The sequence below is a fragment of the Schistocerca piceifrons genome, chromosome 3 (assembly GCF_021461385.2).
Source record: "Schistocerca piceifrons isolate TAMUIC-IGC-003096 chromosome 3, iqSchPice1.1, whole genome shotgun sequence".
Lineage (NCBI taxonomy): Eukaryota > Metazoa > Arthropoda > Insecta > Orthoptera > Acrididae > Schistocerca > Schistocerca piceifrons.
In genome coordinates this window covers 63782451-63854539 of record NC_060140.1, presented here as the reverse complement: position 1 = coordinate 63854539, position 72089 = coordinate 63782451, and positions in this window count along the sequence as shown.

Genomic DNA, 72089 nt, shown 5'->3' with positions numbered 1-72089 from the left:
GCATCAGAATCACTTTCGACCAAATCTCGGTACGGGAGCCGAATTAGTAGGAAAAACCCGCCTCCACATTGTACAAACCAATCGAACTCTCACCCTTCTTTTCTCTTCTGCTGGTCTGGTAGCCAGTCCAGACATAGTGCAGGGGAACCTATGGTGGGGGAGCAAGCCCCTGCTTTACATATCCTGAGGCTAGCCAGTCACCGACTAATAATCTCTCTTGTCTGAGAAAAGAGGGAGGTGTCGTTCTCACGGTAAGCGTGACTATGTTTCGGCGAAAAGCGTCTGTCTGGGTGGGACCACAGTCGTTCATTTACTGAGATATCTAATCTTTATAGGACGATCATTTCCCATTTCCAAAGAAGGCTGTTAAGTTTCCCAGACAATCGTGCCCATGACATATATGTTTTTGCCACTCGCTAAAAAGAACCTGGCACCTTCATGGCGTCAGGGCAGCTACAATCTTGCCTCCACTAAGCATGTGGACCAGTTGCTCTGTTTATATCGTCCCATGTTCTCATAAGAGAATGCTTGTAGTCTTATTACCGTCCCACCGTTTGCACAAAAGCTAAGGTTACAGCATTCTACCTTAAATGGCATCCTCCACAGACTTCCGGCTAACTGGCCGCCTTCGCGATGGACTCTCGCCTGGGCCAGGTACCGGCACGCTCTTGCTCCGACCCCAAGTAGGAAGAGTGGAGTGCCACACCCCGGGGTGCCTCTGCAGGTACAACCCACAGAGCGCTGCTTCCCCAAATCACTCCCACAGCCAGATCGTTGGACACGACATGTATGGTCCCCAATCCATATTTCTCCCTGTTCTCCATCGCCTCCACTACCGCCCCTCCAATACAGGTTCTCTATAGGCTACACATGCAGTTATATCAATATTCTGTCCACAATTTCCTCATGCAAAAAAGTCATAAATTACACATAACAAATGTAGTACTGGGAACACAGAGATCATGACCTAAAATATGAATATAATGTGACCGACAGTGTAGTTAAAGTGAGAGAGTGGCTTGTCACCTTCCATGCTTTCCACCCATGGCTTTGCTCACATACACACGTGACAAATACACTGAAGAGCCACAGAAACTGGTACACCTGCCTAATATCGTGTAGGGCCACCGCGAGCACGCAGAAGTGCCGCAACACGGCGTGGTATGGGCTAACCTGAGGTCTGAAGTAGTGCTGAAGGGAATTGACACCATGATCCCTGCAGGGCTGCCCATTAATCTGTAACAGTACGAGGAGGTGTGGAGATCTCTTCAATACCACTTTGCAAGGCATCCCAGATATGCTCAATAGTGTTCATGTCTGGAGAGTTTGGTGGCCAGCGGAAGTGTTTAAACTGAAAAGAGTGTGCCTGGAGCCACTCTGCAGCAGTTCCTACTGGAATTGCCCAAGTTCGTCGGAATGTACAAGGGATGCAGGTGATCAGACAGGATGCTTACATACGCGTCACCTATAAGAGTCGTATCTAGAAGTATCAGGGGTTCCATACCACTCCAACTGCACACACCCGACACCATTACAGAACCTCTTACAGCTTGAAAAGTCCCATGCTGACATGCAGTGTTCCGGGATTCATGAGGCTGTCTCCGTACCCATACACGCCCATCGGCTCGACACATTTTGAAACGAGACTCGCCCGACCAGGCAACATCTTTCCAGTCATCAACAGTCGAACGTCGGTGTTGATGGGACCAGGCGAGTCGTAAAGCGAAGGCACGCGAGTGGGCCTTCGACTCCGAAAGCCCATTCGATGATGTTTCATTGAATGGTTCGCAGGCTGACACTTGTTGATGACCCAGCACTGAAATCTGCAGCAATTTGCGGAAGGGTTGCACTTCTGTCAGGTTGAACGATTCTGTTCAGTCGTCGTTGGTCCCGTTCTTCCAGGATCTTTTTCCGGCCGCAGCGATGTAGGAGATTTGATGTTTTACCGGATTCCTGGTGTTCACGGTACACTCGTGAAATGGTCGTATGAGAAAATCCCCACTTCATTGCTACCTCGGAGATGCTGTGTCCCATTGCCTCGTGCACCGACTATAACACCACGTTCAAACTCACTTAAATCTTGATAACCTGCCATTGTAGCAGCAGTAACCGATCTAGTAAATGTGCCAGAGACTTGTTGTCTTATATAGGCATCCCAACAGCAGCGCCGTATTCTGACTGTTTACACATCTCTGTATTTGAATGCGCCAGTCTATATCAGTTTCTTTGGCGCATCAGTGTATATTTTGTAAGAAGTTCATGATTAAGGAATTTGTTGCTAGCGCACTCGAGCAGATGTAATTTCGATGGATTGCTCACGCGCTGCCTGCGATATGTAAGCTATAACAGAATCTGAGACCAAAGAGCAGTGTTGTATGCAGTAGGAACTGTGTAGCAGTAGGAGTAAGTAGTAGATAGCAGTCTGGTGTATCATGTTGGCTGGGCCGGTCGTGGTGTACCGATGGCGGAGCCTGAGCGTTATAGTATAAGGTAAAAGCAGCCTCGCGCATATCTAGTAATGTTATGTGAACTCCCATGTAAATCTTATAAAAATGTCCTAATAATAATCTTTGTCATATTAAGTAATTTCTAACAAGCATTCATCTCAATTTAAAGAATTTACTAATTTCTCCAATCCATAGTCATCCCGATTGTTGCAAAAGAAAAATCAGTTGCTTCGTTTCATAAACGACAAATGCATAGGCCAGCATTCCACAGAGCTGTGCCGGAAAAAGCTATTGTAAGAACAGATAGTTGTCGACTTTATCGAGGTAAGAATTTTTGCTTTTTATTCAGAATGATCTCACAGGGCCATGACGCAGCACTGCTGTCGTCCAAAATTTACCAGGTTACTGAATTTTTTTTTATTTTTTTATTACGAGGTTTAGGAATTTTTCTGTTTCGAGCTTACATTAAATGAGAAAAGAATTTTGTGGGTACATTAAATGGGAAACAAATTTTGTGTGGAGGTTAAATGTGAATGAATTTCTGTAGGGAGGTTATAAATGGAAACCAATTTTGTTCTGAGGTTACACAAAAATTAGAATCATTAACCAAAAAAAAATATTTATTTATTTTAATTTTTCTGTGGGTAGGTTACACTAAATTAGAATCACATTCTTTATTCATATTAATATTTATTAAATATTATTCTGTGGGGAGGTTACACTTGGCGACAGCCGGCCAGGATCGTATTTCTTTGTGAATCTCTGAGAAGTAGTCATATATCTGCTCTTATTTACTTAAATGTAGTTTGCATCAGGCGCAACGCATTTACTAATTTGTCACTCTTTCTTTCACAGATCATCGGCAATTTATTGCTCTTTGTTGTAATTGTTTGTTTCATTTCGCTTTGTCTTTGTTTCATTTGTGCTTAATTTTGATTTGTGAAAAAAATGCCGCGAAAAACTCTTAACAGTACATCGCGATGTGCAATGAGTGAAATTGCCGACTCGATTAATTTGACAGATAATACTTGCAACACTCAGTGTAATGGCGATAATCCTCCATTTACAGACAATCAGTGCATACCGATCACTAGTAATGATTATAATGCTAATGATGAGCGAACAAATGCAATTATGTCCAGAGTAAATGTAACAATTGATGACGCGGCACGTTCCGATACAACGAACGCTGCTCGGTTTGACCCACCCGGTTTGCAAAATTTTCGTAGTGAACAGATAAATTTTTCTCACGAAGATGAACAATGTAGTCAAAATACGTCAGATTTATTTAATTCCGAGGTAGTGACCAACAGTGCACATCCAATTGGCGAACCTATTCGAGAATCACAGAATGAAAAAATGGTTACACAAAACGTGAAAATTGCAGGTACGCCATTAAACAGCACAGAGAATAGCGTAGGTAATATTGGGATGGATCAAGTTGTGGCATTATTGCTACAAATTAATGAAAATAATGAAAATCTCAAACAACAACTTAATGAAAAACTAGACAGCAATTCCAAACAGTCGAATGATAAGCAAGATAACAATTTCAAACAACTTAATGAACAGAACAAACAACTTAGTGAACAGATTAGAGCCGTTGCTACGCAATGTCATGATACTAAAGAACAATTACGTGAGGAAATTAAGGTTTGTGCTAGGAGCAGTAGTGAAGAAATTAGATCTGTGGCTCAAGAATTAAGTAATACACATGCAGCCACAACTAAATTACTTAGAGACGAAATTAGTGCAGTCGCTAAACAATGCTCTGAAAACGCAACACAGTTACGCGACGAGTTTAAATTAATGTCAGCAGAACTTTCGCGCACACTGGATGCAAAAGTAGACGCGAAATTTGACCAACAGAACACCCAAATTGACGAACGTTTTAATCACCACCTACAAAACAGTGAAACTCGTTGCCGTAAATTTATACAGGAACAGAATAAAGTAAAGAAACAAGTCATGGAAATAATTACTGCACAGAGACAGGAAGATAAGCGTAAATTGTTTACGAAAGCAAAAACATACGTAGACAACAATATTACTACAGTATCGGACGAAATCAAACAGTTGAACAGCGAACTGCATGATGAAACCTCCGATCTTAAAACAAAAACAGACACACACACATTAGACTTTCAGAAAATGGCCAACAGACTTGAAAAGTTGGAATTAATACAGGATTCCGATGGCCTTAAAGCAGACGTTAAGAAATTGAACAAAACCACACATAAAATCGAAAAACAAATTAATGCTTTTGATCCTAAAAACGATGATCAGGTGAAGGCACTGACTGAAAAATATGATGAATTGGCCAGTCATGTTGACGTTATCGAAAATAAAAATGACACCGAATCAGACGATATGTCACCAGTTTCGCTTAATCAAACACCCGAATTCCAAAATTTACAGCAGACGATCAGTGAGATAGGTTCGTCCAATAATACATTACGTAGAAAAGTGTCGTCTTTACAGCAGGAAGTGACAGAGATGAAAAATGTTTCAGCCTCTAACACGGCACAGCATACGCCACAATCCGAACATTTCTCACACTCACACAGCCTGTATAATTTAGATAATTTACAGAGAGTACGTGACTTAGATTCCGAACAGTCACAGACAAACAGATTAGCATACAACCCTGAACCTATTCAGACATACAGAGACGATAATTTTGATTACAAGCAATTTTTATCCGTAAAAAAATCTAAGGTACTTAATAATGACAGAACACAGATTTACTCTTTCCACTGTATACGACAATTTGCTTTTGAATTTTCACCGGCATTTCGTGTAATGCAGAAACTAGAATTGGCCTGGATACAACAATTTGTTTTTGAATTTTCACCGGCACTGCCCGTAACACAGAAACTAAAATTTATTTGCAGTGCGTAATAGACCTCAGGGGATTCATTACACTTCGAAGAAAATGTGCCGTAGTGTGCACAGGGCCCCGAGCCGTAGTAGTGCTGTTTCATCTTTAGTTTTCTGCACTGCTGCCTTCTCTTTTACTATCCTTTATATCTATCAAAACAACTCTTCAACTATCGATCTATCTAGAATTAGGAACGAGTAAAAAAAAACCTGACATGACAAATTTTACCGAAAGAGACAGTTTTCTTTAGACACTCCCGAAATGACAACTACCGCCGTAATTTTAATGACAAACAAAATTTTACTCATCAGTATGTACAAAATTTTCAGCAGTCGCAAACATATTTTGGTAACAATACAGATTTTTCTCCGCAACAGCATCAAAGCCAGCCGGTTAGCATACCTAACCAACAATGCAATGTGCAAGGTCAACCAAGCTTTAATGTTTCGCCGCCTACACGTATAGCATCAGCTCCACCAAATAGTAACGCACAGCAACAAGGAAATCAGTACGTACAGAAAACACATCATTTCAATTCCTATCGCAACGCGCCATATAGCAATGACTATCATGACAGACGTAAAAATAATGAGCGCAATTTTCAGCGTACGTTTAATAACAGTCGGTCTTACCAGCAACAAAATCATCCGCAACAACGGGTTATCATGAATGAACCAGACAGTAGATATCATCCCGAACGTAATACGTCAGCAAGAAATAACAGAACAGTACAAATAGTCGAAATGCCACAACATCCCCCCGCAAATAATAGCACGTCAGATAGAATTTGACTAGATACAGTACAGGTTGCATCTTCCAGCAACGCAAGCAATGCTTTTGACACGCAGAATCTTGTTCACGAAAATGTTATTACTTTTGAACGACATCCGAGACACTCTTTTGCAGGAAAGACCAGTTATTCAAAAAACCATTTTACACCCTGTCATTGAAGTAAAGATTGGATCATCCAAATTTTCAGAAGTAGTCGATTCTGGATCACCTATGTCAGTTATAAATGAGGAAACTTTCAATGAATGTAACAAAGAAAATACCTATCCTACGTTACCATTAGGCAAAACTAAAGTAAAAGGAGCAGTATCTGGTAAAGGAGTAGATGTAAAATTACAGACACATTTATCATTTTGTATTGCAGGTCATACATTTCACTCAAATTTTTGGATTTTTCCGTTATTGACAACAGACGTTATTTTAGGTACGAATTTTCTGGTACAACACGACGCAATTGTTGACTTTCAAAACTCCTATTTAATGTTAAAGGATGAAAATGTACCACTGGCTTTAGAATTTCAGCACCCTTTATCTGTAGAAGAACAAAGAATTAATCGTACGGAGGTCATTTCCGCATCACGTAACATAGACTGTCATTCCACATTGTTCACAGATACGTACGTACACAACTATAATACTCCAGACGAAGCCGACTATGACGTTATGCAAATGATTTCTGATAAAGTTAAACAGAGCAGTGCAAATACAGACGACGAACGCACGCAACTACGCAAAATTCTTTTACAGCAAGCTCCAGTTTTTGACAACGTGCCTGATACTATGTCCGGTTTTATGTATGAATTTCAAGTTAAACAGCACGATACATTTAAAGCCAAACATTATCCTATTCCATACATTCACACAGAACAAGTTAAGAAAGAATTGCAAGCTATGATTGACCAAGGTATTATTGAACCGGCGGTTAGTCCGTACATAAACCCACTCCATATTGTTAAGAAAAAGGATGGTTCACTTTGTCTCGCACTTGATTCGCGTCATGTCAACGACATTATTATTAATGAAACAGATCGCCCACAGACACTAGAAGAACTTCTACAGACATTTCATGGTACTGCTATTTATTCCACATTAGATTTGAAATCGGGATTTTGGCAAATTTAGATCCATCCGAACTGCAGAAAGTACACAGCATTTCTCTGTTTTGGTGACTGTTATCAATTTTGTAAATTACCGTTCGGTTTAACTATTTCTTCAGCAGCATTTATTCGCGGTTTGAATACTATCCTCCCGACAGAACTTAGACAGAATCACAACGTATGTAGACGACATTCTTATTGCAGAAGCTAACTGGTCTGAACACAATCTGATTCTTGAACAACTGTTACGAACTTTTCGTGCACAAGGACTCACAGGTAATCTCAGTAAATCGCACTTTGGCAAGACTTCTATAAAATTTCTTGGACATGTAATTTCAGCAGAAGGCATTGCGCCTGACCCGGAAAAACTTCAAGCTTTACGTGACATTACTGTACCTACGGCGAAGAAACAACTACGCAGCTTTTTGGGTTTAATTAACTTTTATCGTAAATTTATTCATTACTCTGCTTTAGACACCCCTAGATTATGTCAATTGACGGGTAAAAACACTATTTGGTCCTGGGATAACCAAGCATATTCTGAATTTGTGAACCTGAAAGAAGCTTTGTTGAATGCACCACTTTTATCACATCCAGATCTTACTAGAAATTTTTCCATTGCCACCGAGAGTTCTAGCACCGCTTTAGGCGTACACATTTTTCAGGAAATTGAAGAAGATGGTACTACAGTAATTAAAAACATCGCCTTTGCGAGTCGCATTCTGTCACCTGCTGAACGCAATTATTCTGTCACAGTACTTGAAACATTATGTGTTGTATGGGCATTTACGAGATTTCGGCATTTTCTTTATGGAAGACATACGACCGTTTACACAGATCATAGAGCTGTACAGTTTTTACTTTCCGCTAAATTTACACACGACAGATTAAGCAGATGGAAACTTTATTTACAGGAATTTAATTTTACAATTGTTCACATTCCCGGTACACAAAATATTGTAGCAGACGCACTATCCCGTTCTCTCAACAACAATCAGCAAGACATCGCAACCAACTTCTGCAAAGCAAATTTCAGCGTCATGTATATTCAACAAATTGCATTTGAAAATTTCATTTCGTCGTCATTACGAGACATAGCGCAAGAGCAAAGTAAAGACAACGTGTGGAAAGAAATTAAACACTTTTGGCAAGATAGGAATAATGTTACCATTAGAAACCATTACACTGTACGCAATAATATTCTGTTTCGCCGCTCTCACCCTGACAGCAACAATTGGTTATTATGTATTCCTGACGAGCTTGTTAAGAAATTAATTTGGTATACTCATTTAAGTTACGCACATTACGGAGCCAGAAAATGTTTTCTTATACTGAGACAGAACTGTTATTTTGCCAATATGGAGAAACGTATTCGACGAGTTTTAGCGTCATGTAAAATCTGCCAGAAAGCTAAGTCAGATACAACTTCACATATTTCTCCATTACATCCCATTGTACCTGTTAAATTGAGACACCTGGCCGCTGTAGACATTTTTGGTCTGATTCCCAGATCTAATAGAGGTTTTTGCTACATCTTTGTCACCGTTGAACTCACTTCGAAATTTGTTACCTTCACTCCGTTACGCAAAGCTACTGCTAAATCTGTTTCGAAAGCATTTATAAAACATTTTCTATTTCATGTAGGACATGTATTGAAATTAATTTCCGACAATGGACCACAGTTTCGATCTGCTATATGGATACGTATGTTACGATCTAGAAACATATCTCCGATCTATATATCCAGGTATCATGTTTCTTCGAACCCTTGTGAACGTCTGATGAAAGAAATTGGTAAACTATGTAGAATATACTGCCATAAAAAACATATTGATTGGGACACACACATACTCTCATTCCAGGATGTAATTAATTCCTTACCAAATGAATCTACTATGCTATATCCGACTGTTATACTGAAAAATGTTGAACCACCTAACAAAATTAAAGAATTAGTATCCTTTCCTATATCTCGTCGACTACGACACCATGAAATAATTGACAATGCGCTGAACAACATCAAACGTGCCGCAGAGCGCCGGAGAAGGCAGCAAAAACAGGTTTGTACACGCTGTGATTTTCACATTGGACAGAAGATATTAGTACGTACACACTATCTATCCAACAGAGGAAAGAGTAGATGTAGTAAATTTGAGCTTCTATACGCAGGTCCATATCGAATTCGCAGCATTCCTCACCCCAAAGTAGTACACGTCGAAACTTTAAGAACCAGAAAAAACAAAGGCAATCACCATGTCTCCATTATTAAACCCTTTATTGAATGAACATACTTTATGATTTATCACACTGTAATGCCATTTCCTGATTTTTGTATGACCAATGATGCAATTATATTTATGTAACTACTTACTGATGATTATCATATTTTCTCTTGGCAAGTGCCCGGCAAGGTAAGGTTAGCAGGTCGCTTTTCTTGTTGTTACACATAAGACTGTGCACATTTTTCCAGATAAACTTACATATTTTATGCAATTCTACCTAGTGACATATGAATTTTATCAAATGCTTTCTCCATTAAAGTCTTCAACTCTCACCTCTATCAACTACACAACATACAAGCTGAACACAAAGAAAGTCATTTCTTGTCGTTATATATCAGACCGTGTACATTTTTCATGTATGTATGATTGTTTTCCTGTTTTGTTTGTATGCAGTACGAAATCTTTAAGATATAACAAACGCCAGTTGACTTTGACATTTTGCCTTATGATATCTCAACAGTGTGACTATTTTACATTTTTTTTTTTTTTTTTTTTTTTTTTGCTACTACATTATTATACTCTGTGTACATTTTTGCATCTGAACACTGTCTATGTTTTTGACATAATACGTTTTCTGTCATGCTATGATGTATGCTTAATTATATCACTAGAAACCAGTTTAACGGGTATATGATTTCAATGCAAGATTTTAATCCTTATTCAACATTTCCAGAAAGCAATAACGTGTAAAAGAAATAAATTAAACAAACCACAGTGGATTATTATGAAATGGGAATTTCACCTTCGGAATGAACGAAAGAAGATGCAATACCTCGTCACGAAGAGTAAATGGATCAGAATTAACAAGCATTAACAAGAATATACTATACACATCGTATGATAGCAATTTTAACTAATTATTTTTCTTTCAGAATACGAGGCGATTGATGCAGGCTGTCAGACAGAATTACACATCTTAGTTTTAGTGATGAAATATGCTAGAAATAAGAAACTCTATACTATGAATAGTAGTATGAAGTAAATGGTAATATGAATAATGAATAATGAAGTGTTTTTTTGCAGATGATAATGTATGATGATGAATAGTGATGAAGAATATGGTACTATGAATAATGAAGTTTTTCTTTGCAGGTGATGATAGTGATAAATTTTATATGGCCACTTAACGCACCACTTTTAAGTTTTTCTTTGCAGATGAGAATAATGATGAAGTTTATATATTTACTGTTAGTTAAGAAATGCTACATAGTTATTTAAGTATTTGTTGCATTTCGTTTTGACAGTATGTCTTATGTCGCATGGTATAATGACTGAATGTTTTGGAAAGGACAGCTAGAGTACATACATATTGAGTACACGTTTCATTACCTGTTAATTCGAAGTTCACTACTTTTCAGCATGATATGCGTTTCTTCTTTCAGCTTAATAATCCATTTTGTATTTTTTCTAGGAGAAGCTATTCATTAAATTAATGTGCTATAAGCAGTTAGTCATTAAACCTATTCTAGAACTTGTACTTCTTTTTACCCATTTATGTGTGTCATTCATGAATGTGATCACATATACTCTACTTGTTTCCTAACCTTGCTACAGCTGACTCATGACGAATGACGTTACCTATCCTCATTTGCAGCAATAAGTTAAAAGCAAATATTGTTATGCCCCAGCAATTAATTATCGATCCCAACGCAATGCATTGCTAGCACACAAAAATGTATTACCAGTCCCAAATAATGCTACCAGTTTAAGAGAGTTCTGAGTAATACTGAATGATGTTTTCTAATCCCAGACCTTCAGTAATAGTTACAGTGTGTTACATTTTAAATATCTCATATGTCACTTGAATGATGAGTTCTGAGTAATAGTGAATGATATTTTGAAATAATGCATACATGCTATGCCAATAATATCTGTAAATAATATTTTTGTTATACTCTATAAATGCTATGCTAATAATTAACTCTCATTTTGAATGATGACTTCTGATGGTTTGTAACTGGCCAGTGAGTGCCAATAATTATTTTAAATATGTTGTATGTCACTTGAATGTTGAAAAATGTTTTGTAATATTCAATACTTGCTATATGTTTAGTAACTGGCAAATGAATGCCACTATTTCTTATATTTTAAATTTGTATTATGTCACTTACATGCTATTTATATATGAATACCAGTAGCTTGATGCTACACTCTTTAGCTCCTGTTTTGAATGATGACTTCTGATGGTTTGTAACTGGCCAGTGAGTGCCAATGATTACTATAACTAGATGAATTATGTAAATGGTATGCAATTAATTAACTCTTGTTTTGAATGATCACTTTTGAATAATGCATAAAAATGGTTTGTAACTGACCAATGAGTGCCAATGTTCACTGTAATCAGATGACTTATGAACATTATTCTGTAATACTTCATACATAGTACAGAAATGTTTAGTAACTAGAAGAAGAGTTTCACCAGTTACTCAGATCGGTTGATAGACTAGTGTAATTCTCAATTATGACTAGCATAAGACTTAATGTCCTTCACCTTCTGACCTAATTACCAGAAATTACTGCAATATCCGTTTATCCTGTCCATCCTTATGATCAAGGAGCACCATATTTGCTTTTTTCACTAATTCTACGTTGATGAAAGAGTATGGTGTTGACACATCATGCTGTCCACCACCTTGAACAATGGAGATGTTATTTTGGTTCTACTATTTGGTGTACCTAACGTACTACCAAAATGATAACATACAACATTAATACAACATTTCAGTGTCTTGGCTACACTGATAAATACTTCAGGAAGAGAACTTCAGATTGCCTCACTTGGTGTTGTGCTTCTGTAGAAAGATATGGACTTCCAGTGCAGCTACGTGCAACCTACTGTGCTACAACCATGATGCAATCCTTCCCATTCCTTTCCTAGTTCTTGTAAAATGGTAAAGACTTATACAGCGCGTTTAAATTCTTGTAAAAATGATAAAGACTTCTACAGTGCGTGTGCACTTTATTTCACTCCATGATATGTTATGTAAAAATGCTAAAGACTTTTACAGCGCGTGTGCACTTTGTTAATATATTTTGTATTCATTGCCCATACATTTTGTCTTCCTTAATATGTTCTGCACTTATCAATAGTGTATATACTCTGTGACTGTAGACTTAGTTAATTAAGTAGATTATGGAAAAATTTGTTGCTCATGGCAAGTCCAACTGACTCACCATCGCTGCCAAATTTTTGACCCCCCCCCCCCCCCCAGTGGAGGGTTATGTAAGAAGTCCATGATTAATGAATTTGTTGCTAGCGCACTCGAGCAGATGTAATTTCGATGGATTGCTCGCGCTGCCTGCGATATGTAAGCTATAAGAGAATCTGAGACCAAAGAGCAGTGTTGTATGCAGTAGGAACTGTGTAGCAGTAGGAGTAAGTAGTAGATAGTAGTCTGGTGTATCGTGTTGGCTGGGCCGGTCGTGGTGCACCGATGGCGGAGCCTGAGCGTTATAGTATAAGGTAAAAGCAGCCTCGCGCATATCTAGTAATGTTATGTGAACTCCCATGTAAATCTTTCAAAAATGTCCTAATAATAATCTTTGTCATATAATTTCTAACAAGCATTCATTTCAATTTAAAGAATTTACTAATTTCTCCAATCCACAGTCATCCCAATTGTTGCAAAAGAAAAATCAGTTGCTTCGTTTCATAAACGACAAATGTATAGGCCAGCATTACACAGAGCTGTGGCGGAAAAAGCTATTGTAAGAGCAGATAGTTGCCGACTTTATCGAGGTCAGAATTTTTGCTTTTTATTCAGAATGATCTCACAGGGCCATGACGCAGCACTGCTGTCGTCCAAAATTTACCAGGTTACTGAATTTTTTTTTATTTTTTTATTACGAGGTTTAGGAATTTTTCTGTTTCGAGCTTACATTAAATGAGAAAAGAATTTTGTGGGTACATTAAATGGGAAACAAATTTTGTGTGGAGGTTAAATGTGAATGAATTTCTGTAGGGAGGTTATAAATGGGAACCAATTTTGTTCTGAGGTTACACAAAAATTAGAATCATTAACCAAAAAAAATATTTATTTTAATTTTTCTGTGGGGAGGTTACACTAAATTAGAGTCACATTCTTCATTCATATTAATGTTTATTAAACTTATTCTGTGGGGAGGTTACAATTTCACTTATATTTAACATATATCGTCTGTATCTCTACCGGCTGTCACCCTGTAGTTTCGCTTTCGCCCGCCACAATGGTTGGGATGTATCTCTTGAACTATGTGTTGTAGTGATATATTTTTGTTGGTACATTCAGCGACATGCTTGGACACTGTCTATGAAATGGATTTCGAATACAGTTAATAGCAAAGAAGTAACAAATTTAAACATCATGCATGATGTGACAGTTTTTCACGTAGCTCAGTGTTTATAACTTCCCCTCTTCTAAACTATGTGCTTATAAGAATATAATTTGCTGGTACATTCAGTGGTATATCAGAATACCGACTCCAAAATGTGTTGCAAATACTGTTAGTAGTAAGGAGGTAATGAAGTAAAACGTTATGCTTCACGTGGCAGGTTCACTGCGTGAACAACGAAAATTTAGTAAGCGATAAACGTCTTTCTTTTCGTCATTTCGTGGTGGTTGTGAGCGAGAGAATGTTTCATAGAGGTTTAAAATTATGTGCAAAGTTTGTCACACGTCACTAAGCGCTCTCCTTCTCAAATATTCAATGAATAAAGTGCGGATTTTCAAACGACGTGAGCTACATTGCTTTTCCACCTCTAACCTCACACCTGTGATAAGTCGGTGATACTTAACGTCGTAGCGATTATCTCGGGACTGTAAAGGGTATGTGAACCAAGTTTGACTGAAATGGGCCCAGTGGTTTAGGGGGAGATGTGGAACATACATACATACGTGGTGATTCAGCTGTTCCCAACCTATAAGCTTTATTCAACCAGCAACACCCTCAAAAACATTGCACAAAATTTTCATATTCTGTAGCTCGCTATGTCCAAAGTACTCGTCATGTAGAGAAAGTAATAGGACATTTTTGTGGGAAATCTAATGTAGTTAAATATTCTACCGGGGCAAGTTTTCGCTAAAGGCCGTATTTTTATAATTATTCAAGAAAAGCAAAGTGGCCTACAAAACGTGTTCTTCTACATCTACATCTACATCCACACTCCGAAAACCACCTGACGGTGTGTGGCGGAGGGTACTTTGAGTACCTCTATTCCAGTCTCGAATTGTTCGTGGAAAGAAAGATTGTCTGTATGCCTCTGTGTGGGCTCTAATCTCTCTGATTTTATCCTCATAGTCTCTTCACGAGATATACGTAGGAGGGAGCAATATACTTCTTGACTCCTCGGTAAAGGTATGTTCTCGAAACTTCAACAAGAGCCCGTACCGAACTACTGAGCGTCTCTCTTGCAGTCTTCCACCGGAGTTTATCATCTCCGTAACGCTTTCGCGGTTACTAAATGATCCTGTAACGAAGCGCGCTGCTCTCCGTTGGATCTTCTCTATCTCTTCTATCAAGCCTATCTGGTACGGATCACACACTGGTGAGAAATATTCAAGCAGTGGGCAAAAAAGTGTATGTAACCTACTTCCTTTGTTTTCGGATTGCACTTCCTTAGGATTCTTCCAATGAATTTCAGTCTGGCATCTGCTTTACCGACGATTAATTTTATATGGTCATTCCATTTTAAATCACTCCTAACGCCTACTCTCAGATAGTTTATGGAATTAACTGCTTCCAGTTGCTGACCTGCTATATTGCAGCTAAATGATAACGAATCTTTCTTTCTATGTATTCGCAGCACATAGAGATTCAGTTGTCATTCCCTGCACCATGCGTCAATCCTTCTGCATTTCAGTACAAAAAAAATGACTCTGAGCACTATGGGACTTAAAATCTCAGGTCATCAGTCCCCTAGAACTTAGAACTACTTAAACCTAACTAACCTAAGGACATCACACACATCCATCCCTGAGGCAGGATTCGAACCTCCGCGGTCGCGCGGTTCCAGACTGAAGCGCCTAGATCCGCTCGGTCTCCAGCGGCCGGCGCATTTCAGTACAGTTTTCCATTGTTATAACCTCTCGATATACTTTAGCATCATCCACAAAAAGCCTCAGTGAACTTCCGATGTTATCCAGAAGGGAAAACGTAGCCCAGTACAAAATTTAACTACCTTACATTTACTACAAAACGGTATCACTAATTTTTCGTGCAGGTGTAATGGTTTGCGCTTAGCGAGTGAAGAGGATATAAAAATTTTGCTCGCGGTTTTGAAGGTGTTGCTGTTGCATTAAATCAAGAGGTAGTGGCAGCTGGACCATCCTGTGTATATGTACGTCCATTTTTGTAACACGTAGAGATTCCGCTGTGTTACTTCACAAACGACATTCGACTACTGCGAGGCACGGAGAGCATTGTAACTCTGAGCTTCATTCGAAAGCAACAAATACGTGGAACGGCCGGTGGCCGCACACATTACGCGAGCTCACCGGCGCGTCCGTCAAGGCGCCCGCTGATCCACTTGTAGGCGGCCCAGGTGTTAATGGGCCACAGGCCGTTAGCAGCGAGCGGTCGTCGCCGGTCCTCTTGATGCCCGCTAATGGCGCCTGTAGCGCCTGTAATTACTACGGCCACGCTGAAGCTAATTAATGGTTTGGAACAGGGTGTCCCCACTGCTGCGGAAGTGCAGCGGGCAGCATACCCAGCGGCGTCGCTGCGGCAAAGAGCAACGAGTTTTCCGGCGACGTCCACACACATTCCTGCGACTAATAAAGGTGCAGTTTCCATAACTGCACGTTACACGCGTGTATTTGTGAAGAGTTCTGATCTCAAGTATGCCATACAATCTGGATTATGTAATTTTCTCAAGTGTCGTACACACATCCCACAGCCACATAAACTGGAAAACGTAACATGCGTTTAAAGACCTGATCTCGACATTGCATTGCCGTGTACACTTTCCACGTTAATCTCCTCAGATACGGAAACAAACACGTTGCTCCCAGAAATTTCGTAATTGCTCTACCCACATGGAAGGATGTTAACACTTTTTACAAATACTGTTTTTTTTTCAAAAAATGTTCAAATTTGTGTGAAATCTTATGGGACTTAACTGTTAAGGTCATCAGTCCCAAAGCTTACACACTACTTAACCTAAATTATCCTAAGGACAAACACACACACCCATGCCCGAGGGAGGACTCGAACCTCCGCCAGGACCAGCCGCGCAGCCTATGACTGCACTGCCCCAGACCTCTCGGCTAATCCCGCGCGGCTACTGTTTTTCATTAGCTTGTATAATACGAGGGTGAGTCACATGAAAACCTTAAATTTGTAATAACAAATCGAAATTTCGCGCCGTTATCAAGTTGGTAAGCGTGCTACAAATAGCGTGCAGAATGGCCTGTAGGTGGCAGCATAGTGCAGATGCACACATACCGCTCCAGTATCAGTATAAAGATGGCCTCCCCACTTGCGACTTGCACCAGGGAAGAACAGCGTTCTGTTATTCGGTTTTTGCGTAGTGAAGGTGTAAAACCTATTGAAATTCATCGACGAATGAAGGTTCAGTACGGTGATGCATGTTTGTCACAACAGCAAGTCTACGAATGGAGTAGGAAGTTCGCAAATGGTGTGACTTCAGTGGAAGATGCTCCTCGTCCAGGTCAGGCACAATGAGTTGTGACTCCACAGAACATTGCAGCAGTTGAAGCCATAGTGAAGGAAAACCGCCGAGTGACACATGATATTGCAGCATGTTTACAAATTAGTCATGGGGCAGAACACCACATTGTGGATGATGTGCTCCAGTATCACAAAGTGTCTGCAAGATGGGTGCCACGGCAGCTGACTCCTCAAACGAGAGAGCGACGTGTTGATGCTTGTGAAGAACTTCTTCGGCGCTTTGAACGAGAAGGTCATGGCTTCCTTGCAAGAATCGTTACTGGGGACGAAACCTGGGTTCACTTCCACCAACCGGAAACGAAGAGAGTCAGCAAGGAATGGCGCCATTCCTCATCACCAAAACCAAAGAAGTTTCGAACAGAACCATCAGCAGGGAAGGTTATGCTGACTCTCTTTTGGAAAGAAAAAGGCGTCATTTTGGAGGATTACATGCCTAGAGGGACCACTGTCACCAGTGCATCATACACAGATCTCCTAAAAAATCATCTGTGGTATGCAATCAAATCAAAGTGACGTGGATTCCTGTCAGCAGGTGTCCATTTGCAACATTGCAATGTAAGGCCCCACACTGCCCATACAACAGTTGCAACAATCATAGACCTGCATTTTGAGTGTCTTCTTCATCCACCATACTCACCAGACCTTGGCCCACCTGATTTCCATATGTTTCGACCACTCAAAAACGTTATGGGAGGAAAGAAGTTCCGTTCTAGTGAAGAGGTTGTAACCTCCCCACAACAAATAATATGAATAGTATTCACATTTAGTGTAACCTCCCAACAGAAAAGTTCCGAAACCTCCCAACAGTAAAAAATATAACTATAACATTGACATTTATAGTAACCTCCCAATAAATCACTTGCGTAATCTATCAATAATATAATGTGACTAATTTGTCAATAGAAAAAATTGTGGCTCACTTACAACCTTTCAATAATTGATTGTGAATTTAAACTGATGAATTTTGGACGTCAGCAGAGCTGTTTCATGGCCCTGAAAGATCATTCTGAATAAATTGAAAATTCTTACCTCAATAAGGTCGCCGGATAACGCGTATATATCTGCACCTATTAGAAATTTTTCTGGCACAGCCCTGTGCAATGCTCGCCGATAGATTTGTCATGTATAAAAAGAAACAACTGATTTTTCTTTACAATAATCGGGATGACCATGGATTGGAGAAATTAGTAAGTTCTTTAAATTGAGATGAATGATTATCAAAAGTTATTTTCTCATAAGAAAGATTATTATTAAGAGATTTTTTAAAAACATTTACGTGGGGCATGACATAACAATAGTACATATGCGCGAGGCTGCTTTTACCTTATCGTCATCGCTCCCCACGACCGGCCCAGCCAACATGATACACCAGACTGCTATCTACTACTTACTCCTACTGCTACACAGTTCCTACTGCATACAACACTGCTCTTTGGTTCTCTTATAGCTTACACATCGCAGGCAGCGCGAGCAATCCATCGAAATTACATCTGCTCGAGTGCGCTAGCAACAAATTCCTTAATCATGGACCTCTTACATAACCCTCCACCACTGGGGGGGGGGGGGGGGGGGGGGGGGGGCGGGGGGCAAAACTTTGGCAGCGATCGTGAGTCAATTGGACTTGCCATGAGCAACAAATTTTTCTATAATCCATTTAGTTACTAAGTCTGCACTCACAGAGTATATACATTATTGATAAGTGCAGAACATATTAAGAAATGAAATAGAGTGCACATGCACTGACTTCAGAACATATTAAGAAATGACAAAATGTATACGCAATGAGTACAAAATATATTAACAAATGACATAAAGTGCACACGCACTGTAAAAGTTTTTAGCTTTTTTTTTATATATAAGAACTGAATACATCAGGAAATGAAATAAAGTGCATACGCACTGCATAGGTCTCTAAGATTTTACAAGAACTAGGAAAGGAATGGGAAGGACAGCATCATGGTTGTAGCACAGTGGGTTGCACGTAGCTGCACTGAAAGTCCATATCTTTCTACAGAAGCACAACACCAAGTGAGACAATCTGAAGTTCTCTTCCCTGAAGTATTTATCAGTGTAGCCAAGACACTGAAATGTTGTATTCATATTGTATGTTATCATTTTGGTAGTACATTAGGTGCACCAAACAGTAGGTCCATAATAGCATCTCCATCATTCCAGGTGGTGGACAGCTTGACACGTCAACACCACATTCTTGTAGAATCCATTCTCTTACATCAACATAGAATTAGTGCAAAAACCAAACATACTGCTCCATGATCATGAGGATAGACAGGACATACGGATATTGCAGTAATTAGGTCAGAAAGTGAAGGACATTAAGTTTTATGCTAGTCATCATTCAGAATTACACTAGTGTATCAACCGATCTGAATAATTATTGGCATTCATTAGCTATTTACACAGCATTTAAGTAGTACGTGTGGAGTATTACAGAACATTATTCATAAGTCATCTCAATACAGTAATTACTGGCATCATATCATCTCATTACAGTAATTATTGGCACTCATTGGCCAGTTACATAGCATTTTTTATGCATTATTCAGAAGTCATCATTCAAAATTGGCACATCATTTATGCATAAGTCATCTAATTATAGTAATCATTGGCATCACAAGTCATCTCATAACTGTTTACAGTAATCATTGACATTGCATATATGCATAAGTCATCTTGTTACAGTAATCACTGGCATCATAAAACATCTCATTACAGTAATTATTACAGAACATTATTCATAAGTTATCTAATTACAGTAATTAATTGCATAGCATATTCAAGACTCATCTCATTACAGTAATTATTGGCATTCATTGGCATTGCATTTATGCATAAGTCATCTTGTTACAATAATCATTGGCATCATAAGACATCTCATTACAGTAATCGGTGGCATTCATTGGCCAGTTACTAAACATGTAGCAAGCATTGAGTATTACAAAACCTACATAGGTAGGAATGGTCATCAAAATAATATAAGAGAAATTAGAGCTCGAACAGAAAGGTTTAGGTGTTCGTTTTTCCCGCGCGCTGTTCGGAAGTGGAATGGTAGGGAGATAGTATGATTGTGGTTCGATGAACCCTCTGCCAAGCACTTAAATGTAAATTACAGAGTAGTCACGTAGATGTAGAATATTCATAACTCATCTGATTGCAGTAATTATTGGCACTCATTGGCCAGTTACAAAGGATTCATATAGTTTTACAAAACATTATTCAGAATTATTCACAAGTCATCATTCAAAACAGGAGTTATTGAGTGTAGCATCAAGCTGCTAGTGTTTATATATGATATCATGTAAGTGACATAAGACATATTTAAAATGTAAGACATTTTAACTATTACTCAAGGACTGTAGTTCAATAACATAGACAGAATGGAATCAATACATCAGAAAAATTTGCATTAAATTTAGGAATAGAAATATATCTTTAACTGGTAGCATTATTTAGTTATTTACTGATAATAGAAGGGACTGGTAATAATTTTTTTGTGCTAGCAATGCATTGCATTGGGAACTATAGACAATTGCTGGGGCATGAAAATATTTGTTTTCAACTTATTGCTGCAAATAAGGATTAATAATGTCATTCGTCATGAGTCAGCTGTAGCAAGGTTATGAAACAAGTAGAGTATATGTGATCACATTCATCAATGATACACACAATTGGGTAAAAAAATGCAAGTATTAGAACAGGTTTCATAATTAAGCGCTTATAGCATATTAATCTCATGAAAAGCATCTGGAAAAAATGCAAAAAGCATTATTAACCTGAAAGAAAAAATCTATATTATGCTGAAAAGTAGTAAACTTCGAATTAACAGGTAATGAAACGTGTACTCAATATGTATGTTCTCTTGCTGTCTTTCCAAAAACATTCACTCTTTGTACTACGCGACATAAGACATACTGTCAAAAGGTACTGCAACAAATACTTAAATAACTACATAGCATTTCTTAACTAACAGAAAATTTATAAACTTCATCATTATCATCGTCTGCAAAGAAAAACTTCATTATTCATATTACCATGTTCTTCATATAACTATTCATCATCATTTAACATCATCTGCAAAAACATAGACCCTCCATTATTCGTTATTCATATTACCATTTACTTCATACAACTATTCATAGTATAGAGTTTCTTACTTCTAGCATATTTCATCACTAAAATTAACATGTGTATTTCTGTCGGACTGCTTGCGAAAATCGCCTCGTATTCTGAAAGAAAAATAATTAGTTAAGACTGCTATTATACGATATGTATACTATATTCTTGTTAATGCTTGTTAATTCTGATCCATTTACTCTTCATGACAAGGTATTGCATTTCCATTTCATAATAAACCACTGTGGTTTGTTTAATTTATTTCTTTTGCACGGTATTGCTTTCTGAAAATGACAAATAATAATTAATACCTTGCATTTAAATCATATATCCATTAAATAAAAACTTATTTCTAGTCATATAACTAAGCATACAGCATAGCATGACAGAAAACGTGTTAGGTCAAAAACATAGACAATTTTCAAGTGTAAAATTTTACACACAGTATCATAAAGTAGTAGCAAAAACGTAGAATAGTCAAGATATTAAGATATCGTAAGGCAAAAATGTAGAAGTCAACTGGTGTTTGTTATATCGTAAAGATTTCATACTGCATACAGAGAAAATTCTACTTTCGATAGGAAAACAATCATACATACACAAAAAAATGGAAAATGTGCACGGTCTGATATATAACGACAAGAAAAGCGATCTGCTAACCTTACCTTGCTGGGCACTTGCCAAGTAAAAAATATAATCATCATCAGTAAGTGGTCATATCAATATCTGGAAAAGGCATTACAATGTGATAAATCATAAAGTATGTTCATTCAATAAAGGGCTTAATATTGGAGACATAGTGATTGCCTTTGCTTTTTCTGATTCTCAAAGTTTCGACATGTACTACATTGGGGTGAGGAATGCTGCGAATTCTGTATGGATCTGCGTATAGAAGCTCAAATTTACTGCATCTACTTTTTCCTCAGTTGGATAAATAGTGTGTACGTACTAATATCTTCTGTCCAATGTGAAAATCACAGCGTGTACAAACCTTGTTTTGCTGTCTTCTCCGGCGCTCTGTGGCACGTTTGATGTTGTTGAGTGCAATGTCAATTATTTCATGGTGGCGTAGTCGACGAGATGTAGGAAAGGATACTAATTCTTTAATTTTGTTAGGTGGTTCAACATTTTTCAATATAACAGTCGGAGATGGCATAGTAGATTCATTTGGTATGGAGTTTATTACATCCTGGAATGAGAGTATGTGTGTATCCCAATCAAATTGTTTTTATGGCAGTACATTCTACATAGTTTACCAATTTCTTTCATTAGTCGTTCACAAGGGTTCGAAGAAGCGTGATACTTGGATATATAAATCGGAGAAATGTTTCTAACTCGTAACATACGTGTTCATATTGCAGATCGAAATTGTGGTCCATTGTCAGAAATTACTTTTAATACATGTCCTGCATGGAATAAAAAATGTTTTACAAATGCATTCGAAATAGATTTAGCAGTAGCTTTGCCTAACGGACTGAAGGTAACAAATTTCGAAGTGAGTTCAACAGCTACAAAGATGTAGCAAAAACCTCTATTAAATCTGGGAATCGAACCAAAGATGTCTACAGCGGCCATGTGTCTCAATTTAATGGGTACAATGGGATGTAACGGAGGAATATGGGAAGTAGTGTCTGATTTAGCTTTCTGGCAGATTTTACATAACGCGAAAACTCGTCGAATACATTTCTCCATGTTGGCAAAATAACAGTTCTGTCTCAGTGTAAGAAAACATTTTCTGGCTCCGTAATGTGCGTAACTTAAATGAGTATACCAAATTAATTTCTTAAGAAGTTCGTCAGGAATACATAATAACAAATTGTTGCTGTCAGGGTGAGAGCGACGAAACAGAATGTTCTTGCGTACAATGTAATGGTTTCTAATGGTAACATTATTCCTATCTTGCCAAAGGTGTTTAATTTCTTTCTACACGTTGTCTTTGCTCTGCTCTTGTGCTATGTCTCGTAATGACGACGAAATTAAATTTTCAAATGCAACTTGTTGAATATACATCACGCTAGAATTTGCTTGGCAGAAGTTGGTTGCGATGTACTGCTGATTGTTGCTGAGAGAACGGTATTGTGCGTCTGCTACAACATTTTGTGTATCGGGAATGTGTACAATCGTAAAATTAAATTCCTGTAAATAAAGTTTCCATCTGCTTAATCTGTCGTGTGTAAATTTAGCGGAAAGTAAAAACTGTATAGCTCTATGGTCTGTGTAAACGGTAGTACGTCTTCCATAAATAAAATGCTTACATCTGGTAAGTGCCCATACAACACATAGTGTTTCAAGTTCTGTAACAGAATCATTGCGTTCAGCAGGTGACTGAATGCGACTTGCAAAGGCGATGTTTTTAATTACTGTAGTGCCATTTTCTTCAGTTTCCTGAAAAATGTGTACGCCTAAAGTGGTGTTAGAACTGTCAGTGGCAATGGAAAAATTTCTGGTAAGATCTGGGTGTGATAAAAGTGGTGCGTTCAACAAAGCTTGTTTCAGATTAACAAACTCAGACTGTGCTTGGCTATCCTAGGACCAAATAGCGTTTTTACCCGTCCGTTGGCATAATCCAGGGGTGTCTAAAGCAGAGTAATGAATAAATTTACGGGAAAAGTTAATTAAACACAGAAAGCTGCGTAGTTGTTTCCTCGTCGTTGGAACAGTAATGTCACGTAAAGCTTGAAGTTTTTCCGGGTCAGGCGCAATGCCTTCTGCTGAAATTACATGTCCAAGAAATTTTATAGAAGTCTTGCCAAAGTGCGATTTACTGAGATTACCTGTGAGTCCTTGTGCACGAAAAGTTCGTAACAGTTGTTCAAGAATCAGATTGTGTTCAGACCAGTTAGCTTCTGCAATAAGAATGTCGTCTACATACGTTGTGATTCTGTCTAAGTTCTGTCGGAAGTATACTATTCAAACCGCGAAGAAACCGCTGAAGAGATTGTTAAACCGAACGGTAATTTGCTAAATTGATAACAGTCACCAAAACAGAGAAATGTTGTGTACTTTCTGTAGTTCGGATGGAGCAGAAGTCTCCAAAATCCCGATTTCAAATCTAATGTGGAATAAATAGCAGAACCATGAAATTTCTGTAAAAGTTCTTCTAGTGTCTGTGGGCGATCTGTTTCATTAATAATTAGGTCGTTGACATGACGCGAATCAAGTACGAGGCGCAGTGATCCATCCTTTTTCTTAACAACATGGAACGGGTTTATGTACGGACTAACTGCCGGCTCAATAATTCCTTGGTCTAGCATAGCTTGTAATTCTTTCTTAACTTGCCGTGAATATATGGAATGGGATAATGTTTGGCTTTAAACGTGTCGTGCTGTTTAACTTGAAATTAATACATGAAACCGGACATAGTACCAGTGATGCTGTCAAAACCTGGAGCTTGTTGTAAAAGAATATTGCGTAGCTTTGTACGCTCGTCTGTATTTGCACTGCTCTGTTTAACTTTATCAGAAATAATTTGCATAACGTCACAGTCAGCTTCGTCTGATGTATTGTAGTTGTGTACGTACGTATCTGTGAACAATGTGGAATGACAGTCTATGTCACGCGATGTAGAAATGACTTCTGTCCGATAAATTGCCTGTTCATCTGCAGATAAAGCGTGCTGGAATTCTAATGCCAGCTGTACATTTTCATCCTTTAACATTAAACAGGAATTTTGAAAGTCAATAATTGCGTCATGCTGTACCAAAAAATTCGTACCTAAAATAACGTCTGTTGTCAATAAGGGAACAATCCAAAAATTTGAGTGAAACGTATGACCTGCAATACAAAATGATAAGTGTGTCTGTAACTTTACATCTACTCCTTTACCAGATACCGCTCCTTTTACTTTAGTTCTGCCTAATGGTAACGTAGGATATATATTCTCTTTGTTACATTCACTGAAGGTTTCTTCATTTGTGACTGACATAGGCGATCCAGAATCGATTACTGCTGAAGATTTGGATGATCAATCTTTACTTCAATGACAGGGTGGGAAATGGTTTTTTGAGTAACTTGTTTTTCATGCAAAAGAGTGTCTCGGATGTCGTCAAAAGTAATAACATTTTCGTGAACAAGATTCTCTGTGTCAAAAGTATTGCTTGCGTTGCTGGAAGATGCAACTTGTACTGCATCTAGTGAAATTCTTTCTGACGTGCTGTTATTTGCGGGAGGATGCTGTGGCATTTCAACTATTTGTACTGTTCTGTTATTTCTTCCTGACGTATTAGGTTCGGGATGATATCGACTGTCGGGTTCGTTCATGATAATTTGTTGTTGCGGATGATTCTGCTGCTGGAAAGACCTACTGTTATTAAATGTACGCTGAAATTTCTGCTCATTACTTTTACGTCTGTCATAATAGTCATTGCTATACGGCGCGTTGCGACAGGAATTGAAATGATGTGTTTTCTGTACGTACTGATTTCCTTGTTGCGGTGCGTTACTATTTGGTGGAGCCGACGCTATACGTGTAGGCGGCGAAACATTAAAGCTCGGTTGACCTTGCACATTACATTGTTGGTTAGGTATGCTAACCGGCTGGTTTTGTTGTTGTTGTGGGGAAAAACCTCTATTGTTACCAAAATGTGTTTCCTGTTGTTGATAATTTTGACAATACTGATAATTAAAATTTTGTCTGTTACTTAAGTTCTGATGGTTGTCATTCCTGGAGCGTCTATCACCTTTGCTATTAAAATAGCGAGGCTGAGCGTAATTACTGTATGCTTGTTGGCCTTGGTTATGATGTGAAAAATTTTTGTTTATGAAAGAATAGTCTGATTGCTGAACTTCCAAAACCTGTAACAGATCTCTAAATGCCGAAATATTTTCTTTCTGCTGTCCTGTTAAAAGAGATACTCCTAACGATCGTGGTAATTTAGAAATACACAATTGGATAAGTGCAGATTCACTGTATGGTTTACTTAAGTACTGGTTTTGTTGTACCATGTGTTCAAAAAATTGCGTGACAGTGGGAAAATTTGAGTTCTCATAATTCGGTAAGCTAATTAATTGATCCTTGAATCCGCGCTGTGTCGTTTTCGACCAATACGCTGACAGAAAAGCATTCTGAAATTCTTCCACCGAGTAGCATTGGCCCGCGATCGGTCTCATACGACTTGCCGGTTCGCCTTCCAAAAAAACTGCAAATAAATTCAAGTTTGTGTGTTACGGGCCAAGTTGGTGGAAAAGCAAAACTAAATTGTTGTATCCAATCCAAGGGGTGAATTTGTGTTCTGTCATTCTTAAATACTTTAAATTTTCTCACGGATAGAAAATGCTTATAATCAAAATTATCGTCTCTGTATGTCTGAACAGGTTCAGGATTGTATGATAATCTGTTTGTCTGTGACTGTTCGGAATCTAAGTCACGTACTCTCTGTAAATTACCTAAATTATACTGGCTGTGTGAGTGTGAGAAATGTTCGGAATGTGGCGTATGCTGTGCCGTGTTAGAGGCTGAAAGATTTTTCATCTCTGTCACTTCTTGCGGTAAAGACGACACTTTTCTACGCAATATATTATTGGAGGAACTCATCTCACTGATTGTCTGCTGTAAATTTTGGAATTCGGGTGTTTGATTGAACGAAATTGGTGACGTATCGTCTGATTTAGTGTCATTGTTATTTTCGATAACCTCAATACGACTGGCCAATTCATCAAATTTTTCAGTCAATGCTTTAACCTGATAATCATTTTTAGTGTCACAAGAATTAATTTGTTTTTGGATTTTACGTGTGGTTTTGTTTAATTTCTTAACATCTGCTTTAATAGCATCGGGATCGTGTATTAATTCCAACTGTTCAAGTCTGCTGGTCATTGTCTGAAAGTCTACTGTGTGTCTGTTTTTGTTTTAAGAGTGGAAATTTCATAATGCAATTCAGTGTTCAACCGTATTAATTTCGTCTGATACTGTCGCAATGTTGGTGTCTACGTACGTTTTTGCTTTCGTAAATAACTTACGCTTGTCTTCCTGTCTCTCTGCCATAATTGTTTCCATGACTTGTTTCTTTACTTTATTCTGTTCCCGTACAAATTTACGGTGACGCGTTTCACTGTTTTGTACGTGGTGATTGAAACGTTCGTCAATTTGGCTGTTTTGTTGTTCGAATTTCTTGTCTACTTTCGCATCCAGTGTGGGTGAAAGTTCTGCTGACATTAATTTAAACTCGTCGCGTAACTGTGTTGCGTTTTCTGAACATTGTTTAGCAACTGCACTAATTTCATCTCTAAGTAATTTTGTTGTGGCTGCATGTGTATTACATATTTCTTTTGCAACGGATCTAATTTCTTCACTACTATTCCTAGCACTAGCCTTGAAACATCCCCTTAGAACAATTTCTGAATTATTGTGCTGATAAAGCTCTTACATTATTTGCTTTTCAAACAGCTGAGCAAAACTGAACGTACTCAAACATGCACTAAAGTGACACACAATATTTTTTTTGCACAACGCAATCTGACTTTCAATAATCCCTACAAAAGAATGGCCCTGACTAACATTAACCTACACCTTTCACAAATCACTTACCTCACAAAAATCGTCGTTACTCGAACTACTGCAATACAGCGAGCGCCACTATTGCCAGCTAAATAAAAGATTCAAACTACTGAAAGCACTAACTACTGATAGGCATAGTTAGCAAGAATGTACACACACAATAACACTGTGTCGTCTGTTCACTATAACAATGCATTTGTAATTACTGTTTAAATAAGTTCTCTTGGTTCTTGATTGGATATGTAACTTCAAACATTGTTGCATGGTAACAGTTTCTAAGTCTGACAATGCGTATTAGAAATGTGAAGTGAAAAATTTTATGGCAAAGACAAAGTTAAAAAGCAGATTATCTTTCAATAAACGGTTTTACATGTGCAATGTGGTGTAAACCTTTACTCTTCCCATTACGCAGAGTTTCAACTTCAACACAATTATCATGTGGTATAGGTCGGATTCTGTAAGGTCCATTGTAAACTAGAAAGAATTTGTGACTCAAGTGTGTCTTCTTATGTGACAATGAATGAGCTTCAGTGGGAACTTTCTGAACAATATATAATTTCTTTGCATTTGCTTTACCATGTAGTTTTCTCCTTTTGTCTGCTATAGATTTTATATTATTAAGAGCCAAATCAATTACGTCTTTGTGTCGAAGTTTACGTGTATTTGGGACAGGTACAAGCTCTCTGATTCTGTTCGGTGGTTCTTCATTCCTCAGTACAAGAGTAGGTGGTAAACCAGTGGAATAATGAGACATTTCATTCAGCACATTTAGAAATAAGTGTAAATATCTGTCCCAATGCTGATACTTTCTGTGACAATAAAGTCTGCAAAGCTTATTGATTTCTTTCATAATCCGTTCAGATGGGTTACAATGTGGTGAGTGCAATGAAATAAAAACAGGTTTGATTTTATGATTCCGAAGCATGCGTGACCAAACAGCAGATCTGAATTGCGGTCCGTTATCTGAAATGACTTTACTAACGTGTCCAACTTCACGTAAGAAATTTTTAACAAAGGTGTTGGATACAGACCGTCCAGTGTCTTTACGTAACGGAGTGAAAGAAACAAATTTTGAAGTAAGTTCAACAGCGACTAGAACGTACGAAAATCCATTAGATGTTCTGACAAGTGGTCCCACGAGATCAACAGCAGCAAATTCTTTTAATTTAAAAGGAATAATATGAAACAACGGAGCACGATGTGAGATAGTAGATGGTTTCGCCTTTTGACAAAGTTTACAAATAGACAAGACTCTTCGAATTCTCTTTTCCATATTGTTAAAATAACAAGTCGTTCGAAGAATATGATAACATTTTCGTGGACCAAAATGTGCGTAGCTGAAATGAATGTACCAAATGAGCTTATTAACAAAATCGTCTGGAACGCAAAGTACCCATAGCTTGTCATCAACAGTGCAGCGTTTGAAGAGTATGTAGTTTCTAACTAGGTAATAATGCCGAATCTGAGTGTGTGTCTTTTCATGCCATTTACTTTTGATGTCTTTCCAAATCGGATCTTTATCTTGTTCATGAGGAATGTCCTTTAAAGATGTGATGATGAAGTTTTCAAAGGCGACTTTCTGGATGTAAAGAATACTGAAATTTTTCTCGAGGTTGCCTTCTGTGTTACTTTTCTCAAGCCCAGCCGGTGCGCGTGACAGTGCGTCCGCAACAATGTTCTCCTTGCCGGGAATGTAGACTATTGTGAAGTGGAATTCTTGCAGAAACAATGCCCAACGTTTTAACCTGTCATGATTTAATTTTGACGACATAAGAAATTGTAATGCACGATGATCACTGTATACTTTTACGTGCTTACTAGAAAGAAAGAAACGGAATTTGTTAAATGCTCAAACGATGGCTAAAGCTTCTAATTCAGTAACGTAATAATTTTTTTCAGATTTTGTTAACACTCAGCTAGCAAAAGCAATGGTTTTCTGAACGGTAGTGTCACTTTCAATGGCTTTAGAAGAATCCGTGCTAAGGCAGAAATCTTGTGACAGATCTGGATGAGCTAGTATTGGCGCATTAAGTAGCGATTCTTTCAAATAATTGAATTCCAACTGTGCTTGTTCGTCCCAGTTCCAAATAGTATTTTTTCCAGTGAGAGAACAAAGTTTTGGTGTAACAAGAATTTGCATATTCAGAAAACGACGGTAAAAATTTACGAGACCTAGAAAACTGCGGACTTGTTTCTTTGTGGATGGAACTGAAATGGCTCTGATTGCTTCTAACTTTTCAGGATCCGGCTGAATGCCTTCAGAAGAAATGATATGTCCCAAAAACCTCACCTTTGACCTACCAAATTCAGACTTTTCCAAGTTAACTGTAATTCCAGATTCTGCAAAAATACGTAACAAACTGTTGAGGATGCGATTATGTTGTTCCCATGAAACCTCTGCTATTAGAATATCGTCCACATATAAGGTGATGTGACGTTTTAAGAACTCAGGTAATATGGAATTTGCTGTGACTTGGCAAGACAGCCAAGCCACTAGGAGGTGAAGCCGAAAGGCACGCGTTTAAGCTCACGCAGGCTGGCGTGAGGTCTGGAACAGTTAAAGGAGTTGAGTCTAGTAAAATAAGTACGTAGCTTCTGGAATAATTAACTTTAATCCATAATTGGTGAACATCAGTTTGACGGTACATGCATCACAAGATAAATAGCAAATGATAATGGCGCCTTGCTAGGTCGTAGCAAATGACGTAGCTGAAGGCTATGCTAACTATCGTCTCGGCAAATGAGAGTGTAATTTGTCAGTGAACCATCGCTAGCGAAGTCGGCTGTACAACTGGGGCGAGTGCTAGGACGTCTCTGTAGACCTGCCGTGTGGCGGCGCTCGGTCTGCAATCACTGACAGTGGCGACACGCGGGTCTGACGTATACTAACGGACCGCGGCCGATTTAAAGGCGAATTTAGCCCGCGAATGAATGCTGCCGAAGAAATGTTCAAACCAAAAGGAAGTTTCCGAAACTGATAACAAACGCCGAAACAAAGGATAGCTGTGTATTTCCTACATTCTGGATGAAGTTCGATCTGATAAGAACTGGATCTGAGCTCAAAGGAAGACAACACTTTTACACCATCAAAATTTTGAAGTTCTTCCAACGTTTGAGGCCTGTCTGTTTCAGGAATAATGATAGTATTGATTTGTCTCGAATCTAAGACAAGCCTGATCGATCCATTTTTCTTCTCAACAACATGTAATGGATTGTTGTATGAGCTTACTGCAGGCTCAATAATGCCCTCGTCAAGCATAGATTGTATTTCTGTTCTAACACGGTCCCTAGAATGTGCTGGAATTACGTATGGTCTAACACAAAATTTAGTATGCTCACGAACACGAAATTGGTGTTGAAATCCCTTGATTGTTCCTGTTTTGTGAGTAAAAACTGTGGATTGTGCTTGTAAAATCTCAAAAAGGTCCTGCCTATGAGTGTCATTACAACTCTCAATTGTTTGAATTTTATTCTGAATTAACTCATTAGTTTCAAATATGCCGTCGATATCATCCCTGTCAGTACTTGCAGAGTGATTGTTAGTGTCTAGTTCCGTAGAAAATTCCGAACTGTTGTCTAACAGAAGGTAAAGCCGATTAATTTCTTCGTCATGGTTTGAAAACCAATCTTCAAATTTCAAAGCTATTGACATACCTTCTTTCTCTAAACTTATTTCAGCATCGTGAAAGTTTAAGATTACTTCGTATTCATTCAAAAAGTCTACTCCCAATATAATAATGGAACAATAAGAAAGTTCATAGAGAAGCTGTGGCTTTGACAAAAGAATTCTAAGTTGGTTTGTTGGCGTACATCTACACTTTTTCCAAAGATTGCACCTTGTAATTTAATCTTACATAACGGAAGTGTGGGACAATCGTTCGATTTATTGCATTTGCTAAAAGCTGCTTCAATAATTACTGAAATGAGACTGCCAGAGTCAAGTACTGCCGTAAATTTTACGTCATTTAAAGTAATGTGAATCACAGGATATGCAATGTTGTTATGTTTTACGTCATGCTCCTGGAGTAAGATGTCCCTAATGTCTTCCATTTTTACGTAATTACTAGCTACGGCAGCTGCGTCGTCAGTTTCATGCGTACGTTTTGTGGCTGTCAGCGGTATGCGTCATTGCCTATTGTGTCTTTGTTGGCGCGCGTCGTTATTGGGATTTGGAGACCTAACTTCTACAAATTCGCCTTGTCGAGAGGGCCCTGCTCTGTTTGAATCCCGCCAGTTCTGATGCAATTCAGGTCTGTCGTTACGATCATATCGTCTGTCGTCATGTCGGTAGATTCCATAGTTTCTTTCTTGTCGGTCATGTGGTGGAGAATTTCTCCTTGAATCGTAACTGCGCGCTAGACCGTTGCGTCTAAAGTTATTCTGTCTCCCTTGATAATTATTTTGGTTCCCAAATTGTCTGTTTCTATGGTTATCTCTGTCATATTCATAATTACGGAAGTGCGATCTTTCTCTGTAACTATTACTCTACCAGTGTGTGTCATACAGGTGGTGTCTGTTTTGGTCACGATTTGTGTTGTGAGAATAGGCTTGTCGCGTCCAGTTATTATTTTTTTCATCGCGGAATTGTGATGGATGTGACCTGTAATTGTTGTGTTCCTGTTTCGCGTTCCGCGATTGTCAGTGTCAATTTCCAATTCTTGTAACAGCGCCGGAAAAGCTTCAATGTCGTCTTTGCAACGTCCTGCCAAAATAATATGTCATAAATGTTTAGGCAATTTGATTAAGCAAAATGCTGATGAGTACTGAGGGGCTGTATGGGTTTGAAAGATACTGATTCTTGTACAACATGTCTTCAAAATATTTCATGAGACTCGAAAATTCAGATTGTTCGAAACGTTTCGTCATTATGATGCTATGTTTTACTCGGTCTTGTGTAGCTGTAGAGACCAATACGCTGAGAGGAAGGCATGATAAAATTCTCCTTCACTGGTTCATTCTCCAAGTAGCCACACATAAATTCTAACCTGTGCTCCAATGACCAGTTGGGAGGAAAACAATGAGAGAATTAATGAAGCCATGCTTGTGGATGAATGTCGTTGTCAGAATTCTTAAATGTTTTGAATTTACGTTTAGTAAAGAACAGCTTATAGTCGAAATCATCGTGTCGGCGAGTCGTCGCACATCGCTCATTGTTACTTCGTTTGGGCGGTTCCATCTCAAAATCCAATGCGCCTTGCCAATTTCTTTTATAATTTCTGAAGTGTCCTGTGTTATAATTTTGTGGTTCTTCCGTATTTCTATGCCCCTCTTCCCGTTCTCGAGCGCGAGTGTCCTCTGAAATATGTAATTCTTGTATTACTTGTGCCAACTGATCTTGTACTTCTCGGATTTCTCTTTTGTACTGTGTATTGATTTGATTCTGATTTTGTTTGAATTTCTTAATTTGTTCATACACTTCTGTGTCAGTGAAGGCTATGGGTCTTGTGTCATTCAGATCATCATCTACCTATGTAGATAAGTTAGTGAACTGATCCGAAACTTCGGCTACTTTCTCCAATAGTGAACACATTTCCTCAGTGTGTTTCTCTGAACCAAGTTTCAGAGTCTCCATTTGTGTTGAAATCGAATCTACTGTGTCCTTTAAGTTTTCCTGAGTTTTTGCAAATTGCGTAACCGAATCGGTAAATGCAACTGAGTCAATTTTAGCTTGCAAGGTGTCGTGATTTTCATGAACAATAGTTTGTAGTTCTTTTATGGCTGCTTCGTGATTCTGTAATGCATTTTCATGCCGCGAAAAAATAGGTTGAAAATGCTCACAAATTTGTGTTTTTACGTCATTACAGACTTTTTGACATTTCGATTCAATGTTATGTAACTCAGTACTTAAATCTTCACGTGTTTGTTCAAGCGTGATGTCTAACCTTTGAAGATTTTGTTCCAGTGTGTCTAACTTTTTAAGATTTTGTTCCACTGTGTCTAACTTTTGAAGGTTTTGTTCCATTGTGTCTAACTGTTGCTGTGTTTGTCTCTGATTTTGTTTCATTTGTTGCATTAATTGCAATAATAATGTATTTGTGTCTGGAACATGTTCCTCTATGCTTTTCGGCAGTGCATTTGCACCGGCAACATTCACATTTTGACAAGCGGAAAATGTGTCTTGACTCATTTGAGAAAACGGTGAGGACCCAAAACCTGAATCTACAGTATTTGCAAGATTGTGTCCTGTCATTTCGGAATCCTGAGGCGAGCTGTTGCCGACCGATCGATTGATAATGCTTCCCTGTTCTCTAATTGTTTCACTGCCTACACCATTATTTGCAGCCCTCTCCATTTCCCTATGCACAATTTCCAAATTACTACTTTGAACATTAGTTAATTCATTACATGGTGGCGCTAACACACTGCTTTCGTCTTCACTGTCATTTCTCAGTTTACGTTGGAGCCTAGTATTACGTTTTTTCACACGCCATTATTGTCACAATATTTCACGCGACAACACAGAAAAACACAGTTTGAAGAGCAAAAATAAGAGAACACATTAACATAGCACTGAAAATAATATCTAGTTAATTGCAAGCGCAGCTGCGAAATACTTGGTGCAAATTTACATGCGTGCCATACCTGTTTTACTGTACAACAATGAAAGACTGCAACTACAAAGGAGATTCTCTCTACAATTACGCGCTAGCAATAAACAAAAGCTACACTAATTAAACGAACTACAAGAAAAAATCAGAAGATTCCAGTGAGGTATCCTCGGCTAAGGGTCGACATATGAAACGTCCCCTTAGAAAAATTTCTGAATTACTGTGCTGATAAACCTCTTACATTATTTGCCTTTCAAACAGCTGAGCAAAACTGAACGTATTCAAACATGCACTAAAGTGACACACAATATTTTTTTTAGCGCAACGCAGTCTGACTTTCAGTAATCCCTACAAAAGAATGGCCCTGACTAACATTAACCTATACCTTTCACAAATCACTTACCTCACAAAAATCTTCGTTACTCGAACTACTGCAATACAGCGAGCGCCACTACTGCCAGCTAAATAAAAGATTCAAACTACTGAAGGCACTAACTACTGATAGGCATAGTTAGCAAATGAAAGATTTCAATAGAGAACAAACAATGTATTTACCTCAATAGTGTTCAAAAGTCATAATGTATATAGCAGTTCATGATATCCAGTACTACAAATTTCGAAACTCCGCCATCCCTCTGCCCACATCCACCACTGCTGGCGGCTCAACTCCAACTGCGCAACGCTACGCGCTGTTCACATCCAGCTGCCCAACACTACAATGGCAGACAACAATGCAAACTAGCCACAGACTGCACACAGCACAGCCAGTGATTTTCATACAGAGCACTACGTAACTTTGCCAATAAGAAAACATAAACAGCCTACTTACAGCCTTAATTTCCTCACGTAACTGTTTTTTAGTTTCGTTACATTGCTCGGCAACGGCTGTAATCTGTTCAGTAGAGGTGTCAAGTTTTTAATTAATCTGTTTGAAATTTTCATTGTTGTCTTGTTTTTCATTCGAGTGTTTGAGAGTTTCATTAAGTTGTTTGTTCGATTCATTGAGTTGTTGTTTGAGATTTTCATTAAGTTGTTGTTTGAGATTTTCATTAAGTTGTTGTTTGAGATTTTCATTATTTTCATTAATTTGTTGTTTGAGATTTTCATTAAGTTGTAGCAATAATGCCATAACTCAATCCATGCCAAAATTAGCCGCCGTATTCTCTGTTCTGTGTGATGGTGTATCTGCAAGTGTCACGTTTTGTGTGTACCGGTAACCATTTGGTCATTGTCTGATTCACAAAAAGGTTTGCCAATCGGATGTGCACTGTTGGTCACAACATCGGAATCAAATAAACTTGAGTGTTTTGTGTATATTGTTCACCTTCTTTAGAATCATATATCTGTTCACTGTGTAAATTTTGCTAATCAGGTGTGTTATACTGGGCAGCGTTCATTGTAACGGAAAGTGCCGCGTCATCAATTGTCGTTAAATTAAATGTGGACATAACTGAATTTGTTAGTTCATTATTTGGAATAAAATCATTACTGCTGATTGGCACGCACTGATTATCTGTAATTAGAGGATTATCACTATTACATTGAGTGTCGCTAGTATTATCAGTCAAATTATTCGAGTCGGCTTTTTCACTCATTGCACATCGCAATGTACTGTTAGCAGTTTTTCGTGGCATTTTCACAAACCAAAGTTAAGCAGAAAATCAAACAAAGACAAAGGAAAAATGGAACAAAAACAGTTATAACAAAGATCAATAAATTCCCGATGATCTGTGAAACAAAGAGTGACAAGTTAGTAAATGCGTTGCGCCAGATGCAAACTACATTGAACATTAAGTATATAAGAGCAGATATATGACTGACTACTACTCAGAAATTCACAAATAAATACGGTCCTGGCCGCTTGTCGACAAGTGTAACCTCCCCACAAAAAATAATATGTATAGTATTCACATTTAGTGTAACCTCCCAACAGAAAAGTTCCGAAACCTCCCAACAGTAAAAAATATAACTATAACATTGACATTTATCGTAACCTCCCAATAAATAAATTGCGTAATCTATCAATAATATAATGTGACTAATTTGTCAATAGAAAAAATTGTGGCTCACTTATAACCTTTCAGTAATTGACTGTGAATTTAAACTGGTGAATTTTGGACGTCAGCAGCGCTGCGTCATGGCCCTGAAAGATCATTCTGAATAAATTTAAAATTCTTACCTCAATAAGGACGCCGGATAACGCGTATATATCTGCTCCTATAAGAAATTTTTCTAGCACAGCCCTGTGCAATGCTGGCCGATAGATTTGTCATGTATAAAAAGAAACAACTGATTTTTCTTTGCAATAATCGGGATGACCATGGATTGGAGAAATTAGGAAGTTCTTTAAATTGAGATGAATGATTATCAAAAGTTAATTTTTTATAAGAAAGATTATTATTAAGAGATTTTTTAAAAACATTTACATGGGGCTTGACATAACAATAGTTCATATGCACGAGGCTGCTTTTACCTTATATTATATCGCTCAGGCTCCGTCATCGCTCCCCACGACCGGCCCAGCCAACACGATACACCAGACTGCTATCTACTACTTACTCCTACTGCTATACAGTTCCTACTGCATACAACACTGCTCTTTGGTCTGAGATTCTCTTATAGCTTACATATCGCTGGCAGCGCGAGCACTCCATCGACATTACATCTGCTCGAGTGCGCTAGCAACAAATTCCTTAATCATGGACCTCTTACAAGGTACGCTACGTGGTTCATGAGTGGTTGCGCGGACTACCAAAAGAATTTTTTCCTAATGGAATTTATGCACTTTGTAATCGCTGGAGGACTTGCATTGAGCGTGGGGGAGATTATGTTGAAAAGTGGTACAGCTTTGTACCACTACTGCACAATAAATAATATTTAAAAATATTTAAAGAGAACCACTTGCATGAATATCAAGAGCTTAGATGGAAACCCAGTTCTAACCAAAGAAGGGAAAGCAGAAAGGTGGAAGGAGTATATATAGGGTCTATACAATGGCGAAGTACTTGAGGACAATATTATGGAAATGGAAGAGGATGTAGATCAATGTGAAATGGGAGATATGATATTGAGTGAAGAGACAGAGCACTGAAAGACCCAAGTAAAAATAAGGCCCTTGGTGTAGACAACATTCCATTATAACTACTGACTGCCTTGGGAGAGCCAGGCCTAACAAAACTCTGCCATCTGGTGAGCAAGATGTATGAGACAGGCGAAATACCCTCAGACTTCAAGAAGAATATAATAATTCCAATCCCAAAGAAAGCAGGTGTTGACAGATGTGAAAATTACCGAACTATCAGTTTAATAAGTCACAGCTACAAAATACTAACGCGAAATCCTTTAGAGACGAATGTGAAAACTGGTAGAAGCCGACCTCGGGGAAAATCAGTTTGGATTCCGTAGAAATGTTGGAACACGTGAGGCAATACTGACCCTACGACTTATCTTAGAAGAAAGATTAAGGAAAGGCAAACCTACGTTTCTAGCATTTGTAGACTTAGAGAAAGCTTTTGACAATGTTGATTGGAATAATCTCTTTCAAATTCTGAAGGTGGCAGGGGTAAAATACAGGGAGTGAAAGGCTATTTACAATTTGTACAGAAACCAGGTGGCAGTTATAAGAGTCGAGGGGCATGAAAGGGAAGTAGTGGTGGGAAGGGAGTGAGACAGGGTTGTAGCCTATCCTCGATGTTATTCAATCTGTATATTGAGCAAGCAATAAAGGAAACAAAAGAAAAGTTCGGAGTAGGTATTAAAATCCATGGAGAAGAAATAAAAACTTTGAGGTTCGCCGATGACATTGTAATTCTGTCAGAGACAGCAAATGACTTGGAAGAGCTGTTGAACGGAATGAACAGTGTCTTGAAAGGAGGGTATAAGATGAACATCAACAAAATCAAAACGAGGATTATGGAATGTAATCGAATTAAGTCGGGCGATGCTGAGGGAATTAGATTAGGAAATGAGACACTTAAACTAGTAAAGGAGTTTTGCTATTTGAGGAGCAAAATAACTGACGATGGTCAAAGTAGAGAGGATATAATATGTAGACTGGCAATGGCAAGGAAAGCGTTTCTGAAGAAGAGACATTTGTTAACATCGAGTATAGATTTAAGTGTCAGGAAGTCGTTTCTGAAAGTATTTGTATGGAGTGTAGCCATGTATGGAAGTGAAACGTGGACGATAAATAGTTTAGACAAGAAGAGAATAGAAGCTTTCGAAATGTGGTGCTACGGAAGAATGCTGAAGATTATTTGGGTAGATCACATAACTAATGAGGAAGTATTGAATGGGATAGGGGAGAAGAGAAGTTTGTGGCACAACTTGACCAGAAGAAGGGATCACTTGGTAGGACATGTTCTGAGGCATCAAGGGACCACCAGTTTAGTTTGGAGGGCAGCGAGGAGGGTAAAAATCGTAGAGGGAGACCAAGAGATGAATACACTAAGCAGATTCAGAAGGATGTAGGTTGCAGTAGGTACTGGGAGATGAAGAGGCTTGCACAGGATAGAGTAGCATGGAGAGCTGCATCAAACCAGTCTCAGGACTGAAGACCACAACAACACTTTCTTTTCATTGCAATGTGCTTCATACTTTTTTAAACAATGGTCACTTGAAAATAATTCTTGACACTCAAACATTTTTCATTGTCCACAACTCAGACTTATCTTTTCATTTCCAACACAAAGTCAAGACTGTTCATATTCAACACAATACTCTGTACACTTCCGCGGCAAAAATCACAAACCAGCATCAAAGATAAAAATAAGTACAAAGATATTCACGCTAGATATTATATCGATTTTAGCATCTCGAAATATCGACGTACATACGTATAAAAATGAAACCAAATTGAATAGAGTGAAAAATATGAGACATTACGTAGAAAAATATTCATTAATCTACGCTATCGAAAAATAGGGTTGGCAGGTGGCAACGGTTTCGCAAATAAAGAACCATTACAACCCACGGCTTGTAATAATTCCACTTTTATCAGTTGTGTTTGTGACAAGAGCAGCTCGGCTTCATTTAATCTATTGTGCCATCATGTGAGGTAATATGGCCACTACTTCTAAAGAATATATTTTTACAAATACCGAAATCGTGGCCAAGAGCTAATAAACCTTTATTTGCAACTGGTTGGCTGATTTTTCAACTTTTTCAGATTTACACAGTTGTGGTTTCGTAGCATTGTTTAAGATTCTGTTTTTATGTATTACATTCACGACGATCTCCTTACAGGTTCTCGCTGGATCTTGACAGGGATGGCGGACTAGGTAAATGACCAATGGATGAACAGCACAGCTGGTGGAGGACACATAAATTCTATATCGCGCCATGATCTTAAACGGGATAGTGCCAGCACAGAATATGTTCACTTCCCCGGGCAAACAGTTAAGTGAGAGTAATGTGGCAATCGTGCGAGCAGAATACCAAATGTCTGGCGGTCGAATATTACGCGGCATTTTCATCACTAAAATATGCGTGCAAACTACCCCTATCCGTGCGTACGGAAGTCCGTGCTTCAGCGGCCTTGGTCAGGCTGTTTGTGCTTAAAACAAAAGAAAAGCTCTGAAGAAGAGTGGTGCTGGTGATTTGTGTGCGTCTAACGCTTTTGAGGTGGATTATACTGTGGCCCTTTGTGGTCGTAAGCTGTAACTATCAGATTCCCCCAGAGGGAAATACAACTTCTAGACGACTCCGTGCTACCGACTTTTTCTTCCATAACTTCGCATTGTTCAGTTTTGTCCTAACTTAGGCCGAAAAAGAAGTAGTAATATTTTTGTGTTCACTGCAATCTTGATATCGATAGTAAGATGAACATGCTCTGTCACGGTAACTCACGTAGCATATATTCCTAACGACAGCCAATGCCACAAGCAATCTGACCACGATACTGAACGTTAATCTAACGCTTTCAGACAAATTCTCACTTAAGAAGCAAGGAAGACAAGGAAATAAAATAAAAAAAACATACCCTTGCAGTGTTAATGGCGCGTAGAAAAATGTAACAACCCATGTGGTCTGAGCATTTATACTCGTATTTGGAATTATTCTATACATTTACACAGACGTTCAGAGGTCTTAAAACAGGTAAGTTGTCAAGGCTTGGTAAACTACTCTCTTTTGACATCCACTACGAGTGTTGCATATCCACCTCCTCTTATGACGTATGAAGATATGTTACTGTAACATTACAACAGAATCGCGAAAGAAACTTCAGGTAATTTAGTTTTATTGTTCCCATGTTCAGCTCAAGTAGAAACGTACGAGCGAAACACACACATCAGTATGAATGCCATGATGGTTGGCATCAGTCCTGCCACCATAACATAATTTTCTCCTCCTTGACACATCCAGCCACACACTCCCCTCCTTGACATTATTTCAGTTTCAGCAACGCAGCATTGAGACGAGAATTTTAGACCGATGAACGTGTCACGTAAGTTAAGTTTAAGGCCAATTTTCTACATTTTTGAACACATCATAACAGAAATAAAGCTCAGTTCTTTTTTGCTTGCAAATAACTTTTGGAACGTTGTGATTAAACTGAATGTTGTCAGAAGTGTTAAAAACATACAAAAATGAAATTTATTACTAAACACCCAAACCAGATTTGAGAAGATTGTTATTGTTACATGTATTAAACAATGGCATTTGGTTTGTGGAGCACAACTGCTTATTTGGGGGGGGTGGGCGGGGGAAGGGCAAAATCTGCCCAGGAAATAGCGACTCCACAGCCATCAGTGGCACAAAGTCTATCAGATTCTGGGCAGAGTAGCCTCACACACTATACCCCAGATCAGAGTATACCGATGTCTTCTGGCCAACTTAAGCCCAAAACTAAAACTTTCTTTGACACAATCAACATTAACACATTCCTAAAACAAGGAAAGCTGTACAGATTATAGTAATACTTCAAGATAAGAAAATATACGTTTTAAGCATACCAGAACACTGCGGATTTTATGAGTTACAGAGTGTTCAGAAGTAAAACAGACAAAAGAATCTAAAGAAATAAAGCCAATCTGTGTGTTGCATTTGCAGTTTCACGCATGTGAACAACGGCTTGATAACAATTTCCTTAAACTTTATAAGTAAAATGTACATGATGCAGCTGTTATGGCATTTCATTTGCTGATTACTCGCATGGAAATGAGATGTACTAGGTGTCAATGCTTCCGTATTAGCAGATAAAATCCCTCTCACCTGTCGATCTCCTGTGCCCCCTACGGTGGAGACATTAGCCATTTTCTCCTACAACATGTGTTTCTATTGCAGCATTAATAACTTAATCAATGAAGAGTGATAGGGAGAAAACTAGAGACCAGTAAAGGACAGTGAATTAAAAATGATTAAAATATACTGACGATAAAAAAAATGTAAAAGCGAGATAGTCTTGTCACCTAGAATGGAGCTTACCACACCAGTATTTTGGTTTATGTGGGTAGTTCCCGTTTTGCTGTAGGTAAGAAAAATAAATGACAGGACCAGAATGAGATTTTCACTCTGCAGCGGAGTGTGCGCTGATATGAAACTTCCTGGCAGATTAAAACTGTGTGCCCGACCGAGACTCGAACTCGGGACCTTTGCCTTTCGCGGGCAAGTGCTCTACAATCTGAGCTACCGAAGCACGACTCACGCACGGTACTCACAGCTTTACTTCTGCCAGTACCTCGTCTCCTACCTTCCAAACTTTACAGAAGCTCTCCTGCGAACCTTACAGAACTAGCACTCCTGAAAGAAAGGATATTGCGGAGACATGGCTTAGCCACAGCCTGGGGGATGTTTCCAGAATGAGACTCTCACTCTGCAGCGGAGTGTGAGCTGATATGAAACTTCCTGGCAGATCAAAACTGTGTGCCCGACCGAGACTCGAACTCGGGACCTTTGCCTTTCGCGGGCAAGTGCTCTACCATCTGAGCTACCGAAGCACGACTCACGCACGGTCGATAAAAGTTGTAGGTGGTAAAGAGGGTCATGCATTGTTACTAATTCCCGTGAGCCTGAAAGTGATTTGGAGGTTAAAGTGATTTTCTTTCATGGGAACCCTAATATATGATTTAAGATTTCAAAAGAGCGGCAAATTTTACGTAATAAATGTTACATTATTCAAGATCATGGCAAGAATCAGTGAAGATCAAATAAGCAGATATGTATTTAGTTCTAGTAGCGATTAACTCGGAGCAGAGCAGGGATGCGGCAAAATACAACATTAGATACAGACTGGAAGCTGCATAAGCATCAGGTATCCTCACCAGTAACCACGTTTTAAAGGTAATTATCGAAGGGCATTCGAAGGTGAAGTTCAGTTTCATGGAAACCTCTTTTGTGACGTCGGATTTGGAAAGAGAGATATAAACTTTAAGTTTTAATTGACGTTTTTACTGGCAAAAGTAAATTCATTACAACGTATAAATGTTACGGTAGCATTTGCAAGACGGAACAAACATAAATAAAACGCATTTCATTGGTTTACAACTTCTTGAATGATTCCCCTCACCTCCCATTCCACAAGATGCCCCTTCCAGTTTGTATATAACATAGTGTTTTGCTGTTCCCTCATCTATTCTAAATTAATCAATACTAGAACATATTTGCTTATTTGACCTTCGTTAAATTAGCCATGATCTTGAATAATGCATCATTTTATGCGTAAATTTGCCACTCTTTTCAAATCTTGAATCAAATATTAGGAAACACATTTTAAAAAATCACGTTAACCTCCAAAACACCTTGTACATTACGTTGAAGGTCACAACCATTAGCAGCAATCCGTGACCCTCTTTGCCACCCACAGCTGTTATCTAAAACATTTTGCTGTATCTCATCTCCATCACGATTTATTCCCCATTATGGAGTAAAATGGTCTACCCTGTATAATTGGAGGAGGTGAGATGAACTATAGGAAATGGAATTTACGAATGGAAGTTGTAAGCCGTAAGGACTCACATAATACGAATACTTAGACAGGGGCAGCGCGACAAAGCTTACCACGGTGAAACTGCAGTGCTCGTTGCTCAAGATGCAAACAGCATATGTGCATAATAACCGAGACCTAAGATGCCACGAACATTCTACCCTGAAACGTTTTATCTGTACGAGTAATTGACTGAGTCTACACATCGCTGCTTCCAAAATGATGGAAGCCAACATATGTGCAAAAATTGCTCAAGTGCGAATATAACTCTCACGCTGACGATTCCGTACAAACTTGATTATGTTTGCAGACAGCTCACCCATTCAGGAAACCATGAATCTCGACGATTTCCGCCTGTTATCGATATCGATCCTAGCAACATATCGGCCTGGGGAATTTAGAAAATGTCTTCATTTTAAATTTTAAGAATATTATTTAATAATTTCACATGGGTTATTGTAATTTTCCATTCATTTTATGAATTCTAGAGCTATATTGACATGCTACGCTAATTAGCAACACCAATTATTTAAAATTTTTAAATAATTGGTTATTGAATAATGTGTGATTTAGCTGAATCAAAGTTCAAGGATCAGTGACCGTTTATTTTTGCCACTACACATGTTCAGACATCTTTAAGTTTTTAATTTAGAATAAGAAAAGTAATGTAATTATGACAGAAACATTGTAATAGATACTGACATCTGATATTTTACTGCTAACCACAGGGAATTTTGAAATTTAGTCCAGGGACTTAAATACTGACCGTAATTAGAAGCAGATACAAACAATCCATGGCATTGTAGCAGAAGTTGGAAATATCGCTTCAGTTGTAATGTTCTTTTTATTTTCCAGTGCTTAAAACACGACCGGTTTCGTGCTCTTGCATGGTCATCATCAGGTGTGATACTGAAAATCAGTAAGAGACCAAAGATTATAATAATTTTTACAGGCAGTAGCAATATAAGAAAACAAAAAAGATATCAAACAGTGGAAAATCCAGGATGGACTGTAACAATATTATGAAAAGGGAAGTTGTCACTCACCATATAGCGGAGATGATGAGGCGCAGATAGGCACAACAAAAAGACTGTCACAAATAAAGCTTTCGGCCAGTAAGGCCTTCGCCAAAAATAGACGAGACACACACACACACACACACACACAGACACAAACACACTCACGCAAACGCAGCTCACACAGTGACACCGTGACAATATATTATGTTGCATTTTAGAACTTTTTCAGGCTGCAGCGAAGGAGAGTTACCGACGAATTGTTTAGTGGCCACAGCTGAACGCTACTATTGTTCAATCGGCATTTACTTTATCAAACTTTTATTTCAGTGTCCCTGAGATCTCTTTCACCGATCTATTCTATCAGTATCCGGACAGTGCAATTACGCAAACTGCGTAATTTCGAGTTCGGTCACTGGCCTCTGAACAGTGCCGTCGGTCAGTTTTCTCGTTAGTCTGACAGGAATCTGATGCTGGACAGCTGGATGCTGGATGCGAATCAATTAATAAGCAAGAAAATAAATTCTATACACCATTTTACCATTTCAGAAGCTTTGCCACCAGCAGACGTGATTAAAAGTTTTATAATATAACTAACTGTTTAACAATCAGTAGTATCTTCAATTAATAGTATCCAATGAGATCGGTATTAACAAAGATATCAGAAATTAACTTGCACAGCTAATACTAAACTCAATATTTCAAATTAACTCTCCCACCTCCAAAAATCGCAATATAATATTCTAATATAATCAGTATTATAAAGTATGTCTTTTCTTCACTAAATCGATATACCTTTGTAATTTGACAGCTCTTGAAAACAGAGGTACAGCATACAGCGTTATAGCGTTTTTCACATTTCGCAAAAGTACCCGAGAACGATATCAAGCTGAGTCGTAAGCATAGTATGTGTATTACACGAGCACATATTTTAAATAGTTTTCCCAGTAGCCTTATGATGCGATAATTGTACGGTTCCAGTTATTATATCTATGAGTATAAAGTAGAGCCAAGACGAGATACTTTTATCTCAGTGGCCTAGACATACCTCCTTCTAGGATATAACGACAGAGTATATCATAATAACTGCACTTGGTGGTGTTAACACCACTATAGGGAGTGACGGCCGCGTTGCCCGCAATTTTTATTATCTTTCTGAGATTAAAGGTATGGACAAAAGTATGGAAACATCAAAAAAGCCAACACGTTACCCAGCCTTATAGGCTGTAAGAAAACCGTTAACGTTCAAAACAGATCCCAGTCGTCTCAGAATTGGGGAATACAGGGTCTGAATGGTGATAAGGGACGTTTATGTCATTCATCCTACAAAATAATGGCAAGTTCAGGCTAAGCTGATGGAAGTAGATAGCTATCATGCCCCCTTCTTTCCAACGTAGACCACAAGAGTTCAATAATACTGAGATCTGGTGACCCTGGTGCCTAGGGGAAGTGGGACAATTCATCCTCGTGGTCATAACACGAGTCCTGGACGATGTGAGCTCTATGAGCAGGGGCCCTGTCGTCTTGAGACAAATTGTCACCATCGGGGACCATTCTACCATGAGACAGATCTGATCGTCACAAAATCGTTGGCAGTAATGCGAGCGCATGGAATACCACAATATGGCTGCCCAGGTCTTGAGCAAATCCTGACAAGTTTCACTCTTGGGACATAAACTCGATCAGAAGTTAGAAACAGTATGAAGCAAGATTCATCCCAACAAATGACGTTCTTCCGTTGCTACATACTGCGGGTTTTATGCCTACGCCACCACGTTTTCCTGTTACGGGAATTTGCATCGCTGAAGAGTGCTGCAGCGTAAAGTGAAGCGGCGGCACGCCGGTCGGGAACGATAGAGAAGAGATGGCTGTGAGGAGACGTCAGCCAATCGCACGCTGACCGACCCCTCTTCAGGACGACAACGCGACAGCAGCGGCCCCCTATAAGCACCGCGACCGACTCGCAAACATCGATACTGCACAGACCAATAACTCTACATGCACGCCCAACACGTTTCCGTGAGAAAGTCAAATACCTCGGTGTCTGGCTGGACCGGAAATTCCTCTGGGGGGACCACATACAACACATGACCAACCGAGCTAGCGCGAGGCTCAAACAGCTCTACCCTATGCTCAACAGGCGTAGCACACTGAACAGAAGGGTGTCGAGGTCCATGTACATGACACTTATCCGACCCCTGATGACGTACGCAGCTCCTGTCTGGGGATACGCTGCGCTTAGACTCCTGCGGCGTCTGCAGCTCGTACAAAACAAAGTACTTAAAATCATAACCAATGCTCCACGATACACACGCATCCCGGACCTTCACCGGGAATACCGACTTGAAACTCTCACGGAGGTAATCCACAAACTCACCACAAGACTGTACAGAAACTCCAGACATTCGCAGAACCCGTTTATTCTGAATCTGAGGAGCTACGACCACAACCATAGATGGAAACACAAAAGACCAAAAGACATAGTTGTAAGGACCTAACATCTATGGCCAAGCACACGCAAACACAACGGTACGGGTGAGCCCCTGTTAATCAGACGCCATTACTGGATATCCAGCTGGAATACACTGCCGAATAACTGGCACCACGCAGGGAAGCCGTACCGTACACTGCATGCAGACAAGCTCCACACATCCCCCACACAGTGAGATGATCTATGGCCGATCTCCCACTACTGTATAACGATCTTGATTGTTCCAGGAATGTAGCGGCTGCAGCAACGGGGATACATCGCCATCGCTTGCCACGGTAATGATGCATGATACCCATACTAACAAACCCAACCTTGCATGAACTATCGCAGCTAGTATGCCACTACTGCTCTTACTACCCATCCCACTGTCGCAGAGGTTTTTTCCCACGGCACGAGCCTTGGCACTTTTTTCCCTCTTCTCTTCAAATCGCTACCATCACTCGCGTTTCGTCCACTATCTATCACCTGATGGACCGTGCTTCTGTTACCCAGAAGCACGGATAACATCACAGCCCAGCATCCTGTGATCCACTTACTCGAAACTAACATGTTTACGGAGGTGACAGTAAAACTTTTGGTTTGGCCACCACGTTGGTGCGGGCGTGGAGGGGCCCCATCTCATAAAAAAAAAATGGCGACGCTCCAGTTCAATAAAAGCTTCTCGACTTGTGATTCGGTTAGAAGCGTCAACGATCGTTACGTCGCTTGTACATTGTTTACACTGAAAATAATTCCTTATTTTGTATGTCGCCCTTTGCTTGCAACACTTCTGTGTAATTGTTAAAAGTGAAGTATTGTCTCTTTTCATTTTGTAATAAAACTCATCAATACGATTTGTTTGAATGTTGTTTAGCGATCCGAGTAAGCAGACACCCCATATTTGGCCGGCCGCTGTGGCCGAGCGGTTCTAGGCGCTTCAGTCCGAAACCGCGCGACCGCTACGGTCGCAGGTTCGAATCCTGCCTCGGGCATGGATGTGTGTGATGTCCTTAGGTTAGTTAGGTTTAAGTAGTTCTAAGTTGTAGGGGACTGATGACCTCAGATGTTAAGTCCCATGGTGCTCAGAGCCATTTGAACCATTTGAACTGCCCATATTTGACGACGAGCGTGGAGACATAATAATGAGTGCTTGTGGAATTCCAGCTCGCCCTACAGTTCGACGTTTGCGAAGCTCCCTTCCTGTTGTTTTGGTGTTGACAGGTTCGTGGATGCGACATTCAGTTCTCCAATGACTTTTGCAGCTGTCGCCCCCTTATTTTCAGTCACACTCCGCTTCAACAACCGCCTGTCATGATCACTCAACACACACTTTAATCAGCGTTGTGACTTATTGGACCACTCTTTTCCGCTTTTCACATCCAACTAGCAGTGTAGACGTTCAGTGACACTGAAGTCTGGAGAATCAGTCTTTTCCTGTACGTGAAACACATTTCTAAGTTTCTCATTTAATAACATTGTTACACACTCTAATACTTGGAATAAGATACATTTGACAAACACCACTCCTGACTTCTCTTCTATCGTGTCTAGCAGGCCGTAGAGATCTGTCAAAAATTATCTCTCCACAGCCTCTTATGTGCTTCTCATAGGACGGTACCTGATCGTATCCCTCTCCGGGCACTGATTTACAATAGTGTTTTTAGTGCATTATACAGCATCCGTCACTCATTTTTTGCACATAGTTTTAATACAGTCTTGTCAACTTTTACAATATCTGCATAGACAACATAATATTGCTATAATTACTACACCAGAGCCCATGAAACCCCAGAAAGAGAAATGACTTGACGAGAAGTTGCTGTTCTCAAATTCTACTATGTGATGGCTTCATTGCTTCATTTCATGCGTGATAATTTCTTCATTTTTCGCTATGGCTTGACGAGAAGTTGCAATAGGTACTTCTCTCGTGGTACACAATCTCACTTTGTAGATCATCCAGCTTATATCCTGCAGCTGTTAGGTCATCTAACTACCTAGTTGTAGGTTGTGTTGCTAGTTTCAGCTTAAGTTTATTTATATTCTTTCCTCATTATTCACTATGCAGCAGTCTACTTCCATGCTTAAGTTTGGCACAACATCACTACTGCGGGCGTCTGTTGGTACGACATTTACATAAAAATTGTAACTTGCCCAACTCCGTCGCATTGCACAATGGACTTGATTCGATGCAGGTGATCCGCTTGCGTACGTGTCACCTGTTAGAGTTGTATCTAGACGCATCAGGGGTCCCACATTACTCCAACTGCAGGCGCCCCACACCATTACTGAGCCTCCACCAGCTTGAATACCATGATATTTTCGGGACTTTCGTCATGATGGATGACAGCAGCGTCTCGGTCTACCGGAGAAACAAACAGTCATTCATTATTACCGAATAGTGTCCACAGACTTTCGCTTTACACTATTATCGTACGCAAACAATTCTTTGGAACTTCTCGCACTGGTTGCAGCATCGTATCCTCACAATTCTCATCAACAAGTGTCTGGTGCACCTGTTAGATCAGTTACTGCTGTTACAATGGCAGGTATCAAGGTTTAAATGAGTTTAAAAGTGGTGTTATAGTCGGAGCACGAGCGATGGGACACAGCATCTCCAACGTAGCGATAAAGTGTGGATTTTTCCGTACCACCATTTCACGAGTGCATCGTGGATATCAGGAATCCGGTAAAACAAGAAATCTCCGACATCGCTGTGGCCGGAAAAAGACCAGCGACGAATAAACAGAATCGTTCAGCGTGACAGAAGTGCTACCCTTCCGTAAATTGCTACAGATTTCAATGCTGGGTCATCAACAAGTGTCAGCGTGCGAACCATTCAACGAATCGATATGGGGCTTCGGAGACGAAGGCTCACTCATGTACCCTTGATGACTGCACGATACAAAGCTTTACGCCTCACCTGGGCCCGTCAACACCGACATTGGACTGTTGATGATTGGATACATGTTGCCTGATATGACGAGTCTCGTTTCAGATTGTATCGAGTGGATGGACGTGTACGAATATGGAGACACCTCATGAATCCATGTACCCTTGATGACTGCACGACACAAAGCTTTACGCCTCACCTGGGCCCGTCAACACCGACATTGGACTGTTGATGATTGGATACATGTTGCCTGATATGACGAGTCTCGTTTCAGATTGTATCGAGTGGATGGACGTGTACGAATATGGAGACACCTCATGAATCCATGGACCCTGCATGTCAGCAGGGGACTTTTCAAGCTGTTGGAGGCTCTGTAGCCCGCATCTCGTGGTCGTGCGGTAGCGTTCCCGCTTCCCACGCCCGGGTTCCCGGGTTCGATTCCCGGCGGGGTCAGGGATTTTCTCTGCCTCGTGATGGCTGGGTGTTGTGTGCTGTCTTTAGGTTAGTTAGGTTTAAGTAGTTCTAAGTTCTAGGGGACTTATGCCCACAGCAGTTGAGTCCCATAGTGCTCAGAGCCATTTGAACCATTTTTGAGGCTCTGTAATGGTGTGGGGCGTGTGCAGTTGGAGTAACATGGGACCCCTGATACGTCTAGATACAACTCTGACAGGTGACACGTACGTAAGCATCCTGTCTGATCACCAGCATCCATTCATGTCCATTGTGCATTGCGACGGACTTGGGCAATTCCAGCATGACGATGTGACACCCCACACGTCCATAATTGCTACAGAGTGGCTACAGGAATACTTTTCTGAGTTTAAACACTTCTACTGGCCACCAGATTCGCCAGACATGATCATTAATCGGATGCCTTGTAACGTACTCTTATGGATTTGTGGACAGCCCTGCAGGATTCACAGTTTCAGTTGCCTGCAGCACTACTTCAGAGTCCGTGACACGTCGTGCTGTGGCACTTCTGCATGCCCACGGAGGCTCTACACGATATTAGGCAGATGTACCAGTTTCTTTGTCTCTTCAGTGTAAATGCCTGCTTGTATATTCTGAGGCTCTGATCTACCGTCTTACACAGTAACTGGACGTTATTTAAGCTCGCATACTGATGTTTCACGACATCAATTAGCAGTAGCTCCTTTTAAAGAGAAATATACGTAAATAAATGTGTCGTTCCGTCCACTTCTGACGGCAACGGTGGTATTTTGTAGAGGCTGTACACATCGTTCTCTACTGGCAGGATATTCAACATATAACTTAAGATGTTTCCAACAATGAAAACATCCAGATCAACGATTCTGATTAACTGGTGTTGTCTGTCTGTCGTAAGATCGACGCGGAACCACTTGTCATTGCTGTCCTCTTTTGTTAGCTATAGATGTTTTACGATCTGAACTCGATTGATCAGGTGCGGTTCCAGACCACCTCTCTGAGCGTCGACAATCGCTGACGTTGACGTTTCGTATTCCTATTCTAGTTCACTGAAAATGCCCGTCAGTTGTATCAGCTGTTCGTTAAAGCTGATCAGAATTACGACTCGCTGTGAACATATGTGAGTGCTGTTCTCAAATTCTATTATGTGCTGGCTTAATTGCTTCAATCCAAGCGTGATAATTTCTTCATTGTTAGCTATGGACCTTACCGTTTGATTAAAACTAGTCAAAGTTGCCTTAACTATTGTCAGTTGTTCCTTCGAATGTCTGAGTAACTCTGTTCTCCTTATAAGATAAGACATCTATCTTCGCCGTGAAGTAAGTGGCGTTATCATCGTGTAGGGTTCCGGACAGCTTCATACTGATGTCGCACACATTGTTTAAGATTCCGCATTTCTTTTTACGGGATTCACGTAGCGTCAGTTGCCCTATCAGTCCCAGTGCCTTTTCTACGTTACCTACGTGCCATTTTAACGCACGTTCGACACAGTTCTACTCTGTTACGCTCATATACAATAATGCCAACCTGTCTTTTCAATATACGATTTCTCGCCTCGCGAGGATCTCAGTGAGCTCAAATTCCTCTCTCAGTTTCATTAAGTTAAAAGAACTCATCGCTCCCCGCGTTACACTATAAATGAGTAATAGGATAACACCGACAAAGAAGTATGACGCCGAACTCTGCAATTAGAATAAACTCCTTCAATCTGTTTGAATGTGAGCCGTGGCTGGCTCGTGTCATGCGTTGGATTAAACCTTGACTGCTATTCTGTGCTTAGTTATCGCGATTAAGCTGCTATTCTCTGTCCCCGCGAGTGGCAGCAGCGGTGTGTATCGATATTCGCACCTTGTACTGTCCTTGGCCTGACGCTTATAGTTTCCGGCTGTGCTGTGTGTGAGGCGTTGATCGGTTGGCGTGGAGCAGCGAGGAAACCTCTGCGGCGCGTAGCTTGGCCGAGGCCGCTGGCGGCGTCCACACTCGGTCGGAATGTGGTGTGCTGTTCCCATTGCAACGAGAATGGTTGGGTTAACTGCCTGTCTCACCTAAGCGAGCGTTAGTGTTTGAATTCCAGGCCGACCCTCGGGAACTTCTCAGCGCCGTTGGGTGTACTGCCTTTTCTTATTTGTTCTTGATGTTTGTATTCGGATGGCTTCTAGCCGATTTTTAAATTAAGTTTGTTATGCTCTTAAGGCCCAAGATTGTTTGGGCCTTCAGCCTAATTTAAAGAACTGTTTTAAGGTAAGGCCTTGCCCTTTTAAAAATTTATTGAATCTTAAGTGATGGGCCATCAGCCGATTTCTTATTTAAAATTAAAGTTGTTTTGCGCTTAAGGTGTGAGGTTGTTGGGGCCTTCAGCCTAATTGAAAGAACTGATTTAAGATGAGGCCTTTTGCCTTTTAGATTTCTGATTTTGGTTTGAATCTTAAGTTTTTGGCTTTCAGCCGGTTTTAAATTAAAGTGGTCTTGCAGTTAAGGCATGAGATTGTATGGCGCATTCAGCCGGTAAATTAATGCTGTGTTTCTTTTTTAATTTTCTTGGTCAAATAAATAAAGTTGTATGTTCGAGTGTAACTGACAGCCGCTTATTTTGGCCCCTTTCCACAATTTAAACTACCTGTCCTGTCCTGCGGGTTTAGCAGTGCGTCTCAGCATGTATTGTGAGATATTAATTTCGTTTCAGACAGATTACAACATTAGGATCCTTTGTGCGTACCAACGCGTACAGGCCACGCAATTGTGTATCTAACTTACGTGATATGCACCGTCGTATGCTTTCATCAAACAACAGAACCTTATCCACATAACGGAATTTCTTTGGATTTTATCTCCTATTATGATTTTCCTCATTTTTATTTACATTGCGTATTCAGTGTTCTCGTACATAGGTACATTTCTTACATGCACTCCTGTAGCTCTGCTAGATAATCATCAAAACTACATACATCAAAAAAAGTTTTGCGTCACCCCAGTTCCCAGAACTCCTGAAGATATACGTTGACTGTGCAAATTGTATCACAGACACAGTCCCTATGACCGTTCAGAGATGTCGCTAAACCCGCCCAAAGATGTAAACAACCACGCATGAGCAGCTCCTATTAGACCGAGGGGGATCCTACAGCCGATCAGTTCCAGTCATTCCGCCAGGAAGGATGTACATGGCTCGTGTTGTCTGTAGTTCAACCATGCCTAGATGGTAAATATTGCGGTTCGATCGCGTGCGCATTGTTACTTTGTGCCAGTAAGTGCTCTCAACAAGGGAAGTGTCCAGGCGTCTCGGAGTGAACCAAAGCGATGTTGTTCGGACATGGATGAGACACAGAGAGACAGAAACTGTCGATGACGTGCCTCGCTCAGGCCACCCAAGGGCTACTACTGCCGTGGATGACCGATAGCTACGAATTATGGCTCAGAGGAACTCTGACAGCAAAGCCACCATGTTGAATAATGCTTTTCGTGCAGCCACAGGACGTCGTGTTACGACTCAAACTGTGGGCAATAGGCTGCATCAAGCGCAACTTCAGTCCCGACTTTCATGGTGAGGTCCGTCTTTGCAACCACGACACCATGCAGCGCGGTACAGATGGGCCCAACAACAAGCCAAATGGACCGCTCAGCATTGGCATCACGTTCTCTTCACCGAAGAGTGTCGCATATGGGTTCAACCATACAATTGTCGGAGACGTGTTTGGAGGCAATCCAGTCAGGCTGAACGCCTTAGACACATTGTCCTGCGAGTGCAGCAAGGTGGAGGTTCCCTGCTGTTTTGGGGTTGCATTAGGTGGTGCCGACGTACACCGCTGGTGGTCATGGAAGGAGCCGTAACAGCCGTACGATACGTGAATGCCATCCTCCGACCGATAGTGCATCCATATTGGCAGCATATTGGCGAGGCATTCGTCTTCAAGGACGACAATTCGCAGTCCCCATCGGGCACATTTTGTGAATGACTTCCTTCAGGATAACGACATCGCTCGACTAGAGTGGTCAGAATGTTCTCCAGACATGAACCCTATCTAACATGCCTGGGATATATTGAAAAGAGTTGTCTATGGACGGCGTGGCCCACCAACCACTCTGTGGGATCTACGCCGAATCGGCGTTGAGGAGTGGGACAATCTGGACTAACAGTGCCTTGATGAACTTGTGGATAGTATGCCACGACGAATACAGGGATGCATCAGTGCAAGAGGACGTGCTACTGGGTGTTAGAGGTACCAGTGTGTACAGCAATCTTGACCACCACCTCTGAAGGTCTCGCTGTATGGTGGTACAACATGCAATGTATGCTTTTCACGAGCAATAAAAAGGGCGGAAATATGTTGATCTCTTTTCCAAGTTTCTGTACAGGTTTGCCGGCCGGAGTGGCCGTGCGGTTCTAGGCGCTACAGTCTGGAACCGAGCGACCGCTACGGTCGCAGGTTAGAGTCCTGCCTCGGGCATGGATGTGTGTGATGTCCTTAGGTTAGTTAGGTTTAATTAGTTCTAAGTTCTAGGCGATTGATGACCTCAGAAGTTAAGTCGCATAGTGCTCAGAGCCATTTGAACCATTCTTTTTGTACAGGTTTCGGAACACTCGGAACCGAGGTGACGCAACACTTTTTTTGATGTGTGCGTATCTCACTCCAGCTGGATGTTACTATAGCGTCTCTGGAACGTTACACGTTCTTTCAAAGAAAATTCATGTGACGTACAACCTGTTGCACTATGCGGCGTTGTATTACACAAAAAAAAACTCGGAATGGATCTCAGGTGCCCCAATTTGTCTGTGCCTTATTCACGTAGTGTGGAACCATCTCCAAAAAATGGTTCAAATGGCTCTAAGCATTATGGGACTCAACATCTGTGGTCATCAGTCCCCTAGACTTAGAACTACTTAAACCTAACTAACGTATGGACATCACATACATCCATGCCCGATGCAGGATTCGAACCTGCGACCGTAGCACCAGCGCGGTTACGGACTGAAGCGCCCAGAACCGCTCGGTCATAGTGGCCGGCCGAACCACCTCCGTTAATGTTCGATGCGATCTCTCTAACGCTCCTTTTGCATGAGGGTGGTAACGTGTTGTCTGTATCTTCTCAATACACAGTAGTTTAAATGCTCTTTTCATATTAACGGTTCTCCACGCCTGAGTGTAACGTGCTCAATCAGCACCCTCACTTCTGTGCCAGCATCTTGCCCATCAAAGGCTTCAGCTGCCATAAACTTTGCCAGAGCTTCCTGAAACGCAAGGATGTACTTGTTCCCTCTGTCCGTCTGATCTGATGGACTTACTGTATCTATGTCATAGCCTTCCACTGACATCTATCGTTTTCGGAATTAAAATCAAGGGAAAATTCCATATTCCCATACATTCGCCGCAAATATCCGGCTGGATTCCCAAATATCCAAGATGTCAACAGATCGCTGGGAAAGCATGAATAATTACAAAACATATATTCTTTAATGTGTCTGAAGTTCCGTTCCGTTTTGGAAGTTTTGCCTCTTGACTTTCTTTGTTCTAACATAGTTCACACTCATTTATTTGTTGTGTTCATTTCTGTGAGATGCCCATGTGATATCTCTCCATGTGATATCTCGCCTGCTCTAACTGTTCATCGCGTTTACTTGCAACGGTAAAGTATACTTACCGAGTGACTCATATTCTATAACCAATGTATAGTATGCCAACTGCCAAGACTATAGAAAGAAAACAAACATTTCAATGACTGGACAGACAGTTCATACTGTTATATATAAAAAAAAGAAATTAAGTCACTCATGGGAGTTTTAAACACGCCGCCTCCGCTTTAGAGCCCAACACTTTAAGCACGACTCTCTGGATATTGCACTTGTTAAGCTTGGACAGTTCACTGTATCCATTTTTCTTTTTTTCACATTTCCGTACACTTCCTTCGTGTTTTGATGCTTTATCTACAGCTACATGGATACTCTGCAAATCACATTCAAGTGCCTGGCAGAGGGTTGATCGAACCACCTTCACAATTCTTTATTATTCCAGTCTTGTATAGCACGCGGAAAGAACGAACACCTATATCTCTCCGTACGAGCTCTGATTTCCCTTATTATATAGTGGTGATCGTTCCTCCCTATGTAGGTAGGTGTCAACAAAATATTTTCGCATTCAGAGGAGAAAGTTGCTGATTGGAATTTCGTGAGAAGATTCCGTCGCAACGAAAAACGCCTTTCTTTTAACGATTTCCAGCCGGAATCCTGTATCATTTCTGTGACACTCTGTGCCATATTTCGCGATAATACAAAACGTGCTGCCTTTCTTTGAACGTTTTCGATATACTCCGTCAGTCCTATGTGGTAGGGATCCCACAGTGCTCTGCCAATAAAACATAGCCTTTGGGTAGCCTTCCCGACAACATTTTCTGTGTGTTCCTTCCAATTTAAGTTGTTCGTAATTGTAATACCTAGGTATTCAGATGAATTTATGGCTTTTAGATTAGACTGATTTATCGTGTAACTGAAGTTTAACGAGTTCCTTTTAGCACTCATATGGATGACCTCACGCTTATTTAGGGTCAACTGCCACTTTTCGCACCATTCAGATATCTTTTCTAAATCGTTTTGCAGTTTGTTTTGATCTCCTGATGGCTTTATTAGTCATCTGCAAACAACCGAAGACGGCTGCTCAGATTGTCTCGAAAATCGTTTATATAGATCAGGAACAGCAAAGGGCCTATAACACTACCTTGGGGAACGCCAGAAATCCCTTGTGTTTTACTCAATGACATTCCGTCAATTACTGCGAACTGCGACCTCTCTGACAGGAAGTCACAAAACCAGTCACATAACTGAGACGACATTCGATAAGCACGCAATTTCACTACGAGCCCCTTGTGTGGTACAGTGTCAAAAGCCTTCCGGAAATCCAAAAATACGGAATCGATCTGAAAGCCCTTTTCAATAGCACTCAACACTTCATGTGAATAAAGACCTAGTTGTGTTTCGCAGGGACGATGTTTTCTAAACTCATGTTGACTGTATCAATAGACCGTTTTCTTCGAGGTAATTCAATATGTTCGAACACAATATATGTTCTAAAATCCTACTGCATATCGACGTTAAAGATGTGGACCTGTAATTTAGTGGATTGCTCCTACTACCTTTCTTGAATATTGGTGAGACTTGCGCAACTTTGCAGTCTTTGGGTACGGATCTTTCGTCGAGCGAACGGTTGTTTATGATTGTTAAGTATGGAGCTAATGCATCAGTATACTCCGAAAGGAATCTCTAACGCCCAATCACGCAAAGTTGTATCGCTGACACTAAATGACTGTTGTCTGGCATCGGTAAATAGCTCAAAAAGTGGCGCATTTATCTCCGACGCAATTTCCAGTCGACTCTTACGTCGTCTAGCGACCTCCTTTTTCCATCTATACAATTCACGTTCAAAATGGACAAAGCGATACTTATTTTGAACAGTACTGACACGTAGGCGTTTCTTACTACTTTCGTTCAACCAATACGTCACCGCTTTTTCTTTGTCTGATAAGGTAATTTGTAGTTGCTTGTGTTACTTTCGGAGATAATTGATGATGGTACGTGACACTATCACTCGAAGAGTCTTCATGAGTGCAACTTTCGCCGGTGTCTTCGCCGTCTGTAGATTCACAGTCTGCAGTATCGAATGTTTCAGTTGTTTCTAGCCACATGTCTGCGCCATTTACATGCTCGTGTAGAAGTTTAACGACCATGTCGCACAACACATAGTCTTCACGCGTGTTTTCTGTTGACTGCTTCATTTGGCGTCTGTGGTATATCTCCATAGCAAGCAGCAAAACATTTACAGGGTTCGCCATCACCTGTGAGGGGAGATTGAATGTTCACCGTAAAGTGGCTTGCGGAGTATAGATGAACATGCACACAACATCTTTCACATCTCTAACCAGTTTCAGGACGGTATGTTTCGAAATACGTAACAGAAATTAAAAGGACGTGCATGCCACAGAAACGAATATTCGTTCCCCCTTTCCACCAAAACCGTGCAGCGACATTCCTCTTTAGTGAACGCCGCGATAAGACGGCCGCACTTGCCGACCATGCGCACAACGCTCGCGACTCGCCATTTCCAGGGGTGGCCAGCCGTCACTGCAAGCGCCAGGCAGGAAACACAGCCATGTTCGTGATTTTTTTAGGTGACTTCCAGTTCATGTCTGCAGCTACAATTTTGCATACGGACCTTTTGCACAGTTAAATAACAGTGCTAAAAAAAGCAATACATGTTTCGGCGTGACAAGTCTGACCATTCCCTTGTTAGCTCAGACACAATGCATTCACAACTACGCAGAACGCTATTCTGACCACGATTGACACTTGCAACAGATTGGGAACGTTGCACTAGTGGCCAAACATAGCAGCCCTACCTACAGGCTTGTCTGGTACTTGTATGTTCAATTTGCCTCTGTTTTTCCAGAATTTTTGTCTGTTGTTGTTGTCGTTGTGGTCTTCAGTCCAAAGACTATTTTAATGCAGCTTTCTATGGTACTCTATCCTGTGGAAGCCTCCATCTGCGATTAACTACTGCAACCTACATTCTTCTGAATCTGCTTACCGTATTCATCTCTTACTTTCCCGCTATGATTTTTACCCCCTCCGCCTCACTCCAGTACTAAATTGGTGAGTCCTTGATGCCACACAATGGGTCCTACCAACCGATCCCTTCTTCTAGTCAGGTTGTACCACAAATTTCTCTTCTTCTGTTCAATACTTACTCATTAGTACACAGAGCACGCGAAGGAACTTGCACCCCCTTCTGGCAGCGGTGTACCGTAGGTCTCTAGAAGAGCAAAGCGTTCCAAATGATTGGAAAAAGGCACAGGTCATCCCCGTTTTCAAGAAGGGATGTCGAACAGATGTGCAGAACTATAGACCTATATATCTAACGTCGATCAGTTGTAGAATTTTCGAACACGTATTATGTTCCAGTATAATGACTTTTCTGGAGACTAGCAATATACTCTGTAGGAATAAGCACGAAAAAGACGATCGTGTGAAACCAAGCTCGCGCTGTTCGTCCACGAGACTCAAGAGGACCATAGACATGGGTTCCCAGGTAGATGTCGTGTTTCCTGACTTCAGCAAGGCATTTGATACAGTTCCCCACATTCGTTTAATGACTAAAGTAAGAGCATATGGACTATCAGACAAATTGGGTGATTGGATTGAAGAGTTCATACATAACAGAACGCAGCATGTCATTCTCAATGGAGAGAAGTCTTCCCAAGTAAGAATGATTTCAGGTGTGCCGCAGTGCAGTGCCATAGGACCGTTGCTATTCACAATACATATAAATGACCTTGTGGATAACATCGGAAGTTCACTAACGCTTTTTGCGGATGATGCTGTATTATATCGAGAGGTTGTAACAATGGAAAATTGTGCTGATATGCAGGAGGATCTGCAACGAATTGTCGCATGGTGCAGGGAATGGCAATTTAATCTCAATGTAGACAAGTGTAATGTGCTGCGAATATATAGAAAGAAAGATCCCCTATCATTTAGCTACAATATAGCAGGTCAGCAACTGGAAGCAGTTAATTCCATAAATTATGTGGTAGTAGGCATTAGGAGTGATTTAAAATGGAATGAACATATAAAATTAATCGTCGGTAAAGCAGATACCACACTCAGATTCATTGGGAGAATCCTAAGAAAATGCAGTCCGAAAACAAAGGAAGTAGGTTACAGTACACTTGTTCGGCCACTGTTTGATACTGCTCACCGGTGTGGGATCCGTACCAGATAGGGTTGGTAGAAGAGATAGAGAAGATCCAACGGAGAACAGCGCGCTTCGTTTCAGGATCATTTAGTAATCGCGAAAGCGTTACGTAGATGATGGATAAACTCCAGTGGAAGACTCTGCAAGAGAGGCGCTCAGTAGCTCGGCACGGGCTTTTGTTGAAGTTTCGAGAACATACCTTCACCGAGGAGTCAAGCAGTATATTACTCCCTCCTGCGTATATCTCGCGAAGAGACCATGAGGATAAAATCAGAGAGATTGGAGCCCACACAGAGGCATACCGACAATCTTTCTTTCCACGAAGAACACGAGACTGGAATAGAAGGGAGAACCGATAGAGGTACTGAAGGTACCCTCCGCCGCACACCGTCAGGTGGCTTGGGGAGTGCGGATGTAGATGTTGATTTAGATTAGTTACGTGATCTACGCATCTAATCTGCAGCATTCTTCTGTGGCAATCTTTTTGACTAACCCCTATATGTCTGCGAAACGTTTCTGCGCCAACACTATCACTATTGTAGTTTTCTTAAGTCTCATTAAATATCAGTGAGAAAACAGTCAAAAATTACACGCTCCTTGTGTACAGTGCTTTCTCGACAACCTCGTTTCGATGTATTGCACCACTGAGAAAATAGGGGACGGCGATTCGCCATGTGCACGTGCATTGGCAGCCATCCTAGAGATCAAATCGTGGAGCTTTCGTGGAAACGTAGAGTGGCTGCTGATGAGATCCACGAATCCGCGACACACAACGTACCGCCATCCCGTACGAGCGAGAAGCCGGCAGACGCCGCCTGCTCCGCTATTTGCCAGGTGTCTGTCCTTCCGCAATTAGCTGAACAAAGCCCAGGTCGTCAGGAATTGATGTCGTCTGCGCGGCGCTGCAGCCGCAGGCCCTCCGGTAATGCGACGTGCGGGCTACGACTGCACTCCTGTGACGTGTGCACGTTGGCGACGGGTGTGGATGGAATACTCAGACGAATAGAGTCCAGGGTAATGAATGGCTCATTAAATGTTTGTCTTAATTATTGTTGTATGACGTGTAGACAATTTGGTCCTGCCCTGTCATGCATAAACCACATCCGTTGTCTTACTGCAATGCTAACGGTCTCCAACCAGCCAGAGTAATTTGTTGCGCAGAAATTAGTGGTGAACGGTGAAGGTTTGTTCTCAAAGTAAAGTGTGTCAAGCACGAATGCTGTCCACAAATTTATACCAAAGTAGAAGTGATCACTTCCTTCATCGATCACTCGAGGACTTGCATCTGTTCTCACGTACATGTGCAAGTAATATCCGAATGATGTGGCAGTGCCAGGGACATTCAATAAGTAAGGCAACAAATTTTTTTTTCTGAAGTTAGGTTGGTTTCGTTCAAGGTTACAGTACACCGCATTATTCCCCGTTATTTTCGCTACAAAACTCTATTTTTCAACTTGAACTCCGTTCACCGCGACGGCCTTACTCCACCTTTCTGTATGCGTGCCTGGCACCACTGCTCTTCAACGTCGGAGCCAATGTCTTGCTGCATCATTAACCTCAACATTTTGCTCGTACTGCTACCCGCGGAGTGCATCATTCATTGGGCCAATCAGATGGACGTCGGAAGGTGCGAGATCCGAGTCGGCCGCTGTGCTCGAGCGGTTCTAGGCGCTTCAGTCTCGAGCGGCGTGACCGCTACGGTCTCAGGTTCGAATCCTGCCTCGGGCATGGATGTGTGTGATGTCCTTAGTTAGGTTTAAGTAGTTCTAAGTTCTAGGGGACTGATGACCTCAGTCGTTAAGTCCCATAGTACTCAGAGCAATTTGAACCATTTTGCGAGATCCGAGCTGTAATTTGGAAGAACAGTCCAATGAAGTTTTGTGAGCTCCTCTCGGCTGCGCAGACTGTCAACACTACTAATGAGACGTCCAGTTGAGCAGTGAGCTGTTTGATCATAGAATGAAGGCTTTCACGGCAGGTGTTGTCATCAGTTCACACTTCCGGGCTGAGATGCCGAGGTCCATACATAAAACTCTCCCCTGACGTTTCGCCTTCGACTGCGGAAGGCATCCTCCGAGGACAATAGGCCAACTGCAACGAGAGCGCGATTTTTTTTTCTTTGTTGTAATTTTAATCACCTCATACAGGCGGGCTGTCAGCAGCATATTACGCCGCTCTTCAGCCCTAAGTGGTACAATAATATGATATATAGGTGACACAGACAATACAATAAAAACGGCGGGTAAAAAATGTAGATACAAAAAACAATAAACATGAAGCCGTTCACGCTGGACGAGAAAAACACTAACACTTGTTGACACGGCGCACATAACACGGAAGACTGCGACGGCACACGTGAACAGTAGAAGTGTGACGGCGAAAGAACACTAAACACAAAACGAAGGCACACACACGAGACACTGATGGCGATGATCTCCGGCGCGCGAATGTCCACTGAGCGTGTGCGAGTCCGGGGACCTGCCAAGAGACGAGGAGGGGGCGTGGGAGAGGGAGAGGGGAGAGTAGAGTTGCCATGGGCAGAGGAGATAGGGGGAAGGGAGGAAGGGGGAGGGAAAGCCCGGTGGAAGAGGGGTGGAGGAAGGGGGATGGGGGAAAAGGAAAGAGAAGGGAGGGGAAGGGAGGGAGGGTGCCTAAAGGAAAGGACACAGGAAGTGGGGGGGGGGAGGATCAAAGTTGATAGGAGGGGTAGATGGAGGGTAGGAGGACATCCTCATGGAGGGGGAGCTGGCGGAAGCCACTTTGGTGAGGAGGGTGGAGAGATGGAGACCGGGTGGGACGTGGGAATACAGGCGCGGCAGTGGGTGGGGGCGGGAGAGGATGGGCGAGACAATCGGGTGAGGAGGATCGAGTTTGCGGGAGGTGTACAGGATCTGTATCCTTTCAAGGAAAAGGAGGAGGTGGGGGAACAGAATGAGATCGTACGGGATCCGCGTGGGAGAGGGGAGATGGAGGCGATAGGCGAGGCGGAGAGCATGGCGTTCAAGGATTTGAAGGGATTTATAAAAGGTAGGGGGGGGGAGGTGGAGATCCAGGCCAGATGGGCGTAACAAAGGATAGGGCGGATGAGGGATTTATAGGTGTGGAGTATGTTGTAAGGGTCCAGACCCCACGTACGGCCAGAAAGGAGCTTGAGGAGACGGAGTCGGGAGCGTACCTTGGCTTGGATTGTCCGGAGATGGGGGATCCAGGAGAGTCGACAGTCGAGGGTGACGCCAAGGTACTTAAGGGTGGGGGTGAGGGTGATAGGATGGCCATAGATGGTGAGATAGAAATCAAGGAGGCAGAAGGAAGGGGTGGTTTTGCCTACAATGATCGCCTGGTTTTTGGAGGGATTGGCCTTGAGCAACCACTGGTTGCACCAAGCGGTGAACCAGTCAAGATGGGATTAGAGATGGTGTCGGGATCGCTGCAGGGTGGGGGCATGGGCAAGGAAGGCGGTGTCATTGGCAAACTGGAAACTTGGACGGGGGGTGACGGCAGCGGCATGTCTGCCATATATAAAAGGTACAGAAGGGGGAGAGGACGGAGCCTTGGGGCACACCGGCGGAGGGAAAAAAGGTGTAGGAATCCGTGTTATGGATGATGACGTAGGAGGGACGGTGGGAGAGAAAGGAGCCGATCAGACAGATGTAGTTAATGGGAAGGGCAAAGGTTTGGAGCTTGAAGAGGAGACCGGAATGCCATATGTGGTCATAAGCACATTCAAGGTCCAGGGAGAGGAAGATTGCAGAGTGACGGGAATTAAGCTGTTCGGAAAGGAGATGAGTGAGGTGAAGGAGAAGGTCGTCGGAAGAGAAGGACGGCCGAAAGCCACACTGGGTAACAGGAAGGAGGCGGTGCTGGCGGAGATGCTGGTGGATGGGGCAGGTGAGGATAGATTCCAGGACCTTGCTGAAGACCAAGGTAACGCTGATGGGACGGTAGGAGGAGATGGCGGACGGCGGTTTACCAGGTTTAAGGAACATCAGGATATGGGAGGTTTTCCACAGGTCAGGGTAGTGACCGGTGGACAGGACTACATTGTAGAGCCAGGGGGGTGGTAGGTGAAGGGGTGGCTATCGACCTGGGTGGAGAGGGTATCCCGGTATGCATTCCAGTTGGCACAGGAATAGTTATGGATGTACTTTGGGGGAGGGTCATTACGAGGGTCGGGGCAGGGGCTACGACCGTCTGAAACGGCGAGGAGAACAGGGAGATGGTCGCTACCAATGGGCTCCAGGACATCCACCGTTATGCAGCCAAGGAGGTTAGGGGAGGAAAGGATAACATCGGGAGTGGAGTTGGATTCAGGACGGGTGTGCTGGGGGATGGGGATGAGGTCACCTTGAAGGGAGGATAGGAACCGATGCCACCGCCGTAACTGCGCAGCGGAACGACTGTGGATGTTGAAGTAGGCGGCGATCACGTAGGAGGAGAAGGTATGGTCAATGTGGGAGAGGAAGGGAATAGGGATGTTAGGGCAGACATAGATGGTGGCGCAGGTGACTGTAAGGCCGGAGAAGAAGAGACTAAGGATCAGGTGTTTGGTGGGGTGGGAAGGAGAGGTTGGAGCCGAACTGGGATTGGCGGTGGTGACCAATGGCAACTCCGCCACACGCTATTGGGAGGGGATTATCGGAGTGGTGAAGGAGGTAGGGCGACGTGTGGATGGTGTGGTGGGGTTGGAGGAAAGTTTCATTAAGGAGGAAGGGATCCACACGGTGGGTGGCAAGGGTGTGCAGGAAAAGGTTCTTGTTGGCGGGAAGGGAGTGGATGTTGTTGAAAAGGATACGGTGCTGTCGTGCCATGACAGGGATTTAGACGAGGGTGTCAAGATGGGAGAAGGTGAAATGGGCCTGGTTGTTACAGTAGGTGGCATACATTTTTAAGTGTAAAATGGAACGGGCAGTGAGGGAGACCTGATGGAGGGTGTGAGGGCACTGGAAAGGGTGGACGTTTTGTAGGACAATGGTGAGGAACCTGATGATGTCCTCAGCGGTGGGGGGGGGGGGGACGAAGGGAATTGCCAAGAGGGGTGGGGGTGTCCAGAGGATGGACAGGGACGGTGAGTTCAGGAGTGGTCAGAGGGGATCGGGCTTTACACTTTTGGGAGTAGGTGGGATGGGGGAGATTGCAGGTATTGCAGGAGGGAGGGGATTAAAGGTTAGGGCACTGCTGGAGGAAGTGTGTTTGCCTACAATGTGGGCAGGTGGGGGCCTCACGGCACTCGGCCGTTGGGTGTGCGTGATAGTGCAGACATCTCTGGAAGAGCAGGGATTGAGGAGGGGAATGGGAGGGTTCGACCTTATAGCGCTGGTTGAAGAGGAGGGCACCCTCCTTCAGGAGACGGTCAATGTAGGGGGTGTCCTCAGAGAAAACCCGCATAAGGCGGGTGGGGCCAGCTGAGTTGAAAATGCTGCATACCGCCCGCACCTCCGCCAACACCTCCTCCTCCGTGATCGACGGACTGAGCCGAGTGATCACGGCAGTGAGGGTTGGCGGGCGACGCAGGGGTTGGGGTTGGTGGGTAGGAGATGGAGAAGGAGCAGGGGTGAGGAAGGCGTTGGGGCCAAAACGGGTGATGGGGAGGCGGGAGAGGATGTCAGTATGGAGGGTTGGACTGGGGGAGGAGATGAGAATGAAATCCCGTCTGGGAGTGAGGAGAGAGATGGGGGCACCAGGGAAGTGTTGGTGGAGGAGGAGGGAGAGATTCCAGGCCTCGAGAAGGGAAGGATCGGGACAGGAGAGGAGGTATTCGTATAAAAAGGGGGGGAGGAGGAGGAGGAGGAGGAGGCGGAGGGAGCAGGGCCAGGCAGGGAGACATCCATGGCATCCTGGGGGGGTAGAGGAGGACGGGGTGGGGTCTTTTTGGGAGTGGAGAAGGTGGTGGTGCCACTAGGGCGTTTAACAGCGACAGAAGGGTGGGTGGTGACATGAGGGATGTGAGCTATAGGGAGGTGGCGGGAAGGGGCAGGTCCCGGCGTGGACGCAGCAGTCGGCGCCGGAGATGGTGACGGTGAAGGCGACGGCGACGGCGACGGTGGTGGCGGTGATGGCGAAGGCGTTGAGGAGAGTTGGGCACGGGCAGTGGCTCGACGGGCCACCACCCTAGCTGGAGCTGGGGGAGTGGGGGGAAAGGATCAGAGGGAGAGGAGTGGGAGGAAGAAGCTGTAGAGGGGGCGACAAAAAGCGAGGGCGAAGAGAGAGTGAGAAGAGGAGGGATGGAAAGAGGGGGGTGTGACTGGGCACACCATGTAATGGTGGTGGTGGCGGCGGAGGGGGAAGTATAAACTATGGCTGTGGTGGTAGTAGTGGTAGTGGTGGTGGGGGCTGACATGACGACAGGGTAAACTAAAATGCACAGGACGAAAAGGAAAGGAAAAAACTGGGGAGAAACGAAGACGAAGACAAAGACGGATGAGGAAGAAGATGGACGAAGACCAGAGTCCCACGCTGCTGGCGCTGGCGCTGATGCTGACGATGGCTGGCAGGAATGCTGCAGCTGCTGCTGCTGCTGCTGCTGCCGCGGACGGGGCCGGGGCCACTGCTGCTGCTGCTGCTGCCGCTGCTGGAGGGCTGGCTGGCTGGCTGGACTGCTGCTGCTGGAGGGCTGGCTGGCTGGACCGCTGCTGCTGGATGGCTGGCTGGCTGCTGCTGCTGGCCGGGACCGCTGGTGCTGCTGGCCGGGACAGCTGCTGCTGCTGCTGCTGCTGCACGGCTGGACCGCTGCTGCTTGGCTGGCTGGCTAGCTGGCTGGCTGGCTGGCAGGCTGGCTGGCACCTGAAAACCTAGCGCTTCGATTAGTGCTGGAATGGCACAATCGAAGGGCGATATGCTTTCGGAGTACAGCCGGAGATGGAGAGTGCGAGTGAGTGCCTTATATATAAGCCATCCAGTGGTCGCCACTGCCAATCACGTGACGTCGGCTGGGCTATGATCTCTGATATTGCCAACTTTCTCAATTGAAATCAATCAATTGTCACGCTGTTGCTGCAATGTTGACATCCATATCTTATCCAGCTTAATGCCTTCATCTTTTCTTTCAAAAAAGACACACTCACTGACGGTTATCTGTAGACCCAAGACATAAAAGAGGGGTGATTAAAACATTAACTGACAGGGCGCACAAAATATGTGAACCAGCTCACATATGTTGAGATTGAACACCTTAGAGCGACCTTCAAGAAGAATGGGTATTCCAACAGAGAGATAGATTGTGCACAACGGCCTAGCCTGACAACCAGGACGGACGAGGATCGACACCAACCCAAGGGGAAAGGGTTCTTACCATTTATCAGTAAGGTCACTGATCGCATTGGAAAAATTTTAAGCAAGTACGATGTGGAAACTATTTTCAGACCCACTATGAAAATAAAAAAATGTTTAAGATCCGTAAAAGATAAACGACATCCTCTAGCTGCACCAGGTGTCTATAAAATTCCGTGCAGTTGTGGAAAGGTCTATATAGACACAACAAAAAGAAGCGTCAACACTCGTCTGGGTGAACATAAAAGGAATTGCCGCCTCGGACATATTGATAAATCGGCTGTAGCGGAACATGTGTTTCAGGCAGGTGATCATGAAATAAAGTTTAGTGAGGCGACCGTCATATTATTATGTGCGAATGTACAGAGAGGCCTCTGAGATTGCCAAACACTGCAATAATTTTAATAGAAAAGATGAAGAAATTAAGCTGGATAAGATATGGATGTCAACATCGCAGCAACAGCGTGACAATCGATTGATTTCAATTGAGAAAGTTGACAATATCAGAGACCATTGCACAGCCGTCGTCACGTGATTGACAGCGGCGCCCTCTGGATGGCTTATATATACGGCGCTCACTCCCACTATCGTTGCAGTTCGCCCATTGTCCTCGGAGGATGCCTCCCGCAGTCGAAGGCGAAACGTCAGGGGAGAGTTTTATGTATGGACCTCGACATCTCAGCCCGGAAGTGTTAAGTGATGAGCTGGGTGTTTGATTGTGATCAGTCAGTCACCTCCGCACGTTCCTACGCTGCAGGTTTCACAGCCGTGTGCGGCCGGCGGCGCACGTGAGGCTGGACAGGTCTGCGCGACCCACTTACGGCGACAGACGCCTTGCCCAGCGACTCGTCGTGCTTTTGTTCACCACCAGGTCTCCATAGACATAATGTAAGCGTCTATGAATGTCTGCGGTGCTCTGCTCTCCCTTACAGACGCCATGTTGAAGGCTACTTACACTGCCGCCACCTATCGGAACTTCACGAAACTATAGCGGCTGAAGCAGGAATATTCCATGATGTCCGACAACAAATTCTGTAATTTTTTTCAACCGAAACTGGCAGAGAAAAAAAGTTTGGTATTACTTATTGAAGGTCCCTCGTAGAAAGAACTGCCGCAGTATGGTACAGAAGGTTATAGAAAGAAGTACGCAATGACACAAACGAAAATGACACTTTTGTTCCAGCACTATAATTATACTGAAGTCGTCGTGACTTATGATGGTCCTCTGCTCGTAACAGAAGGCGAGACTTGATCCTTAATAGGGTGTGTGATCAGCAGAGACAGGAACGTGTTCCCATGCTACCTACAAGGCTGGTAAGGATTTATTGTGATAGAGCCTACCACTCGTCCATGTGAACGTATTGCACTACGCCTCCTTAACGCGTCCTGGATATTCTCGATGGGATTCAAGTTGTAAGGGGAGGGGCAGTTCATTCGCCAAATATAAATTCGTTGCAAAAGCCCTAACACCTGAGCTTTCCGAAGTGGTTCTGCTCTGTCATCCATAAAAATGAAGTAATGGGGCGCGTTCATCACGGAAAAGACCAAATGAGTGAAGAACGTTGACTGATAAGTGTACCGTCTTGATAGGTTTTGAGCCCAGTACGCACGTGGAACATCATGCCTCACTACACCTGGGCCAACACAACGATCATGTTCGATAGTGTTCCTGCGTGCATTAAGCATTCCCAACTCTCGCCTCACGAGTGTACGTCCAGCACTGTCGAACACGATCGCTTGGCTGTCCAGGAGTTACGGTGTCGGGAGACATAATGTTGCAAGTTTGAGCAGAGCACACTCTACGGTCGACGTTACTGTGACACCTTCGCCGTGTACGTCTTTCCAGGGTGCATTCCGCCCTGATGTCATTTTCATTGATGACAAGCAGCAAGCAGTAAAGGAAACAAAAGAAAAATTCGGAGTAGGTATTAGAATCCATGGAGAAGAAATAAAAACTTTGAGGTTCGCCGATGACATTGTAATTCTGTCAGAGACAGCAAACGACCTGGAAGAGCAGTTGAATGGAATGGACAGTGTCTTGAAAAGAGGATATAAGACGAACATCTACAAAAACAAAACGACGACAATGCAATGTTGTTGTTGTTGTTGTTGTTGTGGTCTTCACTCCTGAGACGGTTTGATGCAGCTCTCCATGATGCTCTATCCTGTGCAAGCTGCTTCATCTCCCAGTACGAACTGCAGCCTACATCCTTCTGAATCTATTAATTGTATTCATTTCTTGCTCTCCGTCTACGATTTTTACCCTCCACGCTGCCCTCCAAGACTAAATTCGCGATCCCTTGATGCCTCAGAACATGTCCTACCAACCGATCCCTTCTTCTAGTCAAGTTGTGCCACAAACTCCTCTTCTCCCCAATTTTATTCAATACCTCCTCATTAGTTATGCGATATACCCATCTAATCTTCAGCATTCTTCTGTAGCGCGACGATTTGAAAACTTCTAGTCTCTTCTGGTCCAAACTATTTATATGTTTCACTTCCACACATGCCTACTCTCCATACAAATACTTTCAGAGACGACTTCCCTGACACTCAAATCTATACTCGATGTTAACAAATTTCTCTCCTTCCCTGAGTCAACAGATGGGGACGTTTGCAAGACAACAACCGTCTGCACGAACAGTTCGACGACGTTTGCAGCAACATGGGCTATCAGCTCGGAGACCATGGCTGCGGTTACCCTTGACGCTGCATCACAGACAGGAGCACCTGCGATGATGTACTCAACGACGAACCGAATGGCAAAGCGTTCTTTTTTCGGATGAATCCAGGTTCTGTTTACAGCATCGTCATGGCCGCATCCGTGTTTGGCGACATCGTAGTGAACGCACATTGGAACCGTATAATCATCGCCATACTGGCGTATCACACAGCACGATGGTATGGGGAGCCATTGGTTACACGTCTAGGGCACCTCTTGTTCGCAATGACGGCACTTTGAACAGTGGACGTTACATTTCAGATGTGTTACGACCTGTGGCTCTACCCTTCATTCGTTCTCTGCGAAACCCTACATTTCAGCCCGATAATGCACGACCGCATGTTGCAGGTCCTGTATGGGCCTTTCTCGATACAGAAAATGTTCGACTGCTGTTCTGGCTAGCACATTCTCCAGATCTCTGACGAACTGAAAACGTCTGGTCAATGGTGGCCGAGCAACTCTCTCGTCACAATACGCCAGTCACTACTCTTGATGAACTGTGGTATCGTGTTGAAGCTGCATGGGCAGCTGTACCTGTACACGCCATCCAAGCTGTGTTTGACTCAATGCCCAGGCGTATCAAGGCCGTTATTACGGCCAGAAGTGGTTGTTCTGAGTATTGATTTCTCGGGATGTATGCACCTAAATTGCGTGAAAATGTAATTACATGTCAGTTCTAGTATAATATATTTCTCCAATGAATACCCATTTATCATGTGCATTTCTTCTTGGTGTAGCAATTTTAATGGTCAGTAGTGTAATTTGGAACTGGCTTACAGCACGCCGTTCCTCACTCACCGTCTTAGTTACGGAACACAACGTCATGTAACACTATACGATTCGAATCCTTCTAGCGGCAGGAGACTGCAATTATATAGACCTGAAGAATAAAGATAGAGAAAGTGAATAACTTTTTTTCATTTAAAAAACTATAAGAGTTTTCACATCCAAAATTCGGGGCGTTACTTTACAGCACGCCTTCGTAAAATGGTCCGTGTCTCAACCATTAACATAGGCAGTACAGTTGTTATCTGACACGAAATTTCAGTAAAGCTATAGCGTCGCTGCTGACGCGTTCTCCACCGTGCACTGGTCCAGTAAGAAAGAGAAGAGAATGTCTGTTGAACTGGTACAGTAGGAGCGAGATTCTGGAAGATTTTTTTAAATTTTCCATTGAAATAATGAAGCCATTTACAACTTCCGATTAACATTCTGATCACAATATTATATCTACATTTGCAGCAACTTCTATACAGGGTGTTACAAAAAGATACGGCCAAACTTTCAGGAAACATTCCTCACACACAAATAAAGAAAAGATGTTGTGGACATGTGTCCGGAAATGCTTAATTTCCATGTTAGAGCTCATTTTAGTTTCGTCAGTATGTACTGTACTTCCTCGATTCACCGCCAGTTGGCCCAATTAAACGAAGGTAATGTTGACTTCGGTGCTTGTGTTGACATGCGACTCATTGCTCTACAGTACTAGCATCAAGCACATCAGTACGTAGCATCAACAGGTTAGTGTTCATCACGAACGTGGTTTTGCACTCAGTGCTGTGTTTACGATTGCGGAGTTGGCAGATGCCCATTTGATGTATGGATTAGCACGGGGCAATAGCCGTGGCGCGGTACGTTTGTATCGAGACAAATTTCCAGAACGAAGGTGTCCCGACAGGAAGACGTTCGAAGCAATTGATCGGCGTCTTAGGGAGCATGGAACATTCCAGCCTATGACTCGCGACTGGGGAAGACCTAGAACGACGAGGACACCTGCAATAGACGAGGCAATTCTTCGTGCAGTTGACGATAACCCTAATGTCAGCGTCAGAGAAGTTGCTGCTGTACGAGGTAACGTTGACCACGTCACTGTATGCAGAGTGCTACGGGAGAACCAGTAGTTTCCGTACCATGTACAGCGTGTGCAGGCACTATCAGCAGCTGATTGGTCTCCACGGGTACACTTCTGCGAATGGTTCATCCAACAATGTGTCAATCCTGATTTCAGTGCAAATGTTCTCTTTACGGATGAGGCTTCATTCCAACGTGATCAAATTGTAAATTTTCACAATCAACATGTGTGGGCTGACGAGAATCCGCACGCAATTGTGCAATCACGTCATCAACACAGATTTTCTGTGAACGTTTGGGCAGGCATTGTTGGTGATGTCTTGATTGGGCCCCATGTTCTTCCACCTACGCTCAATGGAGCACGTTATCATGATTTCATACGGGATACTCTACCTGTGCCTTTATAAGTACGACACAACATGCGGTTGATG